Consider the following 72,089-nt stretch of genomic DNA (forward strand, 5'->3'; position numbering starts at 1 on the left):
AGACATCAGGGCTGCATCTTTTGAGCCCAGTACTGAGCGTGAAAAGCGTTTCCAACCCCACTTACAAGTGAAACTTGCTAAAATGTGCCTCTCTGCTCTTCACTGAAAAGCTTGGTTCTGCATACATTTTTAGCATACGTTTGCTCCTGCTGGGTCAGCCGAGCAGCAAATTTCTACTTAACCACCTGCTATCATGAGAGACATCAGGGCTGCATCTTTTGAGCCCAGGACTGAGCCTGAAAAGCATTTCCAACCCCACTTACAAGTGAAACTTGCTAAAATATGCCTGGCTGCTCTTCACTGAAAAGCTTGGTTCTGCATACATTTTTAGCATACGTTTGCTCCTGCTGGGTCAGCCGAGCAGCAAATTTCTACTTAACCACCTGCTATCATGAGAGACATCAGGGCTGCATCTTTTGAGCCCAGTACTGAGCCTGAAAAGCGTTTCCAACCCCACTTACAAGTGAAACTTGCTAAAATGTGCCTGGCTGCTCTTCACTGAAAAGCTTGGTTCTGCATACATTTTTAGCATACGTTTGCTCCTGCTGGGTCAGCCGAGCAGCAAATTTCTACTTAACCACCTGCTATCATGAGAGACATCAGGGCTGCATCTTTTGAGCCCAGTACTGAGCCTGAAAAGCGTTTCCAACCCCACTTACAAGTGAAACTTTCTAAAATGTGCCTCTCTGCTCTTCACTGAAAAGCTCATTCTGCGTACATTTTTGGCATGGGTTTGCTCCTGCTGGGTCAGCCGAGCAGCAAATTTCTACTTAACCACCTGCTATCATGAGAGACATCAGGGCTGCATGTTTTGAGCCAAGTACTGAGCCTGAAAAGCATTTCCAACCCCACTTACAAGTGAAACTTGCTAAAATATGCCTGGCTGCTCTTCACTGAAAAGCTTGGTTCTGCATACATTTTTAGCATACGTTTGCTCCTGCTGGGTCAGCCGAGCAGCAAATTTCTACTTAACCACCTGCTATCATGAGAGACATCAGGGCTGCATCTTTTGAGCCCATTACTGAGCCTGAAAAGCATTTCCAACCCCACTTACAAGTGAAACTTGCTAAACTGTGCCTCTCTGCTCTTCACTGAAAAACTTGGTTCTGCATACATTTTTAGCATACGTTTGCTCCTGCTGGGTCAGCCGAGCAGCAAATTTCTACTTAACCACCTGCTATCATGAGAGACATCAGGGCTGCATCTATTGAGCCCAGTACTGAGCCTGAAAAGCATTTCTAACCCCACTTACAAGTGAAACTTGCTAAAATGTGCCTCTCTGCTCTTCACTGAAAAGCTTGGTTCTGCATACATTTTTGGCATACGTTTGCTCCTGCTGGGTCAGCCGAGCAGTGAATTTCTACTTAACCACCTGCTATCATGAGAGACATCAGGGCTGCATCTTTTGAGCCCAGTACTGAGCGTGAAAAGCGTTTCCAACCCCACTTACAAGTGAAACTTTCTAAAATGTGCCTCTCTGCTCTTCACTGAAAAGCTCATTCTGCGTACATTTTTGGCATGGGTTTGCTCCTGCTGGGTCAGCCGAGCAGCAAATTTCTACTTAACCACCTGCTATCATGAGAGACATCAGGGCTGCATCTTTTGAGCCCAGTACTGAGCCTGAAAAGCGTTTCCAACCCCACTTACAAGTGAAACTTTCTAAAATGTGCCTCTCTGCTCTTCACTGAAAAGCTCATTCTGCGTACATTTTTGGCATGGGTTTGCTCCTGCTGGGTCAGCCGAGCAGCAAATTTCTACTTAACCACCTGCTATCATGAGAGACATCAGGGCTGCATGTTTTGAGCCAAGTACTGAGCCTGAAAAGCATTTCCAACCCCACTTACAAGTGAAACTTGCTAAAATATGCCTGGCTGCTCTTCACTGAAAAGCTTGGTTCTGCATACATTTTTAGCATACGTTTGCTCCTGCTGGGTCAGCCGAGCAGCAAATTTCTACTTAACCACCTGCTATCATGAGAGACATCAGGGCTGCATCTTTTGAGCCCATTACTGAGCCTGAAAAGCATTTCCAACCCCACTTACAAGTGAAACTTGCTAAACTGTGCCTCTCTGCTCTTCACTGAAAAACTTGGTTCTGCATACATTTTTAGCATACGTTTGCTCCTGCTGGGTCAGCCGAGCAGCAAATTTCTACTTAACCACCTGCTATCATGAGAGACATCAGGGCTGCATCTTTTGAGCCCAGTACTGAGCCTGAAAAGCATTTCTAACCCCACTTACAAGTGAAACTTGCTAAAATGTGCCTCTCTGCTCTTCACTGAAAAGCTTGGTTCTGCATACATTTTTGGCATACATTTGCTCCTGCTGGGTCAGCCGAGCAGTGAATTTCTACTTAACCACCTGCTATCATGAGAGACATCAGGGCTGCATCTTTTGAGCCCAGTACTGAGCGTGAAAAGCGTTTCCAACCCCACTTACAAGTGAAACTTGCTAAACTGTGCCTCTCTGCTCTTCACTGAAAAGCTTGGTTCTGCATACATTTTTAGCATAAATTCTCCTGCTGGGTCAGCCGAGCAGCACATTTCTACTTAACCACCTGCTATCATGAGAGACATCAGGGCTGCATCTTTTGAGCCCAGTACTGAGCCTGAAAAGCATTTCCAACCCCACTTACAAGTGAAACTTGCTAAAATATGCCTGGCTGCTCTTCACTGAAAAGCTTGGTTCTGCATACATTTTTAGCATACGTTTGCTCCTGCTGGGTCAGCTGAGCAGCAAATTTCTACTTAACCACCTGCTATCATGAGAGACATCAGGGCTGCATCTCTTGAGACCAGTACTGAGCCTGAAAAGCGTTTCCAACCCCACTTACAAGTGAAACTTGCTAAAATGTGCCTCTCTGCTCTTCACTGAAACGCTCATTCTGCGTACATTTTTGGCATGGGTTTGCTCCTGCTGGGTCAGCCGAGCAGCAAATTTCTACTTAACCACCTGCTATCATGAGAGACATCAGGGCTGCATCTTTTGAGGCCAGTACTGAGCCTGAAAAGCATTTCCAACCCCACTTACAAGTGAAACTTGCTAAAATGTGCCTCTCTGCTCTTCACTGAAAAGCTTATTCTGCGTACATTTTTGGCATAGGTTTGCTCCTGCTGGGTCAGCCGAGCAGCGAATTTCTACTTAACCACCTGCTATCATGAGAGACATCAGGGCTGCATCTTTTGAGCCCAGTACTGAGCCTGAAAAGCGTTTCCAACCCCATTTACAAGTGAAACTTGCTAAAATGTGCCTCTCTGCTCTTCACTGAAAAGCTGATTCTGCGTACATTTTTGGCATAGGTTTGCTCCTGCTGGGTCAGCCGAGCAGCGAATTTCTACTTAACCACCTGCTATCATGAGAGACATCAGGGCTGCATCTTTTGAGCCCAGTACTGGGCCTGAAAAGCGTTTCCAGCCCCACTTACAAGTGAAACTTGCTAAAATGTGCCTGGCTGCTCTTCACTGAAAAGCTTGGTTCTGCATACATTTTTAGCATACGTTTGCTCCTGCTGGGTCAGCCGATCAGCGAATTTCTACTTAACCACCTGCTATCATGAGAGACATCAGGGCTGCATCTTTTGAGCCCAGTACTGAGCCTGAAAAGCGTTTCCAACCCCATTTACAAGTGAAACTTGCTAAACTGTGCCTCTCTGCTCTTCACTGAAAAGCTTGGTTCTGCATACATTTTTAGCATACGTTCTCCTGCTGGGTCAGCCGAGCAGTACATTTCTAAATAACCACCTGCTATCATGAGAGACATTAGGGCTGCATCTTTTGAGCCCAGTACTGAGCCTGAAAAGCATTTCCAACCCCACTTACAAGTGAAACTTGCTAAAATGTGCCTGGCTGCTCTTCACTGAAAAGCTTGGTTCTGCATACATTTTTAGCATACGTTTGCTCCTGCTGGGTCAGCCGAGCAGCAAATTTCTACTTAACCACCTGCTATCATGAGAGACATCAGGGCTGCATCTCTTGAGACCAGTACTGAGCCTGAAAAGCGTTTCCAACCCCACTTACAAGTGAAACTTGCTAAAATGTGCCTCTCTGCTCTTCACTGAAACGCTCATTCTGCGTACATTTTTGGCATGGGTTTGCTCCTGCTGGGTCAGCCGAGCAGCAAATTTCTACTTAACCACCTGCTATCATGAGAGACATCAGGGCTGCATCTTTTGAGGCCAGTACTGAGCCTGAAAAGCATTTCCAACCCCACTTACAAGTGAAACTTGCTAAAATGTGCCTCTCTGCTCTTCACTGAAAAGCTTATTCTGCGTACATTTTTGGCATAGGTTTGCTCCTGCTGGGTCAGCCGAGCAGCGAATTTCTACTTAACCACCTGCTATCATGAGAGACATCAGGGCTGCATCTTTTGAGCCCAGTACTGAGCCTGAAAAGCGTTTCCAACCCCATTTACAAGTGAAACTTGCTAAAATGTGCCTCTCTGCTCTTCACTGAAAAGCTGATTCTGCGTACATTTTTGGCATAGGTTTGCTCCTGCTGGGTCAGCCGAGCAGCGAATTTCTACTTAACCACCTGCTATCATGAGAGACATCAGGGCTGCATCTTTTGAGCCCAGTACTGGGCCTGAAAAGCGTTTCCAGCCCCACTTACAAGTGAAACTTGCTAAAATGTGCCTGGCTGCTCTTCACTGAAAAGCTTGGTTCTGCATACATTTTTAGCATACGTTTGCTCCTGCTGGGTCAGCCGATCAGCGAATTTCTACTTAACCACCTGCTATCATGAGAGACATCAGGGCTGCATCTTTTGAGCCCAGTACTGAGCCTGAAAAGCGTTTCCAACCCCACTTACAAGTGAAACTTGCTAAACTGTGCCTCTCTGCTCTTCACTGAAAAGCTTGGTTCTGCATACATTTTTAGCATACGTTCTCCTGCTGGGTCAGCCGAGCAGTACATTTCTACTTAACCACCTGCTATCATGAGAGACATTAGGGCTGCATCTTTTGAGCCCAGTACTGAGCCTGAAAAGCATTTCCAACCCCACTTACAAGTGAAACTTGCTAAAATGTGCCTGGCTGCTCTTCACTGAAAAGCTTGGTTCTGCATACATTTTTAGCATACGTTTGCTCCTGCTGGGTCAGCCGAGCAGCAAATTTCTACTTAACCACCTGCTATCATGAGAGACATCAGGGCTGCATCTTTTGAGCCCAGTACTGAGCCTGAAAAGTGTTTCCAACCCCACTTACAAGTGAAACTTGCTAAAATGTGCCTGGCTGCTCTTCACTGAAAAGCTTGGTTCTGCATAAATTTTTAGCATACGTTTGCTCCTGCTGGGTCAGCCGAGCAGCAAATTTCTACTTAACCACCTGCTATCATGAGAGACATCAGGGCTGCATCTCTTGAGACCAGTACTGAGCCTGAAAAGCGTTTCCAACCCCACTTACAAGTGAAACCTGCTAAAATGTGCCTCTCTGCTCTTCACTGAAACGCTCATTCTGCGTACATTTTTGGCATGGGTTTGCTCCTGCTTGGTCAGCCGAGCAGCAAATTTCTACTTAACCACCTGCTATCATGAGAGACATCAGGGCTGCATCTTTTGAGGCCAGTACTGAGCCTGAAAAGCATTTCCAACCCCACTTACAAGTGAAACTTGCTAAAATGTGCCTCTCTGCTCTTCACTGAAAAGCTTATTCTGCGTACATTTTTGGCATAGGTTTGCTCCTGCTGGGTCAGCCGAGCAGCGAATTTCTACTTAACCACCTGCTATCATGAGAGACATCAGGGCTGCATCTTTTGAGCCCAGTACTGAGCCTGAAAAGCGTTTCCAACCCCATTTACAAGTGAAACTTGCTAAAATGTGCCTCTCTGCTCTTCACTGAAAAGCTGATTCTGCGTACATTTTTGGCATAGGTTTGCTCCTGCTGGGTCAGCCGAGCAGCGAATTTCTACTTAACCACCTGCTATCATGAGAGACATCAGGGCTGCATCTTTTGAGCCCAGTACTGGGCCTGAAAAGCGTTTCCAGCCCCACTTACAAGTGAAACTTGCTAAAATGTGCCTGGCTGCTCTTCACTGAAAAGCTTGGTTCTGCATACATTTTTAGCATACGTTTGCTCCTGCTGGGTCAGCCGATCAGCGAATTTCTACTTAACCACCTGCTATCATGAGAGACATCAGGGCTGCATCTTTTGAGCCCAGTACTGAGCCTGAAAAGCGTTTCCAACCCCACTTACAAGTGAAACTTGCTAAACTGTGCCTCTCTGCTCTTCACTGAAAAGCTTGGTTCTGCATACATTTTTAGCATACGTTCTCCTGCTGGGTCAGCCGAGCAGTACATTTCTACTTAACCACCTGCTATCATGAGAGACATTAGGGCTGCATCTTTTGAGCCCAGTACTGAGCCTGAAAAGCATTTCCAACCCCACTTACAAGTGAAACTTGCTAAAATGTGCCTGGCTGCTCTTCACTGAAAAGCTTGGTTCTGCATACATTTTTAGCATACGTTTGCTCCTGCTGGGTCAGCCGAGCAGCAAATTTCTACTTAACCACCTGCTATCATGAGAGACATCAGGGCTGCATCTTTTGAGCCCAGTACTGAGCCTGAAAAGCATTTCTAACCCCACTTACAAGTGAAACTTGCTAAAATGTGCCTCTCTGCTCTTCACTGAAAAGCTTGGTTCTGCATACATTTTTAGCATACGTTTGCTCCTGCTGGGTCAGCCGAGCAGCAAATTTCTACTTAACCACCTGCTATCATGAGAGACATCAGGGCTGCATCTTTTGAGCCCAGTACTGAGCCTGAAAAGCGTTTCCAACCCCACTTACAAGTGAAACTTGCTAAAATGTGCCTGGCTGCTCTTCACTGAAAAGCTTGGTTCTGCATACATTTTTAGCATACGTTTGCTCCTGCTGGGTCAGCCGAGCAGCAAATTTCTACTTAACCACCTGCTATCATGAGAGACATCAGGGCTGCATCTTTTGAGCCCAGTACTGAGCCTGAAAAGCGTTTCCAACCCCACTTACAAGTGAAACTTTCTAAAATGTGCCTCTCTGCTCTTCACTGAAAAGCTCATTCTGCGTACATTTTTGGCATGGGTTTGCTCCTGCTGGGTCAGCCGAGCAGCAAATTTCTACTTAACCACCTGCTATCATGAGAGACATCAGGGCTGCATGTTTTGAGCCAAGTACTGAGCCTGAAAAGCATTTCCAACCCCACTTACAAGTGAAACTTGCTAAAATATGCCTGGCTGCTCTTCACTGAAAAGCTTGGTTCTGCATACATTTTTAGCATACGTTTGCTCCTGCTGGGTCAGCCGAGCAGCAAATTTCTACTTAACCACCTGCTATCATGAGAGACATCAGGGCTGCATCTTTTGAGCCCATTACTGAGCCTGAAAAGCATTTCCAACCCCACTTACAAGTGAAACTTGCTAAACTGTGCCTCTCTGCTCTTCACTGAAAAACTTGGTTCTGCATACATTTTTAGCATACGTTTGCTCCTGCTGGGTCAGCCGAGCAGCAAATTTCTACTTAACCACCTGCTATCATGAGAGACATCAGGGCTGCATCTATTGAGCCCAGTACTGAGCCTGAAAAGCATTTCTAACCCCACTTACAAGTGAAACTTGCTAAAATGTGCCTCTCTGCTCTTCACTGAAAAGCTTGGTTCTGCATACATTTTTGGCATACGTTTGCTCCTGCTGGGTCAGCCGAGCAGTGAATTTCTACTTAACCACCTGCTATCATGAGAGACATCAGGGCTGCATCTTTTGAGCCCAGTACTGAGCGTGAAAAGCGTTTCCAACCCCACTTACAAGTGAAACTTTCTAAAATGTGCCTCTCTGCTCTTCACTGAAAAGCTCATTCTGCGTACATTTTTGGCATGGGTTTGCTCCTGCTGGGTCAGCCGAGCAGCAAATTTCTACTTAACCACCTGCTATCATGAGAGACATCAGGGCTGCATCTTTTGAGCCCAGTACTGAGCCTGAAAAGCGTTTCCAACCCCACTTACAAGTGAAACTTTCTAAAATGTGCCTCTCTGCTCTTCACTGAAAAGCTCATTCTGCGTACATTTTTGGCATGGGTTTGCTCCTGCTGGGTCAGCCGAGCAGCAAATTTCTACTTAACCACCTGCTATCATGAGAGACATCAGGGCTGCATGTTTTGAGCCAAGTACTGAGCCTGAAAAGCATTTCCAACCCCACTTACAAGTGAAACTTGCTAAAATATGCCTGGCTGCTCTTCACTGAAAAGCTTGGTTCTGCATACATTTTTAGCATACGTTTGCTCCTGCTGGGTCAGCCGAGCAGCAAATTTCTACTTAACCACCTGCTATCATGAGAGACATCAGGGCTGCATCTTTTGAGCCCATTACTGAGCCTGAAAAGCATTTCCAACCCCACTTACAAGTGAAACTTGCTAAACTGTGCCTCTCTGCTCTTCACTGAAAAACTTGGTTCTGCATACATTTTTAGCATACGTTTGCTCCTGCTGGGTCAGCCGAGCAGCAAATTTCTACTTAACCACCTGCTATCATGAGAGACATCAGGGCTGCATCTTTTGAGCCCAGTACTGAGCCTGAAAAGCATTTCTAACCCCACTTACAAGTGAAACTTGCTAAAATGTGCCTCTCTGCTCTTCACTGAAAAGCTTGGTTCTGCATACATTTTTGGCATACGTTTGCTCCTGCTGGGTCAGCCGAGCAGTGAATTTCTACTTAACCACCTGCTATCATGAGAGACATCAGGGCTGCATCTTTTGAGCCCAGTACTGAGCGTGAAAAGCGTTTCCAACCCCACTTACAAGTGAAACTTGCTAAACTGTGCCTCTCTGCTCTTCACTGAAAAGCTTGGTTCTGCATACATTTTTAGCATAAATTCTCCTGCTGGGTCAGCCGAGCAGCACATTTCTACTTAACCACCTGCTATCATGAGAGACATCAGGGCTGCATCTTTTGAGCCCAGTACTGAGCCTGAAAAGCATTTCCAACCCCACTTACAAGTGAAACTTGCTAAAATATGCCTGGCTGCTCTTCACTGAAAAGCTTGGTTCTGCATACATTTTTAGCATACGTTTGCTCCTGCTGGGTCAGCTGAGCAGCAAATTTCTACTTAACCACCTGCTATCATGAGAGACATCAGGGCTGCATCTCTTGAGACCAGTACTGAGCCTGAAAAGCGTTTCCAACCCCACTTACAAGTGAAACTTGCTAAAATGTGCCTCTCTGCTCTTCACTGAAACGCTCATTCTGCGTACATTTTTGGCATGGGTTTGCTCCTGCTGGGTCAGCCGAGCAGCAAATTTCTACTTAACCACCTGCTATCATGAGAGACATCAGGGCTGCATCTTTTGAGGCCAGTACTGAGCCTGAAAAGCATTTCCAACCCCACTTACAAGTGAAACTTGCTAAAATGTGCCTCTCTGCTCTTCACTGAAAAGCTTATTCTGCGTACATTTTTGGCATAGGTTTGCTCCTGCTGGGTCAGCCGAGCAGCGAATTTCTACTTAACCACCTGCTATCATGAGAGACATCAGGGCTGCATCTTTTGAGCCCAGTACTGAGCCTGAAAAGCGTTTCCAACCCCATTTACAAGTGAAACTTGCTAAAATGTGCCTCTCTGCTCTTCACTGAAAAGCTGATTCTGCGTACATTTTTGGCATAGGTTTGCTCCTGCTGGGTCAGCCGAGCAGCGAATTTCTACTTAACCACCTGCTATCATGAGAGACATCAGGGCTGCATCTTTTGAGCCCAGTACTGGGCCTGAAAAGCGTTTCCAGCCCCACTTACAAGTGAAACTTGCTAAAATGTGCCTGGCTGCTCTTCACTGAAAAGCTTGGTTCTGCATACATTTTTAGCATACGTTTGCTCCTGCTGGGTCAGCCGATCAGCGAATTTCTACTTAACCACCTGCTATCATGAGAGACATCAGGGCTGCATCTTTTGAGCCCAGTACTGAGCCTGAAAAGCGTTTCCAACCCCATTTACAAGTGAAACTTGCTAAACTGTGCCTCTCTGCTCTTCACTGAAAAGCTTGGTTCTGCATACATTTTTAGCATACGTTCTCCTGCTGGGTCAGCCGAGCAGTACATTTCTACTTAACCACCTGCTATCATGAGAGACATTAGGGCTGCATCTTTTGAGCCCAGTACTGAGCCTGAAAAGCATTTCCAACCCCACTTACAAGTGAAACTTGCTAAAATGTGCCTGGCTGCTCTTCACTGAAAAGCTTGGTTCTGCATACATTTTTAGCATACGTTTGCTCCTGCTGGGTCAGCCGAGCAGCAAATTTCTACTTAACCACCTGCTATCATGAGAGACATCAGGGCTGCATCTCTTGAGACCAGTACTGAGCCTGAAAAGCGTTTCCAACCCCACTTACAAGTGAAACTTGCTAAAATGTGCCTCTCTGCTCTTCACTGAAACGCTCATTCTGCGTACATTTTTGGCATGGGTTTGCTCCTGCTGGGTCAGCCGAGCAGCAAATTTCTACTTAACCACCTGCTATCATGAGAGACATCAGGGCTGCATCTTTTGAGGCCAGTACTGAGCCTGAAAAGCATTTCCAACCCCACTTACAAGTGAAACTTGCTAAAATGTGCCTCTCTGCTCTTCACTGAAAAGCTTATTCTGCGTACATTTTTGGCATAGGTTTGCTCCTGCTGGGTCAGCCGAGCAGCGAATTTCTACTTAACCACCTGCTATCATGAGAGACATCAGGGCTGCATCTTTTGAGCCCAGTACTGAGCCTGAAAAGCGTTTCCAACCCCATTTACAAGTGAAACTTGCTAAAATGTGCCTCTCTGCTCTTCACTGAAAAGCTGATTCTGCGTACATTTTTGGCATAGGTTTGCTCCTGCTGGGTCAGCCGAGCAGCGAATTTCTACTTAACCACCTGCTATCATGAGAGACATCAGGGCTGCATCTTTTGAGCCCAGTACTGGGCCTGAAAAGCGTTTCCAGCCCCACTTCCAAGTGAAACTTGCTAAAATGTGCCTGGCTGCTCTTCACTGAAAAGCTTGGTTCTGCATACATTTTTAGCATACGTTTGCTCCTGCTGGGTCAGCCGATCAGCGAATTTCTACTTAACCACCTGCTATCATGAGAGACATCAGGGCTGCATCTTTTGAGCCCAGTACTGAGCCTGAAAAGCGTTTCCAACCCCACTTACAAGTGAAACTTGCTAAACTGTGCCTCTCTGCTCTTCACTGAAAAGCTTGGTTCTGCATACATTTTTAGCATACGTTCTCCTGCTGGGTCAGCCGAGCAGTACATTTCTACTTAACCACCTGCTATCATGAGAGACATTAGGGCTGCATCTTTTGAGCCCAGTACTGAGCCTGAAAAGCATTTCCAACCCCACTTACAAGTGAAACTTGCTAAAATGTGCCTGGCTGCTCTTCACTGAAAAGCTTGGTTCTGCATACATTTTTAGCATACGTTTGCTCCTGCTGGGTCAGCCGAGCAGCAAATTTCTACTTAACCACCTGCTATCATGAGAGACATCAGGGCTGCATCTTTTGAGCCCAGTACTGAGCCTGAAAAGTGTTTCCAACCCCACTTACAAGTGAAACTTGCTAAAATGTGCCTGGCTGCTCTTCACTGAAAAGCTTGGTTCTGCATAAATTTTTAGCATACGTTTGCTCCTGCTGGGTCAGCCGAGCAGCAAATTTCTACTTAACCACCTGCTATCATGAGAGACATCAGGGCTGCATCTCTTGAGACCAGTACTGAGCCTGAAAAGCGTTTCCAACCCCACTTACAAGTGAAACCTGCTAAAATGTGCCTCTCTGCTCTTCACTGAAACGCTCATTCTGCGTACATTTTTGGCATGGGTTTGCTCCTGCTTGGTCAGCCGAGCAGCAAATTTCTACTTAACCACCTGCTATCATGAGAGACATCAGGGCTGCATCTTTTGAGGCCAGTACTGAGCCTGAAAAGCATTTCCAACCCCACTTACAAGTGAAACTTGCTAAAATGTGCCTCTCTGCTCTTCACTGAAAAGCTTATTCTGCGTACATTTTTGGCATAGGTTTGCTCCTGCTGGGTCAGCCGAGCAGCGAATTTCTACTTAACCACCTGCTATCATGAGAGACATCAGGGCTGCATCTTTTGAGCCCAGTACTGAGCCTGAAAAGCGTTTCCAACCCCATTTACAAGTGAAACTTGCTAAAATGTGCCTCTCTGCTCTTCACTGAAAAGCTGATTCTGCGTACATTTTTGGCATAGGTTTGCTCCTGCTGGGTCAGCCGAGCAGCGAATTTCTACTTAACCACCTGCTATCATGAGAGACATCAGGGCTGCATCTTTTGAGCCCAGTACTGGGCCTGAAAAGCGTTTCCAGCCCCACTTACAAGTGAAACTTGCTAAAATGTGCCTGGCTGCTCTTCACTGAAAAGCTTGGTTCTGCATACATTTTTAGCATACGTTTGCTCCTGCTGGGTCAGCCGATCAGCGAATTTCTACTTAACCACCTGCTATCATGAGAGACATCAGGGCTGCATCTTTTGAGCCCAGTACTGAGCCTGAAAAGCGTTTCCAACCCCACTTACAAGTGAAACTTGCTAAACTGTGCCTCTCTGCTCTTCACTGAAAAGCTTGGTTCTGCATACATTTTTAGCATACGTTCTCCTGCTGGGTCAGCCGAGCAGTACATTTCTACTTAACCACCTGCTATCATGAGAGACATTAGGGCTGCATCTTTTGAGACCAGTACTGAGCCTGAAAAGCGTTTCCAACCCCACTTACAAGTGAAACTTGCTAAAATGTGCCTCTCTGCTCTTCACTGAAACGCTCATTCTGCGTACATTTTTGGCATGGGTTTGCTCCTGCTGGGTCAGCCGAGCAGCAAATTTCTACTTAACCACCTGCTATCATGAGAGACATCAGGGCTGCATCTTTTGAGGCCAGTACTGAGCCTGAAAAGCATTTCCAACCCCACTTACAAGTGAAACTTGCTAAAATGTGCCTCTCTGCTCTTCACTGAAAAGCTTATTCTGCGTACATTTTTGGCATAGGTTTGCTCCTGCTGGGTCAGCCGAGCAGCGAATTTCTACTTAACCACCTGCTATCATGAGAGACATCAGGGCTGCATCTTTTGAGCCCAGTACTGAGCCTGAAAAGCGTTTCCAACCCCATTTACAAGTGAAACTTGCTAAAATGTGCCTCTCTGCTCTTCACTGAAAAGCTGATTCTGCGTACATTTTTGGCATAGGTTTGCTCCTGCTGGGTCAGCCGAGCAGCGAATTTCTACTTAACCACCTGCTATCATGAGAGACATCAGGGCTGCATCTTTTGAGCCCAGTACTGGGCCTGAAAAGCGTTTCCAGCCCCACTTACAAGTGAAACTTGCTAAAATGTGCCTGGCTGCTCTTCACTGAAAAGCTTGGTTCTGCATACATTTTTAGCATACGTTTGCTCCTGCTGGGTCAGCCGATCAGCGAATTTCTACTTAACCACCTGCTATCATGAGAGACATCAGGGCTGCATCTTTTGAGCCCAGTACTGAGCCTGAAAAGCGTTTCCAACCCCATTTACAAGTGAAACTTGCTAAACTGTGCCTCTCTGCTCTTCACTGAAAAGCTTGGTTCTGCATACATTTTTAGCATACGTTCTCCTGCTGGGTCAGCCGAGCAGTACATTTCTACTTAACCACCTGCTATCATGAGAGACATTAGGGCTGCATCTTTTGAGCCCAGTACTGAGCCTGAAAAGCATTTCCAACCCCACTTACAAGTGAAACTTGCTAAAATGTGCCTGGCTGCTCTTCACTGAAAAGCTTGGTTCTGCATACATTTTTAGCATACGTTTGCTCCTGCTGGGTCAGCCGAGCAGCAAATTTCTACTTAACCACCTGCTATCATGAGAGACATCAGGGCTGCATCTCTTGAGACCAGTACTGAGCCTGAAAAGCGTTTCCAACCCCACTTACAAGTGAAACTTGCTAAAATGTGCCTCTCTGCTCTTCACTGAAACGCTCATTCTGCGTACATTTTTGGCATGGGTTTGCTCCTGCTGGGTCAGCCGAGCAGCAAATTTCTACTTAACCACCTGCTATCATGAGAGACATCAGGGCTGCATCTTTTGAGGCCAGTACTGAGCCTGAAAAGCATTTCCAACCCCACTTACAAGTGAAACTTGCTAAAATGTGCCTCTCTGCTCTTCACTGAAAAGCTTATTCTGCGTACATTTTTGGCATAGGTTTGCTCCTGCTGGGTCAGCCGAGCAGCGAATTTCTACTTAACCACCTGCTATCATGAGAGACATCAGGGCTGCATCTTTTGAGCCCAGTACTGAGCCTGAAAAGCGTTTCCAACCCCATTTACAAGTGAAACTTGCTAAAATGTGCCTCTCTGCTCTTCACTGAAAAGCTGATTCTGCGTACATTTTTGGCATAGGTTTGCTCCTGCTGGGTCAGCCGAGCAGCGAATTTCTACTTAACCACCTGCTATCATGAGAGACATCAGGGCTGCATCTTTTGAGCCCAGTACTGGGCCTGAAAAGCGTTTCCAGCCCCACTTCCAAGTGAAACTTGCTAAAATGTGCCTGGCTGCTCTTCACTGAAAAGCTTGGTTCTGCATACATTTTTAGCATACGTTTGCTCCTGCTGGGTCAGCCGATCAGCGAATTTCTACTTAACCACCTGCTATCATGAGAGACATCAGGGCTGCATCTTTTGAGCCCAGTACTGAGCCTGAAAAGCGTTTCCAACCCCACTTACAAGTGAAACTTGCTAAACTGTGCCTCTCTGCTCTTCACTGAAAAGCTTGGTTCTGCATACATTTTTAGCATACGTTCTCCTGCTGGGTCAGCCGAGCAGTACATTTCTACTTAACCACCTGCTATCATGAGAGACATTAGGGCTGCATCTTTTGAGCCCAGTACTGAGCCTGAAAAGCATTTCCAACCCCACTTACAAGTGAAACTTGCTAAAATGTGCCTGGCTGCTCTTCACTGAAAAGCTTGGTTCTGCATACATTTTTAGCATACGTTTGCTCCTGCTGGGTCAGCCGAGCAGCAAATTTCTACTTAACCACCTGCTATCATGAGAGACATCAGGGCTGCATCTTTTGAGCCCAGTACTGAGCCTGAAAAGTGTTTCCAACCCCACTTACAAGTGAAACTTGCTAAAATGTGCCTGGCTGCTCTTCACTGAAAAGCTTGGTTCTGCATAAATTTTTAGCATACGTTTGCTCCTGCTGGGTCAGCCGAGCAGCAAATTTCTACTTAACCACCTGCTATCATGAGAGACATCAGGGCTGCATCTCTTGAGACCAGTACTGAGCCTGAAAAGCGTTTCCAACCCCACTTACAAGTGAAACCTGCTAAAATGTGCCTCTCTGCTCTTCACTGAAACGCTCATTCTGCGTACATTTTTGGCATGGGTTTGCTCCTGCTTGGTCAGCCGAGCAGCAAATTTCTACTTAACCACCTGCTATCATGAGAGACATCAGGGCTGCATCTTTTGAGGCCAGTACTGAGCCTGAAAAGCATTTCCAACCCCACTTACAAGTGAAACTTGCTAAAATGTGCCTCTCTGCTCTTCACTGAAAAGCTTATTCTGCGTACATTTTTGGCATAGGTTTGCTCCTGCTGGGTCAGCCGAGCAGCGAATTTCTACTTAACCACCTGCTATCATGAGAGACATCAGGGCTGCATCTTTTGAGCCCAGTACTGAGCCTGAAAAGCGTTTCCAACCCCATTTACAAGTGAAACTTGCTAAAATGTGCCTCTCTGCTCTTCACTGAAAAGCTGATTCTGCGTACATTTTTGGCATAGGTTTGCTCCTGCTGGGTCAGCCGAGCAGCGAATTTCTACTTAACCACCTGCTATCATGAGAGACATCAGGGCTGCATCTTTTGAGCCCAGTACTGGGCCTGAAAAGCGTTTCCAGCCCCACTTACAAGTGAAACTTGCTAAAATGTGCCTGGCTGCTCTTCACTGAAAAGCTTGGTTCTGCATACATTTTTAGCATACGTTTGCTCCTGCTGGGTCAGCCGATCAGCGAATTTCTACTTAACCACCTGCTATCATGAGAGACATCAGGGCTGCATCTTTTGAGCCCAGTACTGAGCCTGAAAAGCGTTTCCAACCCCACTTACAAGTGAAACTTGCTAAACTGTGCCTCTCTGCTCTTCACTGAAAAGCTTGGTTCTGCATACATTTTTAGCATACGTTCTCCTGCTGGGTCAGCCGAGCAGTACATTTCTACTTAACCACCTGCTATCATGAGAGACATTAGGGCTGCATCTTTTGAGCCCAGTACTGAGCCTGAAAAGCATTTCCAACCCCACTTACAAGTGAAACTTGCTAAAATGTGCCTGGCTGCTCTTCACTGAAAAGCTTGGTTCTGCATACATTTTTAGCATACGTTTGCTCCTGCTGGGTCAGCCGAGCAGCAAATTTCTACTTAACCACCTGCTATCATGAGAGACATCAGGGCTGCATCTTTTGAGCCCAGTACTGAGCCTGAAAAGCATTTCTAACCCCACTTACAAGTGAAACTTGCTAAAATGTGCCTCTCTGCTCTTCACTGAAAAGCTTGGTTCTGCATACATTTTTAGCATACGTTTGCTCCTGCTGGGTCAGCCGAGCAGCAAATTTCTACTTAACCACCTGCTATCATGAGAGACATCAGGGCTGCATCTTTTGAGCCCAGTACTGAGCCTGAAAAGCATTTCCAACCCCACTTACAAGTGAAACTTGCTAAAATATGCCTGGCTGCTCTTCACTGAAAAGCTTGGTTCTGCATACATTTTTAGCATACGTTTGCTCCTGCTGGGTCAGCCGAGCAGCAAATTTCTACTTAACCACCTGCTATCATGAGAGACATCAGGGCTGCATCTTTTGAGCCCAGTACTGAGCCTGAAAAGCGTTTCCAACCCCACTTACAAGTGAAACTTTCTAAAATGTGCCTCTCTGCTCTTCACTGAAAAGCTCATTCTGCGTACATTTTTGGCATGGGTTTGCTCCTGCTGGGTCAGCCGAGCAGCAAATTTCTACTTAACCACCTGCTATCATGAGAGACATCAGGGCTGCATGTTTTGAGCCAAGTACTGAGCCTGAAAAGCATTTCCAACCCCACTTACAAGTGAAACTTGCTAAAATATGCCTGGCTGCTCTTCACTGAAAAGCTTGGTTCTGCATACATTTTTAGCATACGTTTGCTCCTGCTGGGTCAGCCGAGCAGCAAATTTCTACTTAACCACCTGCTATCATGAGAGACATCAGGGCTGCATCTTTTGAGCCCATTACTGAGCCTGAAAAGCATTTCCAACCCCACTTACAAGTGAAACTTGCTAAACTGTGCCTCTCTGCTCTTCACTGAAAAACTTGGTTCTGCATACATTTTTAGCATACGTTTGCTCCTGCTGGGTCAGCCGAGCAGCAAATTTCTACTTAACCACCTGCTATCATGAGAGACATCAGGGCTGCATCTTTTGAGCCCAGTACTGAGCCTGAAAAGCATTTCTAACCCGACTTACAAGTGAAACTTGCTAAAATGTGCCTCTCTGCTCTTCACTGAAAAGCTTGGTTCTGCATACATTTTTGGCATACGTTTGCTCCTGCTGGGTCAGCCGAGCAGTGAATTTCTACTTAACCACCTGCTATCATGAGAGACATCAGGGCTGCATCTTTTGAGCCCAGTACTGAGCGTGAAAAGCGTTTCCAACCCCACTTACAAGTGAAACTTGCTAAAATGTGCCTCTCTGCTCTTCACTGAAAAGCTTGGTTCTGCATACATTTTTAGCATACGTTTGCTCCTGCTGGGTCAGCCGAGCAGCAAATTTCTACTTAACCACCTGCTATCATGAGAGACATCAGGGCTGCATCTTTTGAGCCCAGTACTGAGCCTGAAAAGCATTTCCAACCCCACTTACAAGTGAAACTTGCTAAAATATGCCTGGCTGCTCTTCACTGAAAAGCTTGGTTCTGCATACATTTTTAGCATACGTTTGCTCCTGCTGGGTCAGCCGAGCAGCAAATTTCTACTTAACCACCTGCTATCATGAGAGACATCAGGGCTGCATCTTTTGAGCCCAGTACTGAGCCTGAAAAGCGTTTCCAACCCCACTTACAAGTGAAACTTGCTAAAATGTGCCTGGCTGCTCTTCACTGAAAAGCTTGGTTCTGCATACATTTTTAGCATACGTTTGCTCCTGCTGGGTCAGCCGAGCAGCAAATTTCTACTTAACCACCTGCTATCATGAGAGACATCAGGGCTGCATCTTTTGAGCCCAGTACTGAGCCTGAAAAGCGTTTCCAACCCCACTTACAAGTGAAACTTTCTAAAATGTGCCTCTCTGCTCTTCACTGAAAAGCTCATTCTGCGTACATTTTTGGCATGGGTTTGCTCCTGCTGGGTCAGCCGAGCAGCAAATTTCTACTTAACCACCTGCTATCATGAGAGACATCAGGGCTGCATGTTTTGAGCCAAGTACTGAGCCTGAAAAGCATTTCCAACCCCACTTACAAGTGAAACTTGCTAAAATATGCCTGGCTGCTCTTCACTGAAAAGCTTGGTTCTGCATACATTTTTAGCATACGTTTGCTCCTGCTGGGTCAGCCGAGCAGCAAATTTCTACTTAACCACCTGCTATCATGAGAGACATCAGGGCTGCATCTTTTGAGCCCATTACTGAGCCTGAAAAGCATTTCCAACCCCACTTACAAGTGAAACTTGCTAAACTGTGCCTCTCTGCTCTTCACTGAAAAACTTGGTTCTGCATACATTTTTAGCATACGTTTGCTCCTGCTGGGTCAGCCGAGCAGCAAATTTCTACTTAACCACCTGCTATCATGAGAGACATCAGGGCTGCATCTTTTGAGCCCAGTACTGAGCCTGAAAAGCATTTCTAACCCCACTTACAAGTGAAACTTGCTAAAATGTGCCTCTCTGCTCTTCACTGAAAAGCTTGGTTCTGCATACATTTTTGGCATACGTTTGCTCCTGCTGGGTCAGCCGAGCAGTGAATTTCTACTTAACCACCTGCTATCATGAGAGACATCAGGGCTGCATCTTTTGAGCCCAGTACTGAGCGTGAAAAGCGTTTCCAACCCCACTTACAAGTGAAACTTGCTAAACTGTGCCTCTCTGCTCTTCACTGAAAAGCTTGGTTCTGCATACATTTTTAGCATAAATTCTCCTGCTGGGTCAGCCGAGCAGCACATTTCTACTTAACCACCTGCTATCATGAGAGACATCAGGGCTGCATCTTTTGAGCCCAGTACTGAGCCTGAAAAGCATTTCCAACCCCACTTACAAGTGAAACTTGCTAAAATATGCCTGGCTGCTCTTCACTGAAAAGCTTGGTTCTGCATACATTTTTAGCATACGTTTGCTCCTGCTGGGTCAGCTGAGCAGCAAATTTCTACTTAACCACCTGCTATCATGAGAGACATCAGGGCTGCATCTTTTGAGCCCAGTACTGAGCCTGAAAAGTGTTTCCAACCCCACTTACAAGTGAAACTTGCTAAAATGTGCCTGGCTGCTCTTCACTGAAAAGCTTGGTTCTGCATAAATTTTTAGCATACGTTTGCTCCTGCTGGGTCAGCTGAGCAGCAAATTTCTACTTAACCACCTGCTATCATGAGAGACATCAGGGCTGCATCTTTTGAGACCAGTACTGAGCCTGAAAAGCGTTTCCAACCCCACTTACAAGTGAAACTTGCTAAAATGTGCCTCTCTGCTCTTCACTGAAAAGCTCATTCTGCGTACATTTTTGGCATGGGTTTGCTCCTGCTGGGTCAGCCGAGCAGCAAATTTCTACTTAACCACCTGCTATCATGAGAGACATCAGGGCTGCATCTTTTGAGGCCAGTACTGAGCCTGAAAAGCATTTCCAACCCCACTTACAAGTGAAACTTGCTAAAATGTGCCTCTCTGCTCTTCACTGAAAAGCTTATTCTGCGTACATTTTTGGCATAGGTTTGCTCCTGCTGGGTCAGCCGAGCAGCGAATTTCTACTTAACCACCTGCTATCATGAGAGACATCAGGGCTGCATCTTTTGAGCCCAGTACTGAGCCTGAAAAGCGTTTCCAACCCCATTTACAAGTGAAACTTGCTAAAATGTGCCTCTCTGCTCTTCACTGAAAAGCTGATTCTGCGTACATTTTTGGCATAGGTTTGCTCCTGCTGGGTCAGCCGAGCAGCGAATTTCTACTTAACCACCTGCTATCATGAGAGACATCAGGGCTGCATCTTTTGAGCCCAGTACTGGGCCTGAAAAGCGTTTCCAGCCCCACTTACAAGTGAAACTTGCTAAAATGTGCCTGGCTGCTCTTCACTGAAAAGCTTGGTTCTGCATACATTTTTAGCATACGTTTGCTCCTGCTGGGTCAGCCGATCAGCGAATTTCTACTTAACCACCTGCTATCATGAGAGACATCAGGGCTGCATCTTTTGAGCCCAGTACTGAGCCTGAAAAGCGTTTCCAACCCCACTTACAAGTGAAACTTGCTAAACTGTGCCTCTCTGCTCTTCACTGAAAAGCTTGGTTCTGCATACATTTTTAGCATACGTTCTCCTGCTGGGTCAGCCGAGCAGTACATTTCTACTTAACCACCTGCTATCATGAGAGACATTAGGGCTGCATCTTTTGAGCCCAGTACTGAGCCTGAAAAGCATTTCCAACCCCACTTACAAGTGAAACTTGCTAAAATGTGCCTGGCTGCTCTTCACTGAAAAGCTTGGTTCTGCATACATTTTTAGCATACGTTTGCTCCTGCTAGGTCAGCCGAGCAGCAAATTTCTACTTAACCACCTGCTATCATGAGAGACATCAGGGCTGCATCTTTTGAGCCCAGTACTGAGCCTGAAAAGTGTTTCCAACCCCACTTACAAGTGAAACTTGCTAAAATGTGCCTGGCTGCTCTTCACTGAAAAGCTTGGTTCTGCATAAATTTTTAGCATACGTTTGCTCCTGCTGGGTCAGCCGAGCAGCAAATTTCTACTTAACCACCTGCTATCATGAGAGACATCAGGGCTGCATCTTTTGAGCCCAGTACTGAGCCTGAAAAGCGTTTCCAACCCCACTTACAAGTGAAACTTGCTAAACTGTGCCTCTCTGCTCTTCACTGAAAAGCTTGGTTCTGCATACATTTTTAGCATACGTTCTCCTGCTGGGTCAGCCGAGCAGTACATTTCTACTTAACCACCTGCTATCATGAGAGACATTAGGGCTGCATCTTTTGAGCCCAGTACTGAGCCTGAAAAGCATTTCCAACCCCACTTACAAGTGAAACTTGCTAAAATGTGCCTGGCTGCTCTTCACTGAAAAGCTTGGTTCTGCATACATTTTTAGCATAAGTTTGCTCCTGCTGGGTCAGCCGAGCAGCAAATTTCTACTTAACCACCTGCTATCATGAGAGACATCAGGGCTGCATCTTTTGAGCCCAGTACTGAGCCTGAAAAGCATTTCTAACCCCACTTACAAGTGAAACTTGCTAAAATGTGCCTCTCTGCTCTTCACTGAAAAGCTTGGTTCTGCATACATTTTTAGCATACGTTCTCCTGCTGGGTCAGCCGAGCAGTACATTTCTACTTAACCACCTGCTATCATGAGAGACATCAGGGCTGCATCTTTTGAGCCCAGTACTGAGCCTGAAAAGCATTTCCAACCCCACTTACAAGTGAAACTTGATCAAATATGCCTGGCTGCTCTTCACTGAAAAGCTTGTTTCTGCATACATTTTTGGCATACGTTTGCTCCTGCTGGGTCAGCCGAGCAGCGAATTTCTACTTAACCACCTGCATCATGAGAGACATCAGGGCTGCATATTTTGAGCCCAGTACTGAGCCTGAAAAGCATTTCTAACCCCACTTACAAGTGAAACTTGCTAAAATGTGCCTGGCTGCTCTTCACTGAAAAGCTTGGTTCTGCATACATTTTTAGCATACGTTTGCTCCTGCTGGGTCAGCCGAGCAGCGAATTTCTACTTAACCACCTGCTATCATGAGAGACATCAAGGCTGCATCTTTTGAGCCCAGTACTGAGTCTGAAAAGCGTTTCCAACCCCACTTACAAGTGAAACTTGCTAAAATGTGCCTCTCTGCTCTTCACTGAAAAGCTCATTCTGCGTACATGTTTGGCATAGGTTTGCTCCTGCTGGGTCAGCCGAGCAGCCAATTTCTACTTAACCACTCATGAGAGACATCAGGGCTGCATCTTTTGAGGCCAGTACTAAGCCTGAAAAGCATTTCCAACCCCACTTACAAGTGAAACTTGCTAAAATATGCCTGGCTGCTCTTCACTGAAAAGCTTGGTTCTGCATACATTTTTAGCATACGTTTGCTCCTGCTGGGTCAGCCGAGCAGCAAATTTCTACTTAACCACCTGCTATCATGAGAGACATCAGAGCTGCATCTTTTGAGCCCATTACTGAGCCTGAAAAGCATTTCCAACCCCACTTACAAGTGAAACTTGCTAAAATGTGCCTCTCTGCTCTTCACTGCAAAGCTTGGTTCTGCATACATTTTTAGCATATGTTTGCTCCTGCTGGGTCAGCCGAGCAGCGAATTTCTACTTAACCACCTGCTATCATGAGAGACATCAGGGCTGCATCTTTTGAGCCCAGTACTGAACCTGAAAAGCGTTTCCAACCCCACTTACAAGTGAAACTTGCTAAAATGTGCCTCTCTGCTCTTCACTGAAAAGCTGATTCTGTGTACATTTTTGGCATAGGTTTGCTCCTGCTGGGTCAGCCGAGCAGCAAATTTCTACTTAACCACCTGCTATCATGAGAGACATCAGGGCTGCATCTTTTGAGCCCAGTACTGAGCCTGAAAAACGTTTCCAACCCCACTTACAAGTGAAACTTGCTAAACTGTGCCTCTCTGCTCTTCACTGAAAAGCTTGGTTCTGCATACATTTTTAGCATACGTTCTCCTGCTGGGTCAGCCGAGCAGCACATTTCTACTTAACCACCTGCTATCATGAGAGACATCAGGGCTGCATCTTTTGAGCCCAGTAATGAGCCTGAAAAGCATTTCCAACCCCACTTACAAGTGAAACTTGCTAAAATATGCCTGGCTGCTCTTCACTTAAAAGCTTGGTTCTGCATACATTTTTAGCATACGTTTGCTCCTGCTGGGTCAGCCGAGCAGCAAATTTCTACTTAACCACCTGCTATCATGAGAGACATCAGGGCTGCATCTTTTGAGGCCAGTACTACGCCTGAAAAGCATTTCCAATCCCACTTACAAGTGAAACTTGCTAAAATGTGCCTAGCTGCTCTTCACTGAAAAGCTTGTTTCTGCACACATTTTTGGCATACGTTTGCTCCTGCTATGTCAGCTGAGCAGCAAATTTCTACTTAACCACCTGCTATCATGAGAGACATCAGGGCTGCATCTTTTGAGCCCAGTACTGAGCCTGAAAAGCGTTTCCAACCCCACTTACAAGTGAAACTTGCTAAAATGTGCCTGGCTGCTCTTCACTGAAAAGCTTGGTTCTGCATACATTTTTAGCATATGTTTGCTCCTGCTGGGTCAGCCGAGCAGCAAATTTCTACTTAACCACCTGCTATCATGAGAGACATCAGGGCTGCATCTTTTGAGCCCAGTACTGAGCCTGAAAAGCGTTTCCAACCCCACTTACAAGTGAAACTTTCTAAAATGTGCCTCTCTGCTCTTCACTGAAAAGCTCATTCTGCGTACATTTTTGGCATGGGTTTGCTCCTGCTGGGTCAGCCGAGCAGCAAATTTCTACTTAACCACCTGCTATCATGAGAGACATCAGGGCTGCATGTTTTGAGCCAAGTACTGAGCCTGAAAAGCATTTCCAACCCCACTTATAAGTGAAACTTGCTAAAATATGCCTGGCTGCTCTTCACTGAAAAGCTTGGTTCTGCATACATTTTTAGCATACGTTTGCTCCTGCTGGGTCAGCCGAGCAGCAAATTTCTACTTAACCACCTGCTATCATGAGAGACATCAGGGCTGCATCTTTTGAGCCCAGTACTGAGCCTGAAAAGCATTTCTAACCCCACTTACAAGTGAAACTTGCTAAAATGTGCCTCTCTGCTCTTCACTGAAAAGCTTGGTTCTGCATACATTTTTGGCATACGTTTGCTCCTGCTGGGTCAGCCGAGCAGTGAATTTCTACTTAACCACCTGCTATCATGAGAGACATCAGGGCTGCATCTTTTGAGCCCAGTACTGAGCGTGAAAAGCGTTTCCAACCCCACTTACAAGTGAAACTTGCTAAACTGTGCCTCTCTGCTCTTCACTAAAAGCTTGGTTCTGCATACATTTTTAGCATAAATTCTCCTGCTGGGTCAGCCGAGCAGCACATTTCTACTTAACCACCTGCTATCATGAGAGACATCAGGGCTGCATCTTTTGAGCCCAGTACTGAGCCTGAAAAGCATTTCCAACCCCACTTACAAGTGAAACTTGCTAAAATATACCTGGCTGCTCTTCACTGAAAAGCTTGGTTCTGCATACATTTTTAGCATACGTTTGCTCCTGCTGGGTCAGCTGAGCAGCAAATTTCTACTTAACCACCTGCTATCATGAGAGACATCAGGGCTGCATCTTTTGAGCCCAGTACTGAGCCTGAAAAGTGTTTCCAACCCCACTTACAAGTGAAACTTGCTAAAATGTGCCTGGCTGCTCTTCACTGAAAAGCTTGGTTCTGCATACATTTTTAGCATACGTTTGCTCCTGCTGGGTCAGCCGAGCAGCAAATTTCTACTTAACCACCTGCTATCATGAGAGACATCAGGGCTGCATCTCTTGAGACCAGTACTGAGCCTGAAAAGCGTTTCCAACCCCACTTACAAGTGAAACTTGCTAAAATGTGCCTCTCTGCTCTTCACTGAAACGGTCATTCTGCGTACATTTTTGGCATGGGTTTGCTCCTGCTGGGTCAGCCGAGCAGCAAATTTCTACTTAACCACCTGCTATCATGAGAGACATCAGGGCTGCATCTTTTGAGGCCAGTACTGAGCCTGAAAAGCATTTCCAACCCCACTTACAAGTGAAACTTGCTAAAATGTGCCTCTCTGCTCTTCACTGAAAAGCTTATTCTGCGTACATTTTTGGCATAGGTTTGCTCCTGCTGGGTCAGCCGAGCAGCGAATTTCTACTTAACCACCTGCTATCATGAGAGACATCAGGGCTGCATCTTTTGAGCCCAGTACTGAGCCTGAAAAGCATTTCCAACCCCACTTACAAGTGAAACTTGCTAAAATATGCCTGGCTGTTCTTCACTGAAAAGCTTGGTTCTGCATACATTTTTAGCATACGTTTGCTCCTGCTGGGTCAAACGAGCAGCAAATTTCTACTTAACCACCTGCTATCATGAGAGACATCAGGGCTGCATCTTTTGAGCCCATTACTGAGCCTGAAAAGCATTTCCAACCCCACTTACAAGTGAAACTTGCTAAGCTGTGCCTCTCTGCTCTTCACTGAAAAGCTTGGTTCTGCATACATTTTTAGCATACGTTTGCTCCTGCTGGGTCAGCCGAGCAGCAAATTTCTACTTAACCACCTGCTATCATGAGAGACATCAGGGCTGCATCTTTTGAGCCCAGTACTGAGCCTGAAAAGCATTTCTAACCCCACTTACAAGTGAAACTTGCTAAAATGTGCCTGGCTGCTCTTCACTGAAAAGCTTGTTTCTGCATACATTTTTGGCATACGTTTGCTCCTGCTGCGTCAGCAGAGCAGCGAATTTCTACTTAACCACCTGCTATCATGAGAGACATCAGGGCTGCATCTTTTGAGCCCAGTACTGAGCCTGAAAAGCATTTTCCAACCCCACTTACAAGTGAAACTTGCTAAAATGTGCCTCTCTGCTCTTCACTAAGAAGCTTGGTTCTGCATACATTTTTAGCATACGTTTGCTCCTGCTGGGTCAGCCGAGCAGCAAATTTCTACTTAACCACCTGCTATCATGAGAGACATCAGGGCTGCATCTTTTGAGCCCAGTACTGAGCCTGAAAAGCATTTCCAACCCCACTTACAAGTGAAACTTGCTAAAATGTGCCTCTCTGCTCTTCACTGAAAAGCTCATTCTGCGTACATTTTTGGCATGGGTTTGCTCCTGCTGGGTCAGCCGAGCAGCAAATTTCTACTTAACCACCTGCTATCATGAGAGACATCAGGGCTGCATGTTTTGAGCCCAGTACTGAGCCTGAAAAGCATTTCCAACCCCGCTTACAAGTGAAACTTGCTAAAATGTGCCTGGCTGCTCTTCACTGAAAAGCTTGTTTCTGCATACATTTTTGGCATACGTTTGCTCCTGCTGCGTCAGCAGAGCAGCGAATTTCTACTTAACCACCTGCTATCATGAGACATCAGGGCTGCATCTTTTGAGCCCAGTACTGAGCCTGAAAAGCGTTTCCAACCCCACTTACAAGTGAAACTTGCTAAAATGTGCCTCTCTGCTCTTCACTGAAAAGCTTGGTTCTGCATACATTTTTAGCATACGTTTGCTCCTGCTGGGTCAGCCGAGCAGCAAATTTCTACTTAACCACCTGCTATCATGAGAGACATCAGGGCTGCATCTTTTGAGCCCAGTACTGAGCCTGAAAAGCATTTCCAACCCCACTTACAAGTGAAACTTGCTAAAATATGCCTGGCTGCTCTTCACTGAAAAGCTTGGTTCTGCATACATTTTTAGCATACGTTTGCTCCTGCTGGGTCAGCCGAGCAGCAAATTTCTACTTAACCACCTGCTATCATGAGAGACATCAGGGCTGCATCTTTTGAGCCCAGTACTGAGCCTGAAAAGCGTTTCCAACCCCACTTACAAGTGAAACTTGCTAAAATGTGCCTGGCTGCTCTTCACTGAAAAGCTTGGTTCTGCATACATTTTTAGCATACGTTTGCTCCTGCTGGGTCAGCCGAGCAGCAAATTTCTACTTAACCACCTGCTATCATGAGAGACATCAGGGCTGCATCTTTTGAGCCCAGTACTGAGCCTGAAAAGCGTTTCCAACCCCACTTACAAGTGAAACTTTCTAAAATGTGCCTCTCTGCTCTTCACTGAAAAGCTCATTCTGCGTACATTTTTGGCATGGGTTTGCTCCTGCTGGGTCAGCCGAGCAGCAAATTTCTACTTTACCACCTGCTATCATGAGAGACATCAGGGCTGCATGTTTTGAGCCAAGTACTGAGCCTGAAAAGCATTTCCAACCCCACTTACAAGTGAAACTTGCTAAAATATGCCTGGCTGCTCTTCACTGAAAAGCTTGGTTCTGCATACATTTTTAGCATACGTTTGCTCCTGCTGGGTCAGCCGAGCAGCAAATTTCTACTTAACCACCTGCTATCATGAGAGACATCAGGGCTGCATCTTTTGAGCCCATTACTGAGCCTGAAAAGCATTTCCAACCCCACTTACAAGTGAAACTTGCTAAACTGTGCCTCTCTGCTCTTCACTGAAAAACTTGGTTCTGCATACATTTTTAGCATACGTTTGCTCCTGCTGGGTCAGCCGAGCAGCAAATTTCTACTTAACCACCTGCTATCATGAGAGACATCAGGGCTGCATCTTTTGAGCCCAGTACTGAGCCTGAAAAGCATTTCTAACCCCACTTACAAGTGAAACTTGCTAAAATGTGCCTCTCTGCTCTTCACTGAAAAGCTTGGTTCTGCATACATTTTTGGCATACGTTTGCTCCTGCTGGGTCAGCCGAGCAGTGAATTTCTACTTAACCACCTGCTATCATGAGAGACATCAGGGCTGCATCTTTTGAGCCCAGTACTGAGCGTGAAAAGCGTTTCCAACCCCACTTACAAGTGAAACTTGCTAAAATGTGCCTCTCTGCTCTTCACTGAAAAGCTTGGTTCTGCATACATTTTTAGCATACGTTTGCTCCTGCTGGGTCAGCCGAGCAGCAAATTTCTACTTAACCACCTGCTATCATGAGAGACATCAGGGCTGCATCTTTTGAGCCCAGTACTGAGCCTGAAAAGCATTTCCAACCCCACTTACAAGTGAAACTTGCTAAAATATGCCTGGCTGCTCTTCACTGAAAAGCTTGGTTCTGCATACATTTTTAGCATACGTTTGCTCCTGCTGGGTCAGCCGAGCAGCAAATTTCTACTTAACCACCTGCTATCATGAGAGACATCAGGGCTGCATCTTTTGAGCCCAGTACTGAGCCTGAAAAGCGTTTCCAACCCCACTTACAAGTGAAACTTGCTAAAATGTGCCTGGCTGCTCTTCACTGAAAAGCTTGGTTCTGCATACATTTTTAGCATACGTTTGCTCCTGCTGGGTCAGCCGAGCAGCAAATTTCTACTTAACCACCTGCTATCATGAGAGACATCAGGGCTGCATCTTTTGAGCCCAGTACTGAGCCTGAAAAGCGTTTCCAACCCCACTTACAAGTGAAACTTTCTAAAATGTGCCTCTCTGCTCTTCACTGAAAAGCTCATTCTGCGTACATTTTTGGCATGGGTTTGCTCCTGCTGGGTCAGCCGAGCAGCAAATTTCTACTTAACCACCTGCTATCATGAGAGACATCAGGGCTGCATGTTTTGAGCCAAGTACTGAGCCTGAAAAGCATTTCCAACCCCACTTACAAGTGAAACTTGCTAAAATATGCCTGGCTGCTCTTCACTGAAAAGCTTGGTTCTGCATACATTTTTAGCATACGTTTGCTCCTGCTGGGTCAGCCGAGCAGCAAATTTCTACTTAACCACCTGCTATCATGAGAGACATCAGGGCTGCATCTTTTGAGCCCATTACTGAGCCTGAAAAGCATTTCCAACCCCACTTACAAGTGAAACTTGCTAAACTGTGCCTCTCTGCTCTTCACTGAAAAACTTGGTTCTGCATACATTTTTAGCATACGTTTGCTCCTGCTGGGTCAGCCGAGCAGCAAATTTCTACTTAACCACCTGCTATCATGAGAGACATCAGGGCTGCATCTTTTGAGCCCAGTACTGAGCCTGAAAAGCATTTCTAACCCCACTTACAAGTGAAACTTGCTAAAATGTGCCTCTCTGCTCTTCACTGAAAAGCTTGGTTCTGCATACATTTTTGGCATACGTTTACTCCTGCTGGGTCAGCCGAGCAGTGAATTTCTACTTAACCACCTGCTATCATGAGAGACATCAGGGCTGCATCTTTTGAGCCCAGTACTGAGCGTGAAAAGCGTTTCCAACCCCACTTACAAGTGAAACTTGCTAAACTGTGCCTCTCTGCTCTTCACTGAAAAGCTTGGTTCTGCATACATTTTTAGCATAAATTCTCCTGCTGGGTCAGCCGAGCAGCACATTTCTACTTAACCACCTGCTATCATGAGAGACATCAGGGCTGCATCTTTTGAGCCCAGTACTGAGCCTGAAAAGCATTTCCAACCCCACTTACAAGTGAAACTTGCTAAAATATGCCTGGCTGCTCTTCACTGAAAAGCTTGGTTCTGCATACATTTTTAGCATACGTTTGCTCCTGCTGGGTCAGCTGAGCAGCAAATTTCTACTTAACCACCTGCTATCATGAGAGACATCAGGGCTGCATCTTTTGAGCCCAGTACTGAGCCTGAAAAGTGTTTCCAACCCCACTTACAAGTGAAACTTGCTAAAATGTGCCTGGCTGCTCTTCACTGAAAAGCTTGGTTCTGCATACATTTTTAGCATACGTTTGCTCCTGCTGGGTCAGCCGAGCAGCAAATTTCTACTTAACCACCTGCTATCATGAGAGACATCAGGGCTGCATCTCTTGAGACCAGTACTGAGCCTGAAAAGCGTTTCCAACCCCACTTACAAGTGAAACTTGCTAAAATGTGCCTCTCTGCTCTTCACTGAAACGCTCATTCTGCGTACATTTTTGGCATGGGTTTGCTCCTGCTGGGTCAGCCGAGCAGCAAATTTCTACTTAACCACCTGCTATCATGAGAGACATCAGGGCTGCATCTTTTGAGGCCAGTACTGAGCCTGAAAAGCATTTCCAACCCCACTTACAAGTGAAACTTGCTAAAATGTGCCTCTCTGCTCTTCACTGAAAAGCTTATTCTGCGTACATTTTTGGCATAGGTTTGCTCCTGCTGGGTCAGCCGAGCAGCGAATTTCTACTTAACCACCTGCTATCATGAGAGACATCAGGGCTGCATCTTTTGAGCCCAGTACTGAGCCTGAAAAGCGTTTCCAACCCCATTTACAAGTGAAACTTGCTAAAATGTGCCTCTCTGCTCTTCACTGAAAAGCTGATTCTGTGTACATTTTTTGCATAGGTTTGCTCCTGCTGGGTCAGCCGAGCAGCGAATTTCTACTTAACCACCTGCTATCATGAGAGACATCAGGGCTGCATCTTTTGAGCCCAGTACTGGGCCTGAAAAGCGTTTCCAGCCCCACTTACAAGTGAAACTTGCTAAAATGTGCCTGGCTGCTCTTCACTGAAAAGCTTGGTTCTGCATACATTTTTAGCATACGTTTGCTCCTGCTGGGTCAGCCGATCAGCGAATTTCTACTTAACCACCTGCTATCATGAGAGACATCAGGGCTGCATCTTTTGAGCCCAGTACTGAGCCTGAAAAGCGTTTCCAACCCCACTTACAAGTGAAACTTGCTAAACTGTGCCTCTCTGCTCTTCACTGAAAAGCTTGGTTCTGCATACATTTTTAGCATACGTTCTCCTGCTGGGTCAGCCGAGCAGTACATTTCTACTTAACCACCTGCTATCATGAGAGACATTAGGGCTGCATCTTTTGAGCCCAGTACTGAGCCTGAAAAGCATTTCCAACCCCACTTACAAGTGAAACTTGCTAAAATGTGCCTGGCTGCTCTTCACTGAAAAGCTTGGTTCTGCATACATTTTTAGCATACGTTTGCTCCTGCTGGGTCAGCCGAGCAGCAAATTTCTACTTAACCACCTGCTATCATGAGAGACATCAGGGCTGCATCTTTTGAGCCCAGTACTGAGCCTGAAAAGTGTTTCCAACCCCACTTACAAGTGAAACTTGCTAAAATGTGCCTGGCTGCTCTTCACTGAAAAGCTTGGTTCTGCATAAATTTTTAGCATACGTTTGCTCCTGCTGGGTCAGCCGAGCAGCAAATTTCTACTTAACCACCTGCTATCATGAGAGACATCAGGGCTGCATCTCTTGAGACCAGTACTGAGCCTGAAAAGCGTTTCCAACCCCACTTACAAGTGAAACTTGCTAAAATGTGCCTCTCTGCTCTTCACTGAAACGCTCATTCTGCGTACATTTTTGGCATGGGTTTGCTCCTGCTGGGTCAGCCGAGCAGCAAATTTCTACTTAACCACCTGCTATCATGAGAGACATCAGGGCTGCATCTTTTGAGGCCAGTACTGAGCCTGAAAAGCATTTCCAACCCCACTTACAAGTGAAACTTGCTAAAATGTGCCTCTCTGCTCTTCACTGAAAAGCTTATTCTGCGTACATTTTTGGCATAGGTTTGCTCCTGCTGGGTCAGCCGAGCAGCGAATTTCTACTTAACCACCTGCTATCATGAGAGACATCAGGGCTGCATCTTTTGAGCCCAGTACTGAGCCTGAAAAGCGTTTCCAACCCCATTTACAAGTGAAACTTGCTAAAATGTGCCTCTCTGCTCTTCACTGAAAAGCTGATTCTGCGTACATTTTTGGCATAGGTTTGCTCCTGCTGGGTCAGCCGAGCAGCGAATTTCTACTTAACCACCTGCTATCATGAGAGACATCAGGGCTGCATCTTTTGAGCCCAGTACTGGGCCTGAAAAGCGTTTCCAGCCCCACTTACAAGTGAAACTTGCTAAAATGTGCCTGGCTGCTCTTCACTGAAAAGCTTGGTTCTGCATACATTTTTAGCATACGTTTGCTCCTGCTGGGTCAGCCGATCAGCGAATTTCTACTTAACCACCTGCTATCATGAGAGACATCAGGGCTGCATCTTTTGAGCCCAGTACTGAGCCTGAAAAGCGTTTCCAACCCCACTTACAAGTGAAACTTGCTAAACTGTGCCTCTCTGCTCTTCACTGAAAAGCTTGGTTCTGCATACATTTTTAGCATACGTTCTCCTGCTGGGTCAGCCGAGCAGTACATTTCTACTTAACCACCTGCTATCATGAGAGACATTAGGGCTGCATCTTTTGAGCCCAGTACTGAGCCTGAAAAGCATTTCCAACCCCACTTACAAGTGAAACTTGCTAAAATGTGCCTGGCTGCTCTTCACTGAAAAGCTTGGTTCTGCATACATTTTTAGCATACGTTTGCTCCTGCTGGGTCAGCCGAGCAGCAAATTTCTACTTAACCACCTGCTATCATGAGAGACATCAGGGCTGCATCTTTTGAGCCCAGTACTGAGCCTGAAAAGCATTTCTAACCCCACTTACAAGTGAAACTTGCTAAAATGTGCCTCTCTGCTCTTCACTGAAAAGCTTGGTTCTGCATACATTTTTAGCATACGTTTGCTCCTGCTGGGTCAGCCGAGCAGCAAATTTCTACTTAACCACCTGCTATCATGAGAGACATCAGGGCTGCATCTTTTGAGCCCAGTACTGAGCCTGAAAAGCATTTCCAACCCCACTTACAAGTGAAACTTGCTAAAATATGCCTGGCTGCTCTTCACTGAAAAGCTTGGTTCTGCATACATTTTTAGCATACGTTTGCTCCTGCTGGGTCAGCCGAGCAGCAAATTTCTACTTAACCACCTGCTATCATGAGAGACATCAGGGCTGCATCTTTTGAGCCCAGTACTGAGCCTGAAAAGCGTTTCCAACCCCACTTACAAGTGAAACTTGCTAAAATGTGCCTGGCTGCTCTTCACTGAAAAGCTTGGTTCTGCATACATTTTTAGCATACGTTTGCTCCTGCTGGGTCAGCCGAGCAGCAAATTTCTACTTAACCACCTGCTATCATGAGAGACATCAGGGCTGCATCTTTTGAGCCCAGTACTGAGCCTGAAAAGCGTTTCCAACCCCACTTACAAGTGAAACTTTCTAAAATGTGCCTCTCTGCTCTTCACTGAAAAGCTCATTCTGCGTACATTTTTGGCATGGGTTTGCTCCTGCTGGGTCAGCCGAGCAGCAAATTTCTACTTAACCACCTGCTATCATGAGAGACATCAGGGCTGCATGTTTTGAGCCAAGTACTGAGCCTGAAAAGCATTTCCAACCCCACTTACAAGTGAAACTTGCTAAAATATGCCTGGCTGCTCTTCACTGAAAAGCTTGGTTCTGCATACATTTTTAGCATACGTTTGCTCCTGCTGGGTCAGCCGAGCAGCAAATTTCTACTTAACCACCTGCTATCATGAGAGACATCAGGGCTGCATCTTTTGAGCCCATTACTGAGCCTGAAAAGCATTTCCAACCCCACTTACAAGTGAAACTTGCTAAACTGTGCCTCTCTGCTCTTCACTGAAAAACTTGGTTCTGCATACATTTTTAGCATACGTTTGCTCCTGCTGGGTCAGCCGAGCAGCAAATTTCTACTTAACCACCTGCTATCATGAGAGACATCAGGGCTGCATCTTTTGAGCCCAGTACTGAGCCTGAAAAGCATTTCTAACCCCACTTACAAGTGAAACTTGCTAAAATGTGCCTCTCTGCTCTTCACTGAAAAGCTTGGTTCTGCATACATTTTTGGCATACGTTTGCTCCTGCTGGGTCAGCCGAGCAGTGAATTTCTACTTAACCACCTGCTATCATGAGAGACATCAGGGCTGCATCTTTTGAGCCCAGTACTGAGCGTGAAAAGCGTTTCCAACCCCACTTACAAGTGAAACTTGCTAAAATGTGCCTCTCTGCTCTTCACTGAAAAGCTTGGTTCTGCATACATTTTTAGCATACGTTTGCTCCTGCTGGGTCAGCCGAGCAGCAAATTTCTACTTAACCACCTGCTATCATGAGAGACATCAGGGCTGCATCTTTTGAGCCCAGTACTGAGCCTGAAAAGCATTTCCAACCCCACTTACAAGTGAAACTTGCTAAAATATGCCTGGCTGCTCTTCACTGAAAAGCTTGGTTCTGCATACATTTTTAGCATACGTTTGCTCCTGCTGGGTCAGCCGAGCAGCAAATTTCTACTTAACCACCTGCTATCATGAGAGACATCAGGGCTGCATCTTTTGAGCCCAGTACTGAGCCTGAAAAGCGTTTCCAACCCCACTTACAAGTGAAACTTGCTAAAATGTGCCTGGCTGCTCTTCACTGAAAAGCTTGGTTCTGCATACATTTTTAGCATACGTTTGCTCCTGCTGGGTCAGCCGAGCAGCAAATTTCTACTTAACCACCTGCTATCATGAGAGACATCAGGGCTGCATCTTTTGAGCCCAGTACTGAGCCTGAAAAGCGTTTCCAACCCCACTTACAAGTGAAACTTTCTAAAATGTGCCTCTCTGCTCTTCACTGAAAAGCTCATTCTGCGTACATTTTTGGCATGGGTTTGCTCCTGCTGGGTCAGCCGAGCAGCAAATTTCTACTTAACCACCTGCTATCATGAGAGACATCAGGGCTGCATGTTTTGAGCCAAGTACTGAGCCTGAAAAGCATTTCCAACCCCACTTACAAGTGAAACTTGCTAAAATATGCCTGGCTGCTCTTCACTGAAAAGCTTGGTTCTGCATACATTTTTAGCATACGTTTGCTCCTGCTGGGTCAGCCGAGCAGCAAATTTCTACTTAACCACCTGCTATCATGAGAGACATCAGGGCTGCATCTTTTGAGCCCATTACTGAGCCTGAAAAGCATTTCCAACCCCACTTACAAGTGAAACTTGCTAAACTGTGCCTCTCTGCTCTTCACTGAAAAACTTGGTTCTGCATACATTTTTAGCATACGTTTGCTCCTGCTGGGTCAGCCGAGCAGCAAATTTCTACTTAACCACCTGCTATCATGAGAGACATCAGGGCTGCATCTTTTGAGCCCAGTACTGAGCCTGAAAAGCATTTCTAACCCCACTTTTAAGTGAAACTTGCTAAAATGTGCCTCTCTGCTCTTCACTGAAAAGCTTGGTTCTGCATACATTTTTGGCATACGTTTGCTCCTGCTGGGTCAGCCGAGCAGAGAATTTCTACTTAACCACCTGCTATCATGAGAGACATCAGGGCTGCATCTTTTGAGCCCAGTACTGAGCGTGAAAAGCGTTTCCAACCCCACTTACAAGTGAAACTTGCTAAACTGCGCCTCTCTGCTCTTCACTGAAAAGCTTGGTTCTGCATACATTTTTAGCATAAATTCTCCTGCTGGGTCAGCCGAGCAGCACATTTCTACTTAACCACCTGCTATCATGAGAGACATCAGGGCTGCATCTTTTGAGCCCAGTACTGAGCCTGAAAAGCATTTCCAACCCCACTTACAAGTGAAACTTGCTAAAATATGCCTGGCTGCTCTTCACTGAAAAGCTTGGTTCTGCATACATTTTTAGCATACGTTTGCTCCTGCTGGGTCAGCTGAGCAGCAAATTTCTACTTAACCACCTGCTATCATGAGAGACATCAGGGCTGCATCTTTTGAGCCCAGTACTGAGCCTGAAAAGTGTTTCCAACCCCACTTACAAGTGAAACTTGCTAAAATGTGCCTGGCTGCTCTTCACTGAAAAGCTTGGTTCTGCATAAATTTTTAGCATACGTTTGCTCCTGCTGGGTCAGCCGAGCAGCAAATTTCTACTTAACCACCTGCTATCATGAGAGACATCAGGGCTGCATCTCTTGAGACCAGTACTGAGCCTGAAAAGCGTTTCCAACCCCACTTACAAGTGAAACTTGCTAAAATGTGCCTCTCTGCTCTTCACTGAAACGCTCATTCTGCGTACATTTTTGGCATGGGTTTGCTCCTGCTGGGTCAGCCGAGCAGCAAATTTCTACTTAACCACCTGCTATCATGAGAGACATCAGGGCTGCATCTTTTGAGGCCAGTACTGAGCCTGAAAAGCATTTCCAACCCCACTTACAAGTGAAACTTGCTAAAATGTGCCTCTCTGCTCTTCACTGAAAAGCTTATTCTGCGTACATTTTTGGCATAGGTTTGCTCCTGCTGGGTCAGCCGAGCAGCGAATTTCTACTTAACCACCTGCTATCATGAGAGACATCAGGGCTGCATCTTTTGAGCCCAGTACTGAGCCTGAAAAGCGTTTCCAACCCCATTTACAAGTGAAACTTGCTAAAATGTGCCTCTCTGCTCTTCACTGAAAAGCTGATTCTGCGTACATTTTTGGCATAGGTTTGCTCCTGCTGGGTCAGCCGAGCAGCGAATTTCTACTTAACCACCTGCTATCATGAGAGACATCAGGGCTGCATCTTTTGAGCCCAGTACTGGGCCTGAAAAGCGTTTCCAGCCCCACTTACAAGTGAAACTTGCTAAAATGTGCCTGGCTGCTCTTCACTGAAAAGCTTGGTTCTGCATACATTTTTAGCATACGTTTGCTCCTGCTGGGTCAGCCGATCAGCGAATTTCTACTTAACCACCTGCTATCATGAGAGACATCAGGGCTGCATCTTTTGAGCCCAGTACTGAGCCTGAAAAGCATTTCCAACCCCACTTACAAGTGAAACTTGCTAAACTGTGCCTCTCTGCTCTTCACTGAAAAGCTTGGTTCTGCATACATTTTTAGCATACGTTCTCCTGCTGGGTCAGCCGAGCAGTACATTTCTACTTAACCACCTGCTATCATGAGAGACATTAGGGCTGCATCTTTTGAGCCCAGTACTGAGCCTGAAAAGCATTTCCAACCCCACTTACAAGTGAAACTTGCTAAAATGTGCCTGGCTGCTCTTCACTGAAAAGCTTGGTTCTGCATACATTTTTAGCATACGTTTGCTCCTGCTGGGTCAGCCGAGCAGCAAATTTCTACTTAACCACCTGCTATCATGAGAGACATCAGGGCTGCATCTTTTGAGCCCAGTACTGAGCCTGAAAAGTGTTTCCAACCCCACTTACAAGTGAAACTTGCTAAAATGTGCCTGGCTGCTCTTCACTGAAAAGCTTGGTTCTGCATAAATTTTTAGCATACGTTTGCTCCTGCTGGGTCAGCCGAGCAGCAAATTTCTACTTAACCACCTGCTATCATGAGAGACATCAGGGCTGCATCTCTTGAGACCAGTACTGAGCCTGAAAAGCGTTTCCAACCCCACTTACAAGTGAAACTTGCTAAAATGTGCCTCTCTGCTCTTCACTGAAACGCTCATTCTGCGTACATTTTTGGCATGGGTTTGCTCCTGCTGGGTCAGCCGAGCAGCAAATTTCTACTTAACCACCTGCTATCATGAGAGACATCAGGGCTGCATCTTTTGAGGCCAGTACTGAGCCTGAAAAGCATTTCCAACCCCACTTACAAGTGAAACTTGCTAAAATGTGCCTCTCTGCTCTTCACTGAAAAGCTTATTCTGCGTACATTTTTGGCATAGGTTTGCTCCTGCTGGGTCAGCCGAGCAGCAAATTTCTACTTAACCACCTGCTATCATGAGAGACATCAGGGCTGCATCTTTTGAGCCCAGTACTGAGCCTGAAAAAAGTTTCCAACCCCATTTACAAGTGAAACTTGCTAAAATGTGCCTCTCTGCTCTTCACTGAAAAGCTGATTCTGCGTACATTTTTGGCATAGGTTTGATCCTGCTGGGTCAGCCGAGCAGCGAATTTCTACTTAACCACCTGCTATCATGAGAGACATCAGGGCTGCATCTTTTGAGCCCAGTACTGGGCCTGAAAAGCGTTTCCAGCCCCACTTACAAGTGAAACTTGCTAAAATGTGCCTGGCTGCTCTTCACTGAAAAGCTTGGTTCTGCATACATTTTTAGCATACGTTTGCTCCTGCTGGGTCAGCCGATCAGCGAATTTCTACTTAACCACCTGCTATCATGAGAGACATCAGGGCTGCATCTTTTGAGCCCAGTACTGAGCCTGAAAAGCGTTTCCAACCCCACTTACAAGTGAAACTTGCTAAACTGTGCCTCTCTGCTCTTCACTGAAAAGCTTGGTTCTGCATACATTTTTAGCATACGTTCTCCTGCTGGGTCAGCCGAGCAGTACATTTCTACTTAACCACCTGCTATCATGAGAGACATTAGGGCTGCATCTTTTGAGCCCAGTACTGAGCCTGAAAAGCATTTCCAACCCCACTTACAAGTGAAACTTGCTAAAATGTGCCTGGCTGCTCTTCACTGAAAAGCTTGGTTCTGCATACATTTTTAGCATACGTTTGCTCCTGCTGGGTCAGCCGAGCAGCAAATTTCTACTTAACCACCTGCTATCATGAGAGACATCAGGGCTGCATCTTTTGAGCCCAGTACTGAGCCTGAAAAGCATTTCTAACCCCACTTACAAGTGAAACTTGCTAAAATGTGCCTCTCTGCTCTTCACTGAAAAGCTTGGTTCTGCATACATTTTTAGCATACGTTCTCCTGCTGGGTCAGCCGAGCAGTACATTTCTACTTAACCACCTGCTATCATGAGAGACATCAGGGCTGCATCTTTTGAGCCCAGTACTGAGCCTGAAAAGCATTTCCAACCCCACTTACAAGTGAAACTTGATCAAATATGCCTGGCTGCTCTTCACTGAAAAGCTTGTTTCTGCATACATTTTTGGCATACGTTTGCTCCTGCTGGGTCAGCCGAGCAGCGAATTTCTACTTAACCACCTGCATCATGAGAGACATCAGGGCTGCATCTTTTGAGCCCAGTACTGAGCCTGAAAAGCATTTCCAACCCCACTTACAAGTGAAACTTGCTAAAATGTGCCTAGGTGCTCTTCACTGAAAAGCTTGTTTCTGCATACATTTTTGGCATACGTTTGCTCCTGCTGGGTAAGCCGAGCAGCAAATTTCTACTTAACCACCTGCTATCATGAGAGACATCAGGGCTGCATATTTTGAGCCCAGTACTGAGCCTGAAAAGCATTTCTAACCCCACTTACAAGTGAAACTTGCTAAAATGTGCCTGGCTGCTCTTCACTGAAAAGCTTGGTTCTGCATACATTTTTAGCATACGTTTGCTCCTGCTGGGTCAGCCGAGCAGCGAATTTCTACTTAACCACCTGCTATCATGAGAGACATCAAGGCTGCATCTTTTGAGCCCAGTACTCAGTCTGAAAAGCGTTTCCAACCCCACTTACAAGTGAAACTTGCTAAAATGTGCCTCTCTGCTCTTCACTGAAAAGCTCATTCTGCGTACATGTTTGGCATGGGTTTGCTCCTGCTGGGTCAGCCGAGCAGCCAATTTCTACTTAACCACTCATGAGAGACATCAGGGCTGCATCTTTTGAGGCCAGTACTAAGCCTAAAAAGCATTTCCAACCCCACTTACAAGTGAAACTTGCTAAAATATGCCTGGCTGCTCTTCACTGAAAAGCTTGGTTCTGCATACATTTTTAGCATACGTTTGCTCCTGCTGGGTCAGCCGAGCAGCAAATTTCTACTTAACCACCTGCTATCATGAGAGACATCAGAGCTGCATCTTTTGAGCCCATTACTGAACCTGAAAAGCGTTTCCAACCCCACTTACAAGTGAAACTTGCTAAAATGTGCCTCTCTGCTCTTCACTGAAAAGCTGATTCTGTGTACATTTTTGGCATAGGTTTGCTCCTGCTGGGTCAGCCGAGCAGCAAATTTCTACTTAACCACCTGCTATCATGAGAGACATCAGGGCTGCATCTTTTGAGCCCAGTACTGAGCCTGAAAAGCGTTTCCAACCCCACTTACAAGTGAAACTTGCTAAACTGTGCCTCTCTGCTCTTCACTGAAAAGCTTGGTTCTGCATACATTTTTAGCATACGTTCTCCTGCTGGGTCAGCCGAGCAGCACATTTCTACTTAACCACCTGCTATCATGAGAGACATCAGGGCTGCATCTTTTGAGCCCAGTAATGAGCCTGAAAAGCATTTCCAACCCCACTTACAAGTGAAACTTGCTAAAATATGCCTGGCTGCTCTTCACTTAAAAGCTTGGTTCTGCATACATTTTTAGCATACGTTTGCTCCTGCTGGGTCAGCCGAGCAGCAAATTTCTACTTAACCACCTGCTATCATGAGAGACATCAGGGCTGCATCTTTTGAGGCCAGTACTACGCCTGAAAAGCATTTCCAATCCCACTTACAAGTGAAACTTGCTAAAATGTGCCTGGCTGCTCTTCACTGAAAAGCTTGGTTCTGCATACATTTTTAGCATACGTTTGCTCCTGCTGGGTCAGCCGAGCAGCAAATTTCTACTTAACCACCTGCTATCATGAGAGACATCAGGGCTGCATCTTTTGAGCCCAGTACTGAGCCTGAAAAGCGTTTCCAACCCCACTTACAAGTGAAACTTTCTAAAATGTGCCTCTCTGCTCTTCACTGAAAAGCTCATTCTGCGTACATTTTTGGCATGGGTTTGCTCCTGCTGGGTCAGCCGAGCAGCAAATTTCTACTTAACCACCTGCTATCATGAGAGACATCAGGGCTGCATGTTTTGAGCCAAGTACTGAGCCTGAAAAGCATTTCCAACCCCACTTACAAGTGAAACTTGCTAAAATATGCCTGGCTGCTCTTCACTGAAAAGCTTGGTTCTGCATACATTTTTAGCATACGTTTGCTCCTGCTGGGTCAGCCGAGCAGCAAATTTCTACTTAACCACCTGCTATCATGAGAGACATCAGGGCTGCATCTTTTGAGCCCAGTACTGAGCCTGAAAAGCATTTCTAACCCCACTTACAAGTGAAACTTGCTAAAATGTGCCTCTCTGCTCTTCACTGAAAAGCTTGGTTCTGCATACATTTTTGGCATACGTTTGCTCCTGCTGGGTCAGCCGAGCAGTGAATTTCTACTTAACCACCTGCTATCATGAGAGACATCAGGGCTGCATCTTTTGAGCCCAGTACTGAGCGTGAAAAGCGTTTCCAACCCCACTTACAAGTGAAACTTGCTAAACTGTGCCTCTCTGCTCTTCACTAAAAGCTTGGTTCTGCATACATTTTTAGCATAAATTCTCCTGCTGGGTCAGCCGAGCAGCACATTTCTACTTAACCACCTGCTATCATGAGAGACATCAGGGCTGCATCTTTTGAGCCCAGTACTGAGCCTGAAAAGCATTTCCAACCCCACTTACAAGTGAAACTTGCTAAAATATGCCTGGCTGCTCTTCACTGAAAAGCTTGGTTCTGCATACATTTTTAGCATACGTTTGCTCCTGCTGGGTCAGCTGAGCAGCAAATTTCTACTTAACCACCTGCTATCATGAGAGACATCAGGGCTGCATCTTTTGAGCCCAGTACTGAGCCTGAAAAGTGCTTCCAACCCCACTTACAAGTGAAACTTGCTAAAATGTGCCTGGCTGCTCTTCACTGAAAAGCTTGGTTCTGCATACATTTTTAGCATACGTTTGCTCCTGCTGGGTCAGCCGAGCAGCAAATTTCTACTTAACCACCTGCTATCATGAGAGACATCAGGGCTGCATCTCTTGAGACCAGTACTGAGCCTGAAAAGCGTTTCCAACCCCACTTACAAGTGAAACTTGCTAAAATGTGCCTCTCTGCTCTTCACTGAAACGCTCATTCTGCGTACATGTTTGGCATGGGTTTGCTCCTGCTGGGTCAGCCGAGCAGCAAATTTCTACTTAACCACCTGCTATCATGAGAGACATCAGGGCTGCATCTTTTGAGGCCAGTACTGAGCCTGAAAAGCATTTCCAACCCCACTTACAAGTGAAACTTGCTAAAATGTGCCTCTCTGCTCTTCACTGAAAAGCTTATTCTGCGTACATTTTTGGCATAGGTTTGCTCCTGCTGGGTCAGCCGAGCAGCGAATTTCTACTTAACCACCTGCTATCATGAGAGACATCAGGGCTGCATCTTTTGAGCCCAGTACTGAGCCTGAAAAGCGTTTCCAACCCCATTTACAAGTGAAACTTGCTAAAATGTGCCTCTCTGCTCTTCACTGAAAAGCTGATTCTGCGTACATTTTTGGCATAGGTTTGCTCCTGCTGGGTCAGCCGAGCAGCGAATTTCTACTTATCCACCTGCTATCATGAGAGACATCAGGGCTGCATCTTTTGAGCCCAGTACTGGGCCTGAAAAGCGTTTCCAGCCCCACTTACAAGTGAAACTTGCTAAAATGTGCCTGGCTGCTCTTCACTGAAAAGCTTGGTTCTGCATACATTTTTAGCATACGTTTGCTCCTGCTGGGTCAGCCGATCAGCGAATTTCTACTTAACCACCTGCTATCATGAGAGACATCAGGGCTGCATCTTTTGAGCCCAGTACTGAGCCTGAAAAGCGTTTCCAACCCCACTTACAAGTGAAACTTGCTAAACTGTGCCTCTCTGCTCTTCACTGAAAAGCTTGGTTCTGCATACATTTTTAGCATACGTTCTCCTGCTGGGTCAGCCGAGCAGTACATTTCTACTTAACCACCTGCTATCATGAGAGACATCAGGGCTGCATCTTTTGAGCCCAGTACTGAGCCTGAAAAGCATTTCCAACCCCACTTACAATTGAAACTTGATCAAATATGCCTGGCTGCTCTTCACTGAAAAGCTTGTTTCTGCATACATTTTTGGCATACGTTTGCTCCTGCTGGGTCAGCCGAGCAGCGAATTTCTACTTAACCACCTGCATCATGAGAGACATCAGGGCTGCATCTTTTGAGCCCAGTACTGAGCCTGAAAAGCATTTCCAACCCCACTTACAAGTGAAACTTGCTAAAATGTGCCTAGCTGCTCTTCACTGAAAAGCTTGTTTCTGCATACATTTTTGGCATACGTTTGCTCCTGCTGGGTCAGCCGAGCAGCAAATTTTTACTTAACCACCTGCTATCATGAGAGACATCAGGGCTGCATATTTTGAGCCCAGTACTGAGCCTGAAAAGCATTTCTAACCCCACTTACAAGTGAAACTTGCTAAAATGTGCCTGGCTGCTCTTCACTGAAAAGCTTGGTTCTGCATACATTTTTAGCATACGTTTGCTCCTGCTGGGTCAGCCGAGCAGCGAATTTCTACTTAACCACCTGCTATCATGAGAGACATCAAGGCTGCATCTTTTGAGCCCAGTACTGAGTCTGAAAAGCGTTTCCAACCCCACTTACAAGTGAAACTTGCTAAAATGTGCCTCTCTGCTCTTCACTGAAAAGCTCATTCTGCGTACATGTTTGGCATGGGTTTGCTCCTGCTGGGTCAGCCGAGCAGCCAATTTCTACTTAACCACTCATGAGAGACATCAGGGCTGCATCTTTTGAGGCCAGTACTAAGCCTGAAAAGCATTTCCAACCCCACTTACAAGTGAAACTTGCTAAAATATGCCTGGCTGCTCTTCACTGAAAAGCTTGGTTCTGCATACATTTTTAGCATACGTTTGCTCCTGCTGGGTCAGCCGAGCAGCAAATTTCTACTTAACCACCTGCTATCATGAGAGACATCAGAGCTGCATCTTTTGAGCCCATTACTGAGCCTGAAAAGCATTTCCAACCTCACTTACAAGTGAAACTTGCTAAAATGTGCCTCTCTGCTCTTCACTGCAAAGCTTGGTTCTGCATACATTTTTAGCATATGTTTGCTCCTGCTGGGTCAGCCGAGCAGCGAATTTCTACTTAACCACCTGCTATCATGAGAGACATCATGGCTGCATCTTTTGAGCCCAGTACTGAACCTGAAAAGCGTTTCCAACCCCACTTACAAGTGAAACTTGCTAAAATGTGCCTCTCTGCTCTTCACTGAAAAGCTGATTCTGTGTACATTTTTGGCATAGGTTTGCTCCTGCTGGGTCAGCCGAGCAGCAAATTTCTACTTAACCACCTGCTATCATGAGAGACATCAGGGCTGCATCTTTTGAGCCCAGTACTGAGCCTGAAAAGCGTTTCCAACCCCACTTACAAGTGAAACTTGCTAAACTGTGCCTCTCTGCTCTTCACTGAAAAGCTTGGTTCTGCATACATTTTTAGCATACGTTCTCCTGCTGGGTCAGCCGAGCAGCACATTTCTACTTAACCACCTGCTATCATGAGAGACATCAGGGCTGCATCTTTTGAGCCCAGTAATGAGCCTGAAAAGCATTTCCAACCCCACTTACAAGTGAAACTTGCTAAAATATGCCTGGCTGCTCTTCACTGAAAAGCTTGGTTCTGCATACATTTTTAGCATACGTTTGCTCCTGCTGGGTCAGCCGAGCAGCAAATTTCTACTTAACCACCTGCTATCATGAGAGACATCAGGGCTGCATCTTTTGAGGCCAGTACTACGCCTGAAAAGCATTTCCAATCCCACTTACAAGTGAAACTTGCTAAAATGTGCCTAGCTGCTCTTCACTGAAAAGCTTGTTTCTGCATACATTTTTGGCATACGTTTGCTCCTGCTATGTCAGCTGAGCAGCAAATTTCTACTTAACCACCTGCTATCATGAGAGACATCAGGGCTGCATCTTTTGAGCCCAGTACTGAGCCTGAAAAGCGTTTCCAACCCCACTTACAAGTGAAACTTGCTAAAATGTGCCTGGCTGCTCTTCACTGAAAAGCTTGGTTCTGCATAAATTTTTAGCATACGTTTGCTCCTGCTGGGTCAGCCGAGCAGCACATTTCTACTTAACCACCTGCTATCATGAGAGACATCAGGGCTGCATCTTTTGAGCCCAGTACTGAGCCTGAAAAGCATTTCTAACCCCACTTACAAGTGAAACTTGCTAAAATATGCCTGGCTGCTCTTCACTGAAAAGCTTGGTTCTGCATACATTTTTAGCATACGTTTGCTCCTGCTGGGTCAGCCGAGCAGCAAATTTCTACTTAACCACCTGCTATCATGAGAGACATCAGGGCTGCATCTTTTGAGGCCAGTACTGAGCCTGAAAAGCATTTCCAACCCCACTTACAAGTGAAACTTGCTAAAATGTGCCTCTCTGCTCTTCACTGAAAAGCTTATTCTGCGTACATTTTTGGCATAGGTTTGCTCCTGCTGGGTCAGCCGAGCAGCGAATTTCTACTTAACCACCTGCTATCATGAGAGACATCAGGGCTGCATCTTTTGAGCCCAGTACTGAGCCTGAAAAGCGTTTCCAACCCCATTTACAAGTGAAACTTGCTAAAATGTGCCTCTCTGCTCTTCACTGAAAAGCTGATTCTGCGTACATTTTTGGCATAGGTTTGATCCTGCTGGGTCAGCCGAGCAGCGAATTTCTACTTAACCACCTGCTATCATGAGAGACATCAGGGCTGCATCTTTTGAGCCCAGTACTGGGCCTGAAAAGCGTTTCCAGCCCCACTTACAAGTGAAACTTGCTAAAATGTGCCTGGCTGCTCTTCACTGAAAAGCTTGGTTCTGCATACATTTTTAGCATACGTTTGCTCCTGCTGGGTCAGCCGATCAGCGAATTTCTACTTAACCACCTGCTATCATGAGAGACATCAGGGCTGCATCTTTTGAGCCCAGTACTGAGCCTGAAAAGCGTTTCCAACCCCACTTACAAGTGAAACTTGCTAAACTGTGCCTCTCTGCTCTTCACTGAAAAGCTTGGTTCTGCATACATTTTTAGCATACGTTCTCCTGCTGGGTCAGCCGAGCAGTACATTTCTACTTAACCACCTGCTATCATGAGAGACATTAGGGCTGCATCTTTTGAGCCCAGTACTGAGCCTGAAAAGCATTTCCAACCCCACTTACAAGTGAAACTTGCTAAAATGTGCCTGGCTGCTCTTCACTGAAAAGCTTGGTTCTGCATACATTTTTAGCATACGTTTGCTCCTGCTGGGTCAGCCGAGCAGCAAATTTCTACTTAACCACCTGCTATCATGAGAGACATCAGGGCTGCATCTTTTGAGCCCAGTACTGAGCCTGAAAAGCATTTCTAACCCCACTTACAAGTGAAACTTGCTAAAATGTGCCTCTCTGCTCTTCACTGAAAAGCTTGGTTCTGCATACATTTTTAGCATACGTTCTCCTGCTGGGTCAGCCGAGCAGTACATTTCTACTTAACCACCTGCTATCATGAGAGACATTAGGGCTGCATCTTTTGAGCCCAGTACTGAGCCTGAAAAGCATTTCCAACCCCACTTACAAGTGAAACTTGCTAAAATGTGCCTGGCTGCTCTTCACTGAAAAGCTTGGTTCTGCATAAATTTTTAGCATACGTTTGCTCCTGCTGGGTCAGCCGAGCAGCACATTTCTACTTAACCACCTGCTATCATGAGAGACATCAGGGCTGCATCTTTTGAGCCCAGTACTGAGCCTGAAAAGCATTTCTAACCCCACTTACAAGTGAAACTTGCTAAAATATGCCTGGCTGCTCTTCACTGAAAAGCTTGGTTCTGCATACATTTTTAGCATACGTTTGCTCCTGCTGGGTCAGCCGAGCAGCAAATTTCTACTTAACCACCTGCTATCATGAGAGACATCAGGGCTGCATCTTTTGAGGCCAGTACTGAGCCTGAAAAGCATTTCCAACCCCACTTACAAGTGAAACTTGCTAAAATGTGCCTCTCTGCTCTTCACTGAAAAGCTTATTCTGCGTACATTTTTGGCATAGGTTTGCTCCTGCTGGGTCAGCCGAGCAGCGAATTTCTACTTAACCACCTGCTATCATGAGAGACATCAGGGCTGCATCTTTTGAGCCCAGTACTGAGCCTGAAAAGCGTTTCCAACCCCATTTACAAGTGAAACTTGCTAAAATGTGCCTCTCTGCTCTTCACTGAAAAGCTGATTCTGCGTACATTTTTGGCATAGGTTTGATCCTGCTGGGTCAGCCGAGCAGCGAATTTCTACTTAACCACCTGCTATCATGAGAGACATCAGGGCTGCATCTTTTGAGCCCAGTACTGGGCCTGAAAAGCGTTTCCAGCCCCACTTACAAGTGAAACTTGCTAAAATGTGCCTGGCTGCTCTTCACTGAAAAGCTTGGTTCTGCATACATTTTTAGCATACGTTTGCTCCTGCTGGGTCAGCCGATCAGCGAATTTCTACTTAACCACCTGCTATCATGAGAGACATCAGGGCTGCATCTTTTGAGCCCAGTACTGAGCCTGAAAAGCGTTTCCAACCCCACTTACAAGTGAAACTTGCTAAACTGTGCCTCTCTGCTCTTCACTGAAAAGCTTGGTTCTGCATACATTTTTAGCATACGTTCTCCTGCTGGGTCAGCCGAGCAGTACATTTCTACTTAACCACCTGCTATCATGAGAGACATTAGGGCTGCATCTTTTGAGCCCAGTACTGAGCCTGAAAAGCATTTCCAACCCCACTTACAAGTGAAACTTGCTAAAATGTGCCTGGCTGCTCTTCACTGAAAAGCTTGGTTCTGCATACATTTTTAGCATACGTTTGCTCCTGCTGGGTCAGCCGAGCAGCAAATTTCTACTTAACCACCTGCTATCATGAGAGACATCAGGGCTGCATCTTTTGAGCCCAGTACTGAGCCTGAAAAGCATTTCTAACCCCACTTACAAGTGAAACTTGCTAAAATGTGCCTCTCTGCTCTTCACTGAAAAGCTTGGTTCTGCATACATTTTTAGCATACGTTCTCCTGCTGGGTCAGCCGAGCAGTACATTTCTACTTAACCACCTGCTATCATGAGAGACATCAGGGCTGCATCTTTTGAGCCCAGTACTGAGCCTGAAAAGCATTTCCAACCCCACTTACAAGTGAAACTTGATCAAATATGCCTGGCTGCTCTTCACTGAAAAGCTTGTTTCTGCATACATTTTTGGCATACGTTTGCTCCTGCTGGGTCAGCCGAGCAGCGAATTTCTACTTAACCACCTGCATCATGAGAGACATCAGGGCTGCATCTTTTGAGCCCAGTACTGAGCCTGAAAAGCATTTCCAACCCCACTTACAAGTGAAACTTGCTAAAATGTGCCTAGGTGCTCTTCACTGAAAAGCTTGTTTCTGCATACATTTTTGGCATACGTTTGCTCCTGCTGGGTCAGCCGAGCAGCAAATTTCTACTTAACCACCTGCTATCATGAGAGACATCAGGGCTGCATATTTTGAGCCCAGTACTGAGCCTGAAAAGCATTTCTAACCCCACTTACAAGTGAAACTTGCTAAAATGTGCCTGGCTGCTCTTCACTGAAAAGCTTGGTTCTGCATACATTTTTAGCATACGTTTGCTCCTGCTGGGTCAGCCGAGCAGCGAATTTCTACTTAACCACCTGCTATCATGAGAGACATCAAGGCTGCATCTTTTGAGCCCAGTACTCAGTCTGAAAAGCGTTTCCAACCCCACTTACAAGTGAAACTTGCTAAAATGTGCCTCTCTGCTCTTCACTGAAAAGCTCATTCTGCGTACATGTTTGGCATGGGTTTGCTCCTGCTGGGTCAGCCGAGCAGCCAATTTCTACTTAACCACTCATGAGAGACATCAGGGCTGCATCTTTTGAGGCCAGTACTAAGCCTAAAAAGCATTTCCAACCCCATTTACAAGTGAAACTTGCTAAAATATGCCTGGCTGCTCTTCACTGAAAAGCTTGGTTCTGCATACATTTTTAGCATACGTTTGCTCCTGCTGGGTCAGCCGAGCAGCAAATTTCTACTTAACCACCTGCTATCATGAGAGACATCAGAGCTGCATCTTTTGAGCCCATTACTGAACCTGAAAAGCGTTTCCAACCCCACTTACAAGTGAAACTTGCTAAAATGTGCCTCTCTGCTCTTCACTGAAAAGCTGATTCTGTGTACATTTTTGGCATAGGTTTGCTCCTGCTGGGTCAGCCGAGCAGCAAATTTCTACTTAACCACCTGCTATCATGAGAGACATCAGGGCTGCATCTTTTGAGCCCAGTACTGAGCCTGAAAAGCGTTTCCAACCCCACTTACAAGTGAAACTTGCTAAACTGTGCCTCTCTGCTCTTCACTGAAAAGCTTGGTTCTGCATACATTTTTAGCATACGTTCTCCTGCTGGGTCAGCCGAGCAGCACATTTCTACTTAACCACCTGCTATCATGAGAGACATCAGGGCTGCATCTTTTGAGCCCAGTAATGAGCCTGAAAAGCATTTCCAACCCCACTTACAAGTGAAACTTGCTAAAATATGCCTGGCTGCTCTTCACTTAAAAGCTTGGTTCTGCATACATTTTTAGCATACGTTTGCTCCTGCTGGGTCAGCCGAGCAGCAAATTTCTACTTAACCACCTGCTATCATGAGAGACATCAGGGCTGCATCTTTTGAGGCCAGTACTACGCCTGAAAAGCATTTCCAATCCCACTTACAAGTGAAACTTGCTAAAATGTGCCTGGCTGCTCTTCACTGAAAAGCTTGGTTCTGCATACATTTTTAGCATACGTTTGCTCCTGCTGGGTCAGCCGAGCAGCAAATTTCTACTTAACCACCTGCTATCATGAGAGACATCAGGGCTGCATCTTTTGAGCCCAGTACTGAGCCTGAAAAGCGTTTCCAACCCCACTTACAAGTGAAACTTTCTAAAATGTGCCTCTCTGCTCTTCACTGAAAAGCTCATTCTGCGTACATTTTTGGCATGGGTTTGCTCCTGCTGGGTCAGCCGAGCAGCAAATTTCTACTTAACCACCTGCTATCATGAGAGACATCAGGGCTGCATGTTTTGAGCCAAGTACTGAGCCTGAAAAGCATTTCCAACCCCACTTACAAGTGAAACTTGCTAAAATATGCCTGGCTGCTCTTCACTGAAAAGCTTGGTTCTGCATACATTTTTAGCATACGTTTGCTCCTGCTGGGTCAGCCGAGCAGCAAATTTCTACTTAACCACCTGCTATCATGAGAGACATCAGGGCTGCATCTTTTGAGCCCAGTACTGAGCCTGAAAAGCATTTCTAACCCCACTTACAAGTGAAACTTGCTAAAATGTGCCTCTCTGCTCTTCACTGAAAAGCTTGGTTCTGCATACATTTTTGGCATACGTTTGCTCCTGCTGGGTCAGCCGAGCAGTGAATTTCTACTTAACCACCTGCTATCATGAGAGACATCAGGGCTGCATCTTTTGAGCCCAGTACTGAGCGTGAAAAGCGTTTCCAACCCCACTTACAAGTGAAACTTGCTAAACTGTGCCTCTCTGCTCTTCACTAAAAGCTTGGTTCTGCATACATTTTTAGCATAAATTCTCCTGCTGGGTCAGCCGAGCAGCACATTTCTACTTAACCACCTGCTATCATGAGAGACATCAGGGCTGCATCTTTTGAGCCCAGTACTGAGCCTGAAAAGCATTTCCAACCCCACTTACAAGTGAAACTTGCTAAAATATGCCTGGCTGCTCTTCACTGAAAAGCTTGGTTCTGCATACATTTTTAGCATACGTTTGCTCCTGCTGGGTCAGCTGAGCAGCAAATTTCTACTTAACCACCTGCTATCATGAGAGACATCAGGGCTGCATCTTTTGAGCCCAGTACTGAGCCTGAAAAGTGCTTCCAACCCCACTTACAAGTGAAACTTGCTAAAATGTGCCTGGCTGCTCTTCACTGAAAAGCTTGGTTCTGCATACATTTTTAGCATACGTTTGCTCCTGCTGGGTCAGCCGAGCAGCAAATTTCTACTTAACCACCTGCTATCATGAGAGACATCAGGGCTGCATCTCTTGAGACCAGTACTGAGCCTGAAAAGCGTTTCCAACCCCACTTACAAGTGAAACTTGCTAAAATGTGCCTCTCTGCTCTTCACTGAAACGCTCATTCTGCGTACATGTTTGGCATGGGTTTGCTCCTGCTGGGTCAGCCGAGCAGCAAATTTCTACTTAACCACCTGCTATCATGAGAGACATCAGGGCTGCATCTTTTGAGGCCAGTACTGAGCCTGAAAAGCATTTCCAACCCCACTTACAAGTGAAACTTGCTAAAATGTGCCTCTCTGCTCTTCACTGAAAAGCTTATTCTGCGTACATTTTTGGCATAGGTTTGCTCCTGCTGGGTCAGCCGAGCAGCGAATTTCTACTTAACCACCTGCTATCATGAGAGACATCAGGGCTGCATCTTTTGAGCCCAGTACTGAGCCTGAAAAGCGTTTCCAACCCCATTTACAAGTGAAACTTGCTAAAATGTGCCTCTCTGCTCTTCACTGAAAAGCTGATTCTGCGTACATTTTTGGCATAGGTTTGCTCCTGCTGGGTCAACCGAGCAGCGAATTTCTACTTATCCACCTGCTATCATGAGAGACATCAGGGCTGCATCTTTTGAGCCCAGTACTGGGCCTGAAAAGCGTTTCCAGCCCCACTTACAAGTGAAACTTGCTAAAATGTGCCTGGCTGCTCTTCACTGAAAAGCTTGGTTCTGCATACATTTTTAGCATACGTTTGCTCCTGCTGGGTCAGCCGATCAGCGAATTTCTACTTAACCACCTGCTATCATGAGAGACATCAGGGCTGCATCTTTTGAGCCCAGTACTGAGCCTGAAAAGCGTTTCCAACCCCACTTACAAGTGAAACTTGCTAAACTGTGCCTCTCTGCTCTTCACTGAAAAGCTTGGTTCTGCATACATTTTTAGCATACGTTCTTCTGCTGGGTCAGCCGAGCAGTACATTTCTACTTAACCACCTGCTATCATGAGAGACATCAGGGCTGCATCTTTTGAGCCCAGTACTGAGCCTGAAAAGCATTTCCAACCCCACTTACAATTGAAACTTGATCAAATATGCCTGGCTGCTCTTCACTGAAAAGCTTGTTTCTGCATACATTTTTGGCATACGTTTGCTCCTGCTGGGTCAGCCGAGCAGCGAATTTCTACTTAACCACCTGCATCATGAGAGACATCAGGGCTGCATCTTTTGAGCCCAGTACTGAGCCTGAAAAGCATTTCCAACCCCACTTACAAGTGAAACTTGCTAAAATGTGCCTAGCTGCTCTTCACTGAAAAGCTTGTTTCTGCATACATTTTTGGCATACGTTTGCTCCTGCTGGGTCAGCCGAGCAGCAAATTTTTACTTAACCACCTGCTATCATGAGAGACATCAGGGCTGCATATTTTGAGCCCAGTACTGAGCCTGAAAAGCATTTCTAACCCCACTTACAAGTGAAACTTGCTAAAATGTGCCTGGCTGCTCTTCACTGAAAAGCTTGGTTCTGCATACATTTTTAGCATACGTTTGCTCCTGCTGGGTCAGCCGAGCAGCGAATTTCTACTTAACCACCTGCTATCATGAGAGACATCAAGGCTGCATCTTTTGAGCCCAGTACTGAGTCTGAAAAGCGTTTCCAACCCCACTTACAAGTGAAACTTGCTAAAATGTGCCTCTCTGCTCTTCACTGAAAAGCTCATTCTGCGTACATGTTTGGCATGGGTTTGCTCCTGCTGGGTCAGCCGAGCAGCCAATTTCTACTTAACCACTCATGAGAGACATCAGGGCTGCATCTTTTGAGGCCAGTACTAAGCCTGAAAAGCATTTCCAACCCCACTTACAAGTGAAACTTGCTAAAATATGCCTGGCTGCTCTTCACTGAAAAGCTTGGTTCTGCATACATTTTTAGCATACGTTTGCTCCTGCTGGGTCAGCCGAGCAGCAAATTTCTACTTAACCACCTGCTATCATGAGAGACATCAGAGCTGCATCTTTTGAGCCCATTACTGAGCCTGAAAAGCATTTCCAACCTCACTTACAAGTGAAACTTGCTAAAATGTGCCTCTCTGCTCTTCACTGCAAAGCTTGGTTCTGCATACATTTTTAGCATATGTTTGCTCCTGCTGGGTCAGCCGAGCAGCGAATTTCTACTTAACCACCTGCTATCATGAGAGACATCATGGCTGCATCTTTTGAGCCCAGTACTGAACCTGAAAAGCGTTTCCAACCCCACTTACAAGTGAAACTTGCTAAAATGTGCCTCTCTGCTCTTCACTGAAAAGCTGATTCTGTGTACATTTTTGGCATAGGTTTGCTCCTGCTGGGTCAGCCGAGCAGCAAATTTCTACTTAACCACCTGCTATCATGAGAGACATCAGGGCTGCATCTTTTGAGCCCAGCACTGAGCCTGAAAAGCGTTTCCAACCCCACTTACAAGTGAAACTTGCTAAACTGTGCCTCTCTGCTCTTCACTGAAAAGCTTGGTTCTGCATACATTTTTAGCATACGTTCTCCTGCTGGGTCAGCCGAGCAGCACATTTCTACTTAACCACCTGCTATCATGAGAGACATCAGGGCTGCATCTTTTGAGCCCAGTAATGAGCCTGAAAAGCATTTCCAACCCCACTTACAAGTGAAACTTGCTAAAATATGCCTGGCTGCTCTTCACTGAAAAGCTTGGTTCTGCATACATTTTTAGCATACGTTTGCTCCTGCTGGGTCAGCCGAGCAGCAAATTTCTACTTAACCACCTGCTATCATGAGAGACATCAGGGCTGCATCTTTTGAGGCCAGTACTACGCCTGAAAAGCATTTCCAATCCCACTTACAAGTGAAACTTGCTAAAATGTGCCTAGCTGCTCTTCACTGAAAAGCTTGTTTCTGCATACATTTTTGGCATACGTTTGCTCCTGCTATGTCAGCTGAGCAGCAAATTTCTACTTAACCACCTGCTATCATGAGAGACATCAGGGCTGCATCTTTTGAGCCCAGTACTGAGCCTGAAAAGCGTTTCCAACCCCACTTACAAGTGAAACTTGCTAAAATGTGCCTGGCTGCTCTTCACTGAAAAGCTTGGTTCTGCATAAATTTTTAGCATACGTTTGCTCCTGCTGGGTCAGCCGAGCAGCACATTTCTACTTAACCACCTGCTATCATGAGAGACATCAGGGCTGCATCTTTTGAGCCCAGTACTGAGCCTGAAAAGCATTTCTAACCCCACTTACAAGTGAAACTTGCTAAAATATGCCTGGCTGCTCTTCACTGAAAAGCTTGGTTCTGCATACATTTTTAGCATACGTTTGCTCCTGCTGGGTCAGCCGAGCAGCAAATTTCTACTTAACCACCTGCTATCATGAGAGACATCAGGGCTGCATCTTTTGAGGCCAGTACTATGCCTGAAAAGCATTTCCAATCCCACTTACAAGTGAAACTTGCTAAAATGTGCCTAGCTGCTCTTCACTGAAAAGCTTGTTTCTGCATACATTTTTGGCATACGTTTGCTCCTGCTATGTCAGCTGAGCAGCAAATTGCTACTTAACCACCTGCTATCATGAGAGACATCAGGGCTGCATCTTTTGAGCCCAGTACTGTGCCTGAAAAGCGTTTCCAACCCCACTTACAAGTGAAACTTGCAAAAATGTGCCTGGCTGCTCTTCACTGAAAAGCTTGGTTCTGCATACATTTTTAGCATACGCTTGCTCCTGCTGGGTCAGCCGAGCAGCAAATTTCTACTTAACCACCTGCTATCATGAGAGACATCAGGGCTGCATCTCTTGAGACCAGTACTGAGCCTGAAAAGCATTTCCAACCCCACTTACAAGTGAAACTTGCTAAAATGTGCCTCTCTGCTCTTCACTGAAAAGCTCATTCTGCGTACATTTTTGGCATGGGTTTGCTCCTGCTGGGTCAGCCGAGCAGCAAATTTCTACTTAACCACCTGCTATCATGAGAGACATCAGGGCTGCATCTTTTGAGGCCAGTACTGAGCCTGAAAAGCATTTCCAACCCCACTTACAAGTGAAACTTGCTAAAATGTGCCTCTCTGCTCTTCACTGAAAAGCTGATTCTGCGTACATTTGTGGCATAGGTTTGCTCCTGCTGGGTCAGCCGAGCAGCGAATTTCTACTTAACCACCTGCTATCATGAGAGACATCAGGGCTGCATCTTTTGAGCCCAGTACTGGGCCTGAAAAGCGTTTCCAACCCCACTTACAAGTGAAACTTGCTAAAATGTGCCTGGCTGCTCTTCACTGAAAAGCTTGGTTCTGCATACATTTTTAGCATACGTTTGCTCCTGCTGGGTCAGCCGATCAGCGAATTTCTACTTAACCACCTGCTATCATGAGAGACATCAGGGCTGCATCTTTTGAGCCCAGTACTGAGCCTGAAAAGCGTTTCCAACCCCACTTACAAGTGAAAATTACTCAAATGTGCCTCTCTGCTCTTCACTGAAAAGCTTGGTTCTGCATACATTTTTAGAATACGTTTGCTCCTGCTGGGTCAGCCGAGCAGCAAATTTCTACTTTAACCACCTGCTATCATGAGAGACATCAGGGCTGCATCTTTTGAGACCAGTACTGAGCCTGAAAAGCATTTCCAACCCTACTTACAAGTGAAACTTGCTAAAATATGCCTGGCTGCTCTTCACTGAAAAGCTTGGTTCTGCATACATTTTTAGCATACGTTTGCTCCTGCTGGGTCAGCCGAGCAGCAAATTTCTACTTAACCACCTGCTATCATGAGAGACATCAGGGCTGCATCTTTTGAGCCCAGTACTGAGAGCCTGAAAACCGTTTCCAACCCCATTTACAAGTGAAACTTGCTAAAATGTGCCTCTCTGCTCTTCACTGAAAAGCTGATTCTGCGTACATTTTTGGCATAGGTTTGCTCCTGCTGGGTCAGCCGAGCAGCGAATTTCTACTTAACCACTCATGAGAGACATCAGGGCTGCATCTTTTGAGGCCAGTACTAAGCCTGAAAAGCATTTCCAACCCCACTTACAAGTGAAACTTGCTAAAATGTGCCTAGCTGCTCTTCACTGAAAAGCTTGTTTCTGCATACATTTTTGGCATACGTTTGCTCCTGCTGGGTCAGTCGAGCAGCCAATTTCTACTTATCCACCTGCTATCATGAGAGACATCAGGGCTGCATCTTTTGAGCCCAGTACTGAGCCTGAAAAGCATTTCCAACCCCACTTACAAGTGAAACTTGCTAAAATATGCCTGGCTGCTCTTCACTGAAAAGCTTGGTTCAGCATACATTTTTAGCATACGTTTGCTCCTGCTGGGTCAGCTGAGCAGCAAATTTCTACTTAACCACCTGCTATCATGAGAGACATCAGGGCTGCATCTTTTGAGCCCAGTACTGAGCCTGAAAAGCATTTCTAACCCCACTTACAAGTGAAACTTGCTAAAATATGCCTGGCTGCTCTTCACTGAAAAGCTTGGTTCTGCATACATTTTTAGCATACGTTTGCTCCTGCTGGGTCAGCCGAGCAGCAAATTTCTACTTAACCACCTGCTATCATGAGAGACATCAGGGCTGCATTTTTTGAGGCCAGTACTACGCCTGAAAAGCATTTCCAATCCCACTTACAAGTGAAACTTGCTAAAATGTGCCTAGCTGCTCTTCACTGAAAAGCTTGTTTCTGCATACATTTTTGGCATACGTTTGCTCCTGCTATGTCAGCTGAGCAGCAAATTGCTACTTAACCACCTGCTATCATGAGAGACATCAGGGCTGCATCTTTTGAGCCCAGTACTGTGCCTGAAAAGCGTTTCCAACCCCACTTACAAGTGAAACTTGCTAAAATGTGCCTGGCTGCTCTTCACTGAAAAGCTTGGTTCTGCATACATTTTTAGCATACGCTTGCTCCTGCTGGGTCAGCCGAGCAGCAAATTTCTACTTAACCACCTGCTATCATGAGAGACATCAGGGCTGCATCTCTTGAGACCAGTACTGAGCCTGAAAAGCGTTTCCAACCCCACTTACAAGTGAAACTTGCTAAAATGTGCCTCTCTGCTCTTCACTGAAAAGCTCATTCTGCGTACATTTTTGGCATGGGTTTGCTCCTGCTGGGTCAGCCGAGCAGCAAATTTCTACTTAACCACCTGCTATCATGAGAAACATCAGGGCTGCATCTTTTGAGGCCAGTACTGAGCCTGAAAAGCATTTCCAACCCCACTTACAAGTGAAACTTGCTAAAATGTGCCTCTCTGCTCTTCACTGAAAAGCTGATTCTGCGTACATTTGTGGCATAGGTTTGCTCCTGCTGGGTCAGGCGAGCAGCGAATTTCTACTTAACCACCTGCTATCATGAGAGACATCAGGGCTGCATCTTTTGAGCCCAGTACTGGGCCTGAAAAGCGTTTCCAACCCCACTTACAAGTGAAACTTGCTAAAATGTGCCTGGCTGCTCTTCACTGAAAAGCTTGGTTCTGCATACATTTTTAGCATACGTTTGCTCCTGCTGGGTCAGCCGATCAGCGAATTTCTACTTAACCACCTGCTATCATGAGAGACATCAGGGCTGCATCTTTTGAGCCCAGTACTGAGCCTGAAAAGCGTTTCCAACCCCACTTACAAGTGAAAATTACTAAAATGTGCCTCTCTGCTCTTCACTAAGAAAAGCTTGGTTCTGCATACATTTTTAGAATACGTTTCCTCCTGCTGGGTCAGCCGAGCAGCAAATTTCTACTTTAACCACCTGCTATCATGAGAGACATCAGGGCTGCATCTTTTGAGACCAGTACTGAGCCTGAAAAGCATTTCCAACCCTACTTACAAGTGAAACTTGCTAAAATATGCCTGGCTGCTCTTCACTGAAAAGCTTGGTTCTGCATACATTTTTAGCATACGTTTGCTCCTGCTGGGTCAGCCGAGCAGCACATTTCTACTTAACCACCTGCTATCATGAGAGACATCAAGCTGCATCTTTTGAGACCAGTACTGAGCCTGAAAAGCATTTCCAACCCTACTTACAAGTGAAACTTGCTAAAATGTGCCTCTCTGCTCTTCACTGAAAAGCTGATTCTGCGTACATTTTTGGCATAGGTTTGCTCCTGCTGGGTCAGCCGAGCAGCGAATTTCTACTTAACCACTCATGAGAGACATCAGGGCTGCATCTTTTGAGGCCAGTACTAAGCCTGAAAAGCATTTCCAACCCCACTTACAAGTGAAACTTGCTAAAATGTGCCTAGCTGCTCTTCACTGAAAAGCTTGTTTCTGCATACATTTTTGGCATACGTTTGCTCCTGCTGGGTCAGTCGAGCAGCCAATTTCTACTTATCCACCTGCTATCATGAGAGACATCAGGGCTGCATCTTTTGAGCCCAGTACTGAGCCTGAAAAGCATTTCCAACCCCACTTACAAGTGAAACTTGCTAAAATATGCCTGGCTGCTCTTCACTGAAAAGCTTGGTTCAGCATACATTTTTAGCATACGTTTGCTCCTGCTGGGTCAGCCGAGCAGCAAATTTCTACTTAACCACCTGCTATCATGAGAGACATCAGGGCTGCATCTTTTGAGCCCAGTACTGAGCCTGAAAAGCGTTTCCAACCCCACTTACAAGTGAAACTTGCTAAAATGTGCCTCTCTGCTCTTCACTGAAAAGCTGATTCTGCTTACATTTTTGGCATAGGTTTGCTCCTGCTGGGTCAGCCGAGCAGCAAATTTCTACTTAACCACCTGCTATCATGAGAGACATCAGGGCTGCATCTTTTGAGCCCAGTACTGAGCCTGAAAAGCGTTTCCAACCCCACTTACAAGTGAAACTTGCTAAACTGTGCCTCTCTGCTCTTCACTGAAAAGCTTGGTTATGCATACATTTTTAGCATACGTTCTCCTGCTGGGTCAGCCGAGCAGCACATTTCTACTTAACCACCTGCTATCATGAGAGACATCAGGGCTGCATCTTTTGAGCCCAGTACTGAGCCTGAAAAGCATTTCCAACCCCACTTACAAGTGAAACTTGCTAAAATATGCCTGGCTGCTCTTCACTGAAAAGATTGGTTCTGCATACATTTTTAGCATACGTTTGCTCCTGCTGGGTCAGCCGAGCAGCAAATTTCTACTTAACCACCTGCTATCATGAGAGACATCAGGGCTGCATCTTTTGAGGCCAGTACTACGCCTGAAAAGCATTTCCAATCCCACTTACAAGTGAAACTTGCTAAAATGTGCCTAGCTGCTCTTCACTGAAAAGCTTGTTTCTGCATACATTTTTGGCATACGTTTGCTCCTGCTATGTCAGCTGAGCAGCAAATTTCTACTTAACCACCTGCTATCATGAGAGACATCAGGGCTGCATCTTTTGAGCCCAGTACTGAGCCTGAAAAGCGTTTCCAACCCCACTTACAAGTGAAACTTGCTAAAATGTGCCTGGCTGCTCTTCACTGAAAAGCTTGGTTCTGAATACATTTTTAGCATACGTTTGCTCCTGCTTGGTCAGCCGAGCAGCACATTTCTACTTAACCACCTGCTTTCATGAGAGACATCAAGGCTGCATCTTTTGAGCCCAGTACTGAGCCTGAAAAGCATTTCCAACCCCACTTACAAGTGAAACTTGCTAAAATATGCCTGGCTGCTCTTCACTGAAAAGCTTGGTTCTGCATACATTTTTAGCATACGTTTGCTCCTGCTGGGTCAGCCGAGCAGCAAATTTCTACTTAACCACCTGCTATCATGAGAGACATCAGGGCTGCATCTTTTGAGGCCAGTACTACGCCTGAAAAGCATTTCCAATCCCACTTACAAGTGAAACTTGCTAAAATGTGCCTAGCTGCTCTTCACTGAAAAGCTTGTTTCTGCATACATTTTTGGCATACGTTTGCTCCTGCTATGTCAGCTGAGCAGCAAATTTCTACTTAACCACCTGCTATCATGAGAGACATCAGGGCTGCATCTTTTGAGCCCAGTACTGAGCCTGAAAAGCGTTTCCAACCCCACTTACAAGTGAAACTTGCTAAAATGTGCCTGGCTGCTCTTCACTGAAAAGCTTGGTTCTGCATACATTTTTAGCATACGTTTGCTCCTGCTGGGTCAGCCGAGCAGCAAATTTCTACTTAACCACCTGCTATCATGAGAGACATCAGGGCTGCATCTCTTGAGACCAGTACTGAGCCTGAAAAGCGTTTCCAACCCCACTTACAAGTGAAACTTGCTAAAATGTGCCTCTCTGCTCTTCACTGAAAAGCTCATTCTGCGTACATTTTTGGCATGGGTTTGCTCCTGCTGGGTCAGCCGAGCAGCACATTTCTACTTAACCACCTGCTATCATGAGAGACATCAGGGCTGCATCTTTTGAGGCCAGTACTGAGCCTGAAAAGCATTTCCAACCCCACTTACAAGTGAAACTTGCTAAAATGTGCCTCTCTGCTCTTCACTGAAAAGCTGATTCTGCGTACATTTTTGGCATAGGTTTGCTCCTGCTGGGTCAGCCGAGCAGCGAATTTCTACTTAACCACCTGCTATCATGAGAGACATCAGGGCTGCATCTTTTGAGCCCAGTACTGAGCCTGAAAAGCGTTTCCAACCCCATTTACAAGTGAAACTTGCTAAAATGTGCCTCTCTGCTCTTCACTGAAAAGCTTGGTTCTGCAAACATTTTTAGCATACGTTTGCTCCTGCTGGGTCAGCCGAGCAGCAAATTTCTACTTAACCACCTGCTATCATGAGAGACATCAGGGCTGCATCTTTTGAGCCCAGTACTGAGCCTGAAAAGCATTTCTAACCCCACTTACAGGTGAAACTTGCTAAAATGTGCCTCTCTGCTCTTCACTGAAAAGCTTGGTTCTGCATACATTTTTAGCATACGTTTGCACCTGCTGGGTCAGCTGAGCAGCGAATTTCTACTTAACCACCTGCTATCATGAGAGACATCAGGGCTGCATCTTTTGAGCCCAGTACTGAGCCTGAAAAGCGTTTCCAACCCCACTTACAAGTGAAACTTGCAAAAATGTGCCTTGCTGCTCTTCACTGAAATGCTTGGTTCTGCATACATTTTTAGCATACGTTTTCCTGCTGGGTCAGCGGAGCAGCAAATTTCTACTTAACCACCTGCTATCATGAGAGACATCAGGGCTGTATCTTTTGAGCCCAGTACTGAGCCTGAAAAGCATTTCTAACCCCACTTACAAGTGAAACTTGCTAAAATGTGCCTGGCTGCTCTTCACTGAAAAGCTTGGTTCTGCATACAGTTTTAGCATATGTTTGTCCTGCTGGGTCAGCCGAGCAGCAAATTTCTACTTAACCACCTGCTATCATGAGAGACATCAGGGCTGCATCTTTTGAGCCCAGTACTGAGCCTGAAAAGCGTTTCCAACCCCACTTACAAGTGAAACTTGCTAAAATGTGCCTGGCTGCTCTTCACTGAAAAGCTTGGTTCTGCATACATTTTTAGCATACGTTTGCTCCTGCTGGGTCAGCCGAGCAGCACATTTCTACTTAACCACCTGCTATCATGAGAGACATCAGGGCTGCATCTTTTGAGCCCAGTACTGAGCCTGAAAAGCATTTCCAACCCCATTTACAAGTGAAACTTGCTAAAATATGCCTGTCTGCTCTTCACTGAAAAGCTGATTCTGCGTACATTTTTGGCATAGGTTTGCTCCTGCTGGGTCAGCCGAGCAGCGAATTTCTACTTAACCACCTGCTATCATGAGAGACATCAGGGCTGTATCTTTTGAGCCCAGTACTGAGCCTGAAAAGCATTTCTAACCCCACTTACAAGTGAAACTTGCTAAAATGTGCCTGGCTGCTCTTCACTGAAAAGCTTGGTTCTGCATACAGTTTTAGCATATGTTTGTCCTGCTGGGTCAGCCGAGCAGCAAATTTCTACTTAACCACCTGCTATCATGAGAGACATCAGGGCTGCATCTTTTGAGCCCAGTACTGAGCCTGAAAAGCGTTTCCAACCCCACTTACAAGTGAAACTTGCTAAACTGTGCCTCTTTGCTCTTCACTGAAAAGCTTGGTTCTGCATACATTTTTAGCATACGTTCTCCTGCTGGGTCAGCCGAGCAGCACATTTCTACTTAACCACCTGCTATCATGAGAGACATCAGGGCTGCATCTTTTGAGCCCAGTACTGAGCCTGAAAAGCATTTCCAACCCCATTTACAAGTGAAACTTGCTAAAATATGCCTGTCTGCTCTTCACTGAAAAGCTGATTCTGCGTACATTTTTGGCATAGGTTTGCTCCTGCTGGGTCAGCCGAGCAGCGAATTTCTACTTAACCACCTGCTATCATGAGAGACATCAGGGCTGCATCTTTTGAGCCCAGTACTGAGCCTGAAAAGCGTTTCCAACCCCATTTACAAGTGAAACTTGCTAAAATGTGCCTCTCTGCTCTTCACTGAAAAGCTGATTCTGCGTACATTTTTGGCATAGGTTTGCTCCTGCTGGGTCAGCCGAGCAGCGAATTTCTACTTAACCACCTGCTATCATGAGAGACATCAGGGCTGCATCTTTTGAGCCCAGTACTGAGCCTGAAAAGCGTTTCCAACCCCACTTACAAGTGAAACTTGCTAAACTGTGCCTCTCTGCTCTTCACTGAAAAGCTTGGTTCTGCATACATTTTTAGCATACGTTCTCCTGCTGGGTCAGCCGAGCAGTACATTTCTACTTAACCACCTGCTATCATGAGAGACATCAGGGCTGCATCTTTTGAGCCAAGTACTGAGCCTGAAAAGCATTTCCAACCCCACTTACAAGTGAAACTTGATCAAATATGCCTGGCTGCTCTTCACTGAAAAGCTTGTTTCTGCATACATTTTTGGCATATGTTTGCTCCTGCTGGGTCAGCCGAGCAGCGAATTTCTACTTAAACACCTGCATCATGAGAGACATCAGGGCTGCATCTTTTGAGCCCAGTACTGAGCCTGAAAAGCATTTCCAACCCCACTTACAAGTGAAACTTGCTAAAATGTGCCTAGCTGCTCTTCACTGAAAAGCTTGTTTCTGCATACATTTTTGGCATACGTTTGCTCCTGCTGGGTCAGCCGAGCAGCAAATTTCTACTTAACCACCTGCTATCATGAGAGACATCAGGGCTGCATCTTTTGAGCCCAGTACTGAGCCTGAAAAGCATTTCTAACCCCACTTACAAGTGAAACTTGCTAAAATGTGCCTGGCTGCTCTTCACTGAAAAGCTTGGTTCTGCATACATTTTTAGCATACGTTTGCTCCTGCTTGGTCAGCAGAGCAGCGAATTTCTACTTAACCACCTGCTATCATGAGAGACATCAGGGCTGCATCTTTTGAGCCCAGTACTGAGTCTGAAAAGCGTTTCCAACCCCACTTACAAGTGAAACTTGCTAAAATGTGCCTCTCTGCTCTTCACTGAAAAGCTCATTCTGCGTACATGTTTGGCATGGGTTTGCTCCTGCTGGGTCAGCCGAGCAGCCAATTTCTACTTAACCACTCATGAGAGACATCAGGGCTGCATCTTTTGAGGCCAGTACTACGCCTGAAAAGCATTTCCAACCCCACTTACAAGTGAAACTTGCTAAAATGTGCCTAGCTGCTCTTCACTGAAAAGCTTGTTTCTGCATACATTTTTGGCATACGTTTTGCTCCTGCTGGGTCAGCCGAGCAGCCAATTTCTACTTAACCACCTGCTATCATGAGAGACATCAGGGCTGCATCTTTAGAGCCCAGTACTGAGCCTGAAAAGCATTTCCAACCCCACTTACAAGTGAAACTTGCTAAAATATGCCTGGCTGCTCTTCACTGAAAAGCTTGGTTCTGCATACATTTTTAGCATACGTTTGCTCCTGCTGGGTCAGCCGAGCAGCAAATTTCTACTTAACCACCTGCTATCATGAGAGACATCAGGGCTGTATCTTTTGAGCCCAGTACTGAGCCTGAAAAGCATTTCTAACCCCACTTACAAGTGAAACTTGCTAAAATGTGCCTGGCTGCTCTTCACTGAAAAGCTTGGTTCTGCATACAGTTTTAGCATATGTTTGTCCTGCTGGGTCAGCCGAGCAGCAAATTTCTACTTAACCACCTGCTATCATGAGAGACATCAGGGCTGCATCTTTTGAGCCCAGTACTGAGCCTGAAAAGCGTTTCCAACCCCACTTACAAGTGAAACTTGCTAAAATGTGCCTGGCTGCTCTTCACTGAAAAGCTTGGTTCTGCATACATTTTTAGCATACGTTTGCTCCTGCTGGGTCAGCCGAGCAGCAAATTTCTACTTAACCACCTGCTATCATGAGAGACATCAGGGCTGCATCTCTTGAGACCAGTACTGAGCCTGAAAAGCGTTTCCAACCCCACTTACAAGTGAAACTTGCTAAAATATGCCTGTCTGCTCTTCACTGAAAAGCTTGTTTCTGCATACATTTTTGGCATACGTTTGCTCCTGCTATGTCAGCTGAGCAGCAAATTTCTACTTAACCACCTGCTATCATGAGAGACATCAGGGCTGCATCTTTTGAGCCCAGTACTGAGCCTGAAAAGCGTTTCCAACCCCACTTACAAGTGAAACTTGTTAAAATGTGCCTCTCTGCTCTTCACTGAAAAGCTCATTCTGCGTACATTTTTGGCATGGGTTTGCTCCTGCTGGGTCAGCCGAGCAGCAAATTTCTACTTAACCACCTGCTATCATGAGAGACATCAGGGCTGCATCTTTTGAGGCCAGTGCTGAGCCTGAAAAGCATTTCCAACCCCACTTACAAGTGAAACTTGCTAAAATATGCCTGGCTGCTCTTCACTGAAAAGCTTGGTTCTGCATACATTTTTAGCATACGTTTGCTCCTGCTGGGTCAGCCGAGCAGCAAATTTCTACTTAACCACCTGCTATCATGAGAGACATCAGGGCTGCATCTTTTGAGCCCATTACTGAGCCTGAAAAGCATTTCCAACCCCACTTACAAGTGAAACTTGCTAAACTGTGCCTCTCTGCTCTTCACTGAAAAGCTTGGTTCTGCAAACATTTTTAGCATACGTTTGCTCCTGCTGGGTCAGCCGAGCAGCAAATTTCTACTTAACCACCTGCTATCATGAGAGACATCAGGGCTGCATCTTTTGAGCCCAGTACTGAGCCTGAAAAGCATTTCTAACCCCACTTACAGGTGAAACTTGCTAAAATGTGCCTCTCTGCTCTTCACTGAAAAGCTTGGTTCTGCATACATTTTTAGCATACGTTTGCACCTGCTGGGTCAGCTGAGCAGCGAATTTCTACTTAACCACCTGCTATCATGAGAGACATCAGGGCTGCATCTTTTGAGCCCAGTACTGAGCCTGAAAAGCGTTTCCAACCCCACTTACAAGTGAAACTTGCAAAAATGTGCCTTGCTGCTCTTCACTGAAATGCTTGGTTCTGCATACATTTTTAGCATACGTTTTCCTGCTGGGTCAGCGGAGCAGCAAATTTCTACTTAACCACCTGCTATCATGAGAGACATCAGGGCTGTATCTTTTGAGCCCAGTACTGAGCCTGAAAAGCATTTCTAACCCCACTTACAAGTGAAACTTGCTAAAATGTGCCTGGCTGCTCTTCACTGAAAAGCTTGGTTCTGCATACAGTTTTAGCATATGTTTGTCCTGCTGGGTCAGCCGAGCAGCAAATTTCTACTTAACCACCTGCTATCATGAGAGACATCAGGGCTGCATCTTTTGAGCCCAGTACTGAGCCTGAAAAGCGTTTCCAACCCCACTTACAAGTGAAACTTGCTAAAATGTGCCTGGCTGCTCTTCACTGAAAAGCTTGGTTCTGCATACATTTTTAGCATACGTTTGCTCCTGCTGGGTCAGCCGAGCAGCAAATTTCTACTTAACCACCTGCTATCATGAGAGACATCAGGGCTGCATCTCTTGAGACCAGTACTGAGCCTGAAAAGCGTTTCCAACCCCACTTACAAGTGAAACTTGCTAAAATGTGCCTCTCTGCTCTTCACTGAAAAGCTCATTCTGCGTACATTTTTGGCATGGGTTTGCTCCTGCTGGGTCAGCCGAGCAGCAAATTTCTACTTAACAACCTGCTATCATGAGAGACATCAGGGCTGCATCTTTTGAGGCCAGTACTGAGCCTGAAAAGCATTTCCAACCCCACTTACAAGTGAAACTTGCTAAAATGTGCCTCTCTGCTCTTCACTGAAAAGCTGATTCTGCGTACATTTTTGGCATAGGTTTGCTCCTGCTGGGTCAGCCGAGCAGCGAATTTCTACTTAACCACCTGCTATCATGAGAGACATCAGGGCTGCATCTTTTGAGCCCAGTACTGAGCCTGAAAAGCGTTTCCAACCCCATTTACAAGTGAAACTTGCTAAAATGTGCCTCTCTGCTCTTCACTGAAAAGCTGATTCTGCGTACATTTTTGGCATAGGTTTGCTCCTGCTGGGTCAGCCGAGCAGCGAATTTCTACTTAACCACCTGCTATCATGAGAGACATCAGGGCTGCATCTTTTGAGCCCAGTACTGGGCCTGAAAAGCGTTTCCAACCCCACTTACAAGTGAAACTTGCTAAAATGTGCCTGGCTGCTCTTCACTGAAAAGCTTAGTTCTGCATACATTTTTAGCATACGTTTGCTCCTGCTGGGTCAGCCGATCAGCGAATTTCTACTTAACCACCTGCTATCATGAGAGACATCAGGGCTACATCTTTTGAGCCCAGTACTGAGCCTGAAAAGCGTTTCCAACCCCACTTACAAGTGAAACTTGCTAAACTGTGCCTCTCTGCTCTTCACTGAAAAGCTTGGTTCTGCATACATTTTTAGCATACGTTTTCCTGCTGGGTCAGCCGAGCAGTACATTTCTACTTAACCACCTGCTATCATGAGAGACATCAGGGCTGCATCTTTTGAGCCCAGTACTGAGCCTGAAAAGCATTTCCAACCCCACTTACAAGTGAAACTTGATCAAATATGCCTGGCTGCTCTTCACTGAAAAGCTTGTTTCTGCATACATTTTTGGCATACGTTTGCTCCTGCTGGGTCAGCCGAGCAGCGAATTTCTACTTAACCACCTGCATCATGAGAGACATCAGGGCTGCATCTTTTGAGCCCAGTACTGAGCCTGAAAAGCGTTTCCAACCCCACTTACAAGTGAAACTTGCTAAAATGTGCCTCTCTGCTCTTCACTGAAAAGCTCATTCTGCGTACATTTTTGGCATGGGTTTGCTCCTGCTGGGTCAGCCGAGCAGCAAATTTCTACTTAACCACCTGCTATCATGAAAGACATCAGGGCTGGATCTTTTGAGGCCAGTGCTGAGCCTGAAAAGCATTTCCAACCCCACTTACAAGTGAAACTTGCTAAAATATGCCTGGCTGCTCTTCACTGAAAAGCTTGGTTCTGCATACATTTTTAGCATACGTTTGCTCCTGCTGGGTCAGCCGAGCAGCAAATTTCTACTTAACCACCTGCTATCATGAGAGACATCAGGGCTGCATCTTTTGAGCCCATTACTGAGCCTGAAAAGCATTTCCAACCCCACTTACAAGTGAAACTTGCTAAACTGTGCCTCTCTGCTCTTCACTGAAAAGCTTGGTTCTGCAAACATTTTTAGCATACGTTTGCTCCTGCTGGGTCAGCCGAGCAGCAAATTTCTACTTAACCACCTGCTATCATGAGAGACATCAGGGCTGCATCTTTTGAGCCCAGTACTGAGCCTGAAAAGCATTTCTAACCCCACTTACAGGTGAAACTTGCTAAAATGTGCCTCTCTGCTCTTCACTGAAAAGCTTGGTTCTGCATACATTTTTAGCATACGTTTGTACCTGCTGGGTCAGCTGAGCAGCGAATTTCTACTTAACCACCTGCTATCATGAGAGACATCAGGGCTGCATCTTTTGAGCCCAGTACTGAGCCTGAAAAGCGTTTCCAACCCCACTTACAAGTGAAACTTGCAAAAATGTGCCTTGCTGCTCTTCACTGAAATGCTTGGTTCTGCATACATTTTTAGCATACGTTTTCCTGCTGGGTCAGCGGAGCAGCAAATTTCTACTTAACCACCTGCTATCATGAGAGACATCAGGGCTGTATCTTTTGAGCCCAGTACTGAGCCTGAAAAGCATTTCTAACCCCACTTACAAGTGAAACTTGCTAAAATGTGCCTGGCTGCTCTTCACTGAAAAGCTTGGTTCTGCATACAGTTTTAGCATATGTTTGTCCTGCTGGGTCAGCCGAGCAGCAAATTTCTACTTAACCACCTGCTATCATGAGAGACATCAGGGCTGCATCTTTTGAGCCCAGTACTGAGCCTGAAAAGCGTTTCCAACCCCACTTACAAGTGAAACTTGCTAAAATGTGCCTGGCTGCTCTTCACTGAAAAGCTTGGTTCTGCATACATTTTTAGCATACGTTTGCTCCTGCTGGGTCAGCCGAGCAGCAAATTTCTACTTAACCACCTGCTATCATGAGAGACATCAGGGCTGCATCTCTTGAGACCAGTACTGAGCCTGAAAAGCGTTTCCAACCCCACTTACAAGTGAAACTTGCTAAAATATGCCTGTCTGCTCTTCACTGAAAAGCTTGTTTCTGCATACATTTTTGGCATACGTTTGCTCCTGCTATGTCAGCTGAGCAGCAAATTTCTACTTAACCACCTGCTATCATGAGAGACATCAGGGCTGCATCTTTTGAGCCCAGTACTGAGCCTGAAAAGCGTTTCCAACCCCACTTACAAGTGAAACTTGCTAAAATGTGCCTCTCTGCTCTTCACTGAAAAGCTCATTCTGCGTACATTTTTGGCATGGGTTTGCTCCTGCTGGGTCAGCCGAGCAGCAAATTTCTACTTAACCACCTGCTATCATGAGAGACATCAGGGCTGCATCTTTTGAGGCCAGTGCTGAGCCTGAAAAGCATTTCCAACCCCACTTACAAGTGAAACTTGCTAAAATATGCCTGGCTGCTCTTCACTGAAAAGCTTGGTTCTGCATACATTTTTAGCATACGTTTGCTCCTGCTGGGTCAGCCGAGCAGCAAATTTCTACTTAACCACCTGCTATCATGAGAGACATCAGGGCTGCATCTTTTGAGCCCATTACTGAGCCTGAAAAGCATTTCCAACCCCACTTACAAGTGAAACTTGCTAAACTGTGCCTCTCTGCTCTTCACTGAAAAGCTTGGTTCTGCAAACATTTTTAGCATACGTTTGCTCCTGCTGGGTCAGCCGAGCAGCAAATTTCTACTTAACCACCTGCTATCATGAGAGACATCAGGGCTGCATCTTTTGAGCCCAGTACTGAGCCTGAAAAGTATTTCTAACCCCACTTACAGGTGAAACTTGCTAAAATGTGCCTCTCTGCTCTTCACTGAAAAGCTTGGTTCTGCATACATTTTTAGCATACGTTTGCACCTGCTGGGTCAGCTGAGCAGCGAATTTCTACTTAACCACCTGCTATCATGAGAGACATCAGGGCTGCATCTTTTGAGCCCAGTACTGAGCCTGAAAAGCGTTTCCAACCCCACTTACAAGTGAAACTTGCAAAAATGTGCCTTGCTGCTCTTCACTGAAATGCTTGGTTCTGCATACATTTTTAGCATACGTTTTCCTGCTGGGTCAGCGGAGCAGCAAATTTCTACTTAACCACCTGCTATCATGAGAGACATCAGGGCTGTATCTTTTGAGCCCAGTACTGAGCCTGAAAAGCATTTCTAACCCCACTTACAAGTGAAACTTGCTAAAATGTGCCTGGCTGCTCTTCACTGAAAAGCTTGGTTCTGCATACAGTTTTAGCATATGTTTGTCCTGCTGGGTCAGCCGAGCAGCAAATTTCTACTTAACCACCTGCTATCATGAGAGACATCAGGGCTGCATCTTTTGAGCCCAGTACTGAGCCTGAAAAGCGTTTCCAACCCCACTTACAAGTGAAACTTGCTAAAATGTGCCTGGCTGCTCTTCACTGAAAAGCTTGGTTCTGCATACATTTTTAGCATACGTTTGCTCCTGCTGGGTCAGCCGAGCAGCAAATTTCTACTTAACCACCTGCTATCATGAGAGACATCAGGGCTGCATCTCTTGAGACCAGTACTGAGCCTGAAAAGCGTTTCCAACCCCACTTACAAGTGAAACTTGCTAAAATGTGCCTCTCTGCTCTTCACTGAAAAGCTCATTCTGCGTACATTTTTGGCATGGGTTTGCTCCTGCTGGGTCAGCCGAGCAGCAAATTTCTACTTAACCACCTGCTATCATGAGAGACATCAGGGCTGCATCTTTTGAGCCCAGTACTGAGCCTGAAAAGCATTTCCAACCCCACTTACAAGTGAAACTTGATCAAATATGCCTGGCTGCTCTTCACTGAAAAGCTTGTTTCTGCATACATTTTTGGCATACGTTTGCTCCTGCTGGGTCAGCCGAGCAGCGAATTTCTACTTAAACACCTGCATCATGAGAGACATCAGGGCTGCATCTTTTGAGCCCAGTACTGAGCCTGAAAAGCATTTCCAACCCCACTTACAAGTGAAACTTGCTAAAATGTGCCTAGCTGCTCTTCACTGAAAAGCTTGTTTCTGCATACATTTTTGGCATACGTTTGCTCCTGCTGGGTCAGCCGAGCAGCAAATTTCTACTTAACCACCTGCTATCATGAGAGACATCAGGGCTGCATCTTTTGAGCCCAGTACTGAGCCTGAAAAGCATTTCTAACCCCACTTACAAGTGAAACTTGCTAAAATGTGCCTGGCTGCTCTTCACTGAAAAGCTTGGTTCTGCATACATTTTTAGCATACGTTTGCTCCTGCTTGGTCAGCAGAGCAGCGAATTTCTACTTAACCACCTGCTATCATGAGAGACATCAGGGCTGCATCTTTTGAGCCCAGTACTGAGTCTGAAAAGCGTTTCCAACCCCACTTACAAGTGAAACTTGCTAAAATGTGCCTCTCTGCTCTTCACTGAAAAGCTCATTCTGCGTACATTTTTGGCATGGGTTTGCTCCTGCTGGGTCAGCCGAGCAGCAAATTTCTACTTAACCACCTGCTATCATGAGAGACATCAGGGCTGCATCTTTTGAGCCCGGTACTGAGCCTGAAAAGCATTTCCAACCCCACTTACAAGTGAAACTTGATCAAATATGCCTGGCTGCTCTTCACTGAAAAGCTTGTTTCTGCATACATTTTTGGCATACGTTTGCTCCTGCTGGGTCAGCCGAGCAGCGAATTTCTACTTAAACACCTGCATCATGAGAGACATCAGGGCTGCATCTTTTGAGCCCAGTACTGAGCCTGAAAAGCATTTCCAACCCCACTTACAAGTGAAACTTGCTAAAATGTGCCTAGCTGCTCTTCACTGAAAAGCTTGTTTCTGCATACATTTTTGGCATACGTTTGCTCCTGCTGGGTCAGCCGAGCAGCAAATTTCTACTTAACCACCTGCTATCATGAGAGACATCAGGGCTGCATCTTTTGAGCCCAGTACTGAGTCTGAAAAGCGTTTCCAACCCCACTTACAAGTGAAACTTGCTAAAATGTGCCTCTCTGCTCTTCACTGAAAAGCTCATTCTGCGTACATGTTTGGCATGGGTTTGCTCCTGCTGGGTCAGCCGAGCAGCCAATTTCTACTTAACCACTCATGAGAGACATCAGGGCTGCATCTTTTGAGGCCAGTACTAAGCCTGAAAAGCATTTCCAACCCCACTTACAAGTGAAACTTGCTAAAATGTGCCTAGCTGCTCTTCACTGAAAAGCTTGTTTCTGCATACATTTTTGGCATACGTTTTGCTCCTGCTGGGTCAGCCGAGCAGCCAATTTCTACTTAACCACCTGCTATCATGAGAGACATCAGGGCTGCATCTTTAGAGCCCAGTACTGAGCCTGAAAAGCATTTCCAACCCCACTTACAAGTGAAACTTGCTAAAATATGCCTGGCTGCTCTTCACTGAAAAGCTTGGTTCTGCATACATTTTTAGCATACGTTTGCTCCTGCTGGGTCAGCCGAGCAGCAAATTTCTACTTAACCACCTGCTATCATGAGAGACATCAGAGCTGCATCTTTTGAGCCCATTACTGACCCTGAAAAGCATTTCCAACCCCACTTACAAGTGAAACTTGCTAAAATGTGCCTCTCTGCTCTTCACTGCAAAGCTTGGTTCTACATACATTTTTAGCATATGTTTGCTCCTGCTGGCTCACCCGAGCAGCAAATTTCTACTTAACCACCTGCTATCATGAGAGACATCAGGGCTGAATCTTTTGAGCCCAGTACTGAACCTGAAAAGCGTTTCCAACCCCACTTACAAGTGAAACTTGCTAAACTGTGCCTCTTTGCTCTTCACTGAAAAGCTTGGTTCTGCATACATTTTTAGCATACGTTCTCCTGCTGGGTCAGCCGAGCAGCACATTTCTACTTAACCACCTGCTATCATGAGAGACATCAGGGCTGCATCTTTTGAGCCCAGTACTGAGCCTGAAAAGCATTTCTAACCCCACTTACAGGTGAAACTTGCTAAAATGTGCCTCTCTGCTCTTCACTGAAAAGCTTGGTTCTGCATACATTTTTAGCATACGTTTGCACCTGCTGGGTCAGCTGAGCAGCGAATTTCTACTTAACCACCTGCTATCATGAGAGACATCAGGGCTGCATCTTTTGAGCCCAGTACTGAGCCTGAAAAGCGTTTCCAACCCCACTTACAAGTGAAACTTGCAAAAATGTGCCTTGCTGCTCTTCACTGAAATGCTTGGTTCTGCATACATTTTTAGCATACGTTTTCCTGCTGGGTCAGCGGAGCAGCAAATTTCTACTTAACCACCTGCTATCATGAGAGACATCAGGGCTGTATCTTTTGAGCCCAGTACTGAGCCTGAAAAGCATTTCTAACCCCACTTACAAGTGAAACTTGCT

The sequence above is a fragment of the Lissotriton helveticus genome, chromosome 5_1, assembly GCF_964261635.1.
Source record: "Lissotriton helveticus chromosome 5_1, aLisHel1.1, whole genome shotgun sequence".
Taxonomy (NCBI): domain Eukaryota; kingdom Metazoa; phylum Chordata; class Amphibia; order Caudata; family Salamandridae; genus Lissotriton; species Lissotriton helveticus.